Below are 60,948 nucleotides of genomic sequence, written 5' to 3'. Positions count from 1 at the left end.
AATACCACAGCACAAGACCATACGAACATTGACTACCAAAGTAACATTCAGTGAAAAATAAATACCGTAACTGGAAATCCCGGTTATACTACATATTCGTTTCACGTTTCGTGAACTTTAATTAGCATAGCTACTTTGTGTCTGGCTATGTTCACAACCATTAAAGGCAGTTACGTGAAGAACTCTTCCATATCTCTGTGTATAGTTGATGTAGCGATTATGATCGAGTTTAGCAATTTAATAATTTGGCTGAATTAAGCAAATATGCTCGATCACACCAATCACGCCCTCACAACACTAAGGTCGGTCGGATTTGTGGAAACAAACCCATCATAATGCATTATTATTAATAATGAATAGCATAACTTTATTTTACAAAGACATGTCGACGTCGAATATCAATAACTCCGAGCACACAGGGCCGGACTAAGCACTAGGCTAACAAGGCTGCATAGGCTAACAAGGCTGCAGCCTTGGGCCCCCGATTTTCAAGGGGCCCCAACAGCAGGCCAGTTTCCCAGTGAGTGAATTTTCTTTATTACACCATTTAACGACTCTATCGGGATTGCAGAAGAACATTTCTGTGTGATTTTCAGTTTCCCGATGTATATTCAAGTGTAACCGTTAAGTTCGCTTTGATTTACTATGCTATATAAGGATGCGAATAACCGTACGAAACGGTGGAAACTATATCGTGACGAAAGTTCGTCATCAGATGCGAATTTTGAGCTAGGTGCACGCGACAATGTTCGAATTCACACATTCTACAGCATAGTTGATTGCCTTACTGTTGATATTCGCAAGCGGTCTAGCCCATATTCTGGTCTTCACAAACTGGTTTCATGACAGAGTGAGTCCCTCACCTTGGATGATCTATGGAACTGTGCAATGCAGCTAGTGGAGTCTTATCCAGATGACAATGAGGCGTCTTTTGTTAACGAGTTAGTTTAGTTCAAAGCCATCTTTAAAGCGGACCAAGACAGAACCATCACCTACATGAGTGAACTGCTGAATTAAGATGGAGGTTAACTACGGACACTTTTCCAAACGTTGCCATCGCTGTCAACTTTCAAGGTGAGGGGTCATTTTACAACATTATCACGCCTGAGGAACACCGTGAGTCAGAAAAGGTTGACAGCATTGGGGCTACTGTCCATTGAATGTCAAGTCCTCCGAGAACTAGACTTCACACATCTGATCGATGACTTTGGTCAGCTGAAGTGTCGTAGAAGAGACTTATAAGCTTGAAATCTGTTACATGTAAGATGTGTGTTCAGTTAATAAAATAGTTATGTAACTGTTAACCGTGAATAAATGCACCTTTTCTTATCTTTGCAATTGTAGAATCAAGAATGATTTTCAATATTTAGAAGAGGAGCAGAGGGAAGGGGGCCACCGTAACATGTGCAGCCTTGGGCTTATTTCGGCCCTGCGAGCGCAAGCCATGTGACTGCTCTGAAAAATTCGGTCCTCCCAACAATGAGATCGTATGTGGTTATAGATATCGAAATACAAAACACAAAAGGTATCGTCAAAACGCTGATATTAAAGTTGCCTGCAAACAATTTCAACAGGTGATAAAAATACGGGTGAAATGGTTTACAAATCTCCTAACACACAACGAAAAGATTTTCGAATAAGCTAAATATTTGAATAGCGAAGAGGTGCGCCAATATGTCACAAAATATATAATCAGACTTCCATGTTCCATAAATAATAATAATATGTATATTTACCATTTCAAACTGTGAACAAATGACGGGTACATATGTGGCGATATTTTATTCAACGCTGCTTAGAATGAAATGCACAATCTAAGAGTATACACACATAGTGTGTATGTTACAAAAACTGTTACTGTTATTGCCCTTTTTCCGAAGAAATATCATCAAATTTCCATGCACTTGAAACCATTAAAAAGGGACAAAAGTGAAAATATTGACCGAGGGCACCAGTAAGGATCGAACTCACGACCCCTGGTTTACAAGAACAATGCTCGTACCATTGAGCTATGGACGCGCAGAGCGCGCGGCAAAAGTTTTTACAAAAATAATTTTACAAATTGGATGTACGCTGTGTTACGAGCTTTTTCATTGGTTGATATAAATTTCATGAACCAACAGAAACATAGTAATGGCGATTTGCAGGTGTTGACGTAAAATTTCAGGTGTGACAAATAACTTAAACTTTTTGTTCAAAATGATTTTTGGTGAACAGACATTTCAAAAAAGGTACAAGCCTATGTGTTTTCTAAGTAATCGTTTATAAAGCATCGTACTTACGGCTGGGTAATAAAACATTGATTTATAAAACGTAAACAACAAGATGACAATGAATCATAATAATGATAATCCACATTCTGAACTGACTGACAAGACTTGAATTTTGCACAGATTGAGATCTGTCAAGGAAGTTAAAACATCGGTATTTACATATTTGAAAATAATACAAGCATGCCGTCGAAGAAACAGCGATTGGAAATGCTGGCCCGTGTTTGGGCAACCCCTACCCCCTTTGACATAGACTTCTTTGACAAGGGGAACGAAATAGTGATAGTGTCATCATATAGGGACATAGTCACTTGGTGGATGAACATTTTCCAGATCATGTACCCTAATGATCCATTTCGTGAGAAAGAGGACATTATAAAAATCCCAGTTGGGAAGAAAGTCACCTTGAAACTAAACAAACGTACTGGCACGATGAAGATAACTGGAAAGGAGCACATGCTTTGGATGACAGAAGAGTTTCCAAATGTTCTTGAGACTGGAAACGATGAGGTTGAAGAACTTGCAGATGCTTCAGATACATCCGTTACCCGGTTTCTTCAACTTGACAAGAACACAGAAGAGGTATATATTTTACTAATTGCATTAAAGATTATGATTGTTATGTACAGAATGATAAATTATTATTATAAAAATGTCTGTGCCAGTATCAACTAGAAATGTTGCTGCAGAGGCCTACTCATATCCCCATGCCACATTTTTTACCGAGGGGCGCCCCAGGGCGGGTAATGGGGCTATGCATAGTTGAGATTGACCGTATTGTCAAAAGAGATGTTCAGTATCATTTTGAAGTAAATCGGTGTAGAAACGAAGAAGTTAATGTAAAATAACCTAAAACAATGAGTGAAAATCTCTGACCCAGCCCCACCCCTACCCCCATAACTTTTGACCCAGGGGTCAGACCAAAATTCCAAATAGTGCAGGGTCCCACATATGCGCATAGCTACCATGTGTGTAAGTTTCAAGGTTCTAGTGCTAATAGTGTAGGAGGAAATGGTGGCCAGTACGGATGGATGGACAGACGGACGGCGGAGATTACCACTTTCTTTTCTCTGAAAAGCGTGGGGATAATGACTTGAAAGTGTACTGTTAGTAGTATCATCTGATAGCGAGAGAACCATTAAATTTGTGAATTACAGATGGATATATTAAAATTTCCATTGATTTATTTTTGGCATAAAAGGTTTTTTGATCTTGTAAGTGGTATTGAAGAGTCATGTAAAATACGTGCCTAAATAGAAGAAACAGTATAACATTAGATTTACATCCTTGTTTCAGGTCCAAGATCTTATCGACATGATCCCAGAAGGTGGTGGCATCATGATGAACGACTTCATCATGAAAATGTGGAAGAGTCTGATAGATGATTGGCTGGGATGTGGAGCAACTGTCTACATAGTGACGCCGCGCATAGACGAGGAACGTTTGTTCCAACTGTTCTTGCTAATGATTCGAAACAAGGGGACCGGCTTTCATGTGACGCTCGTAACGCCAGCAAAATCCTCTGATGGTGTAAAGTTCATTAAAGTGTTAAACACTACTCGAAGAATGTTAAAGAAAACTCGTACACCAAGGACACAGAAAAGGCTTGTATCTGATGTTAAAATCCATTTTGCCATGACAAGCCTCAACATGCATCACGAGAATTTCTCTACAAACTTTGTAGCTGGTTTTAAAGATGATGAGGCAGAAGTACTAAGCACCACCGCGCATTTCCATAAAAAGCACTTTCACACCAATCAAAAGGACAATGTTTCGTACACTCGTATAAGCACGGATGATTTAAGGAGAAACTATCTCTTTCCTCTCGGATTGAGCCCTGTGAATTACTGATGTGTGTAAAGATGTATATTTATAGACTAGTTTTGCACAAATGTATAGCAATCAAATGAAGCAAATTGTTTTTTAAGGCAGCCAGTTGTAAATAGAAATGTGTTTGCACAAACTGAATCACTGGTAAGACGGTAATTAAGATTTGAACAATTAGGAAATTGATAGGGAATGTGAATGACAGTAGTGTATAAAAGAGCAAATACAAAACAGCTTTAATTTGATACTTTGATTGTACTACCGGTAATAATAAAGGTAAACAAAAAATTAACCCTTCAATGTCATATGTTTGTACAGGTTTGCACAATTCAGAATCATATTGAATTTATGTAAATATATGTGTAATGTGCTGAAGTACATATATGTGGATGATTTAATGTTCTAGAAAGATATTTTTAGTTTTAAATTGCTATCGTCTTTAGATAACATTTATTTTGTAACAGATTATTTGACAAATACAGTAATACAAAAGTATATCATACTAAAAATGTTCAAATTTAGAAAATAGAAGTGCAAATGATTTCTTTCACAAAAATTACATAAATCTATAAGTGTACATATGTTCTTAGTTATTTTGTTGAGTTAAATACCTATTGCATTCAAAATGTGAATCACATTTACAAGATACAGTTTTTAATGATGATCTGTCTACATGTATTATATACTATTGAAACGACTGATGAACAGAGAGGATATTTGTTGATTACTTTCTTTATTATTTGAGAAATTTGGATATGTATTTTTGTTTGAAAAAGTGAATTACAAATTTTAATTAAATTGTTGATATTTTCCTCCCTAACACAGGAATACGTATAATAAATAATAAATAGGTGGAGAATATATAACTGAAAAGCTATCGTTTTTTAGCTCATCTATTTTTTGAAAAAAAATTATGAGCTATTGTCATCACCTTGGCGTCGGCGTTGGCGTCCGGTTAAGTTTTGCGTTTAGGTCCACTTTTCTCAGAAAGTATCAATGCTATTGCATTCAAACTTGGTACACTTACTTACTATCATGAGGGGACTGGGCAGCCAAAGTTAGATAACTCTGGCGTGCATTTTGACTGAATTATGTGCCCTTTTTAACCAGGTTTTTAACCAGGTTTTCCGAAGGAAAAAACTGGTTATTAGATTGGCGAATGCGGGCGGGCTGGCTGGCTGGCGGGCTGGCTGGCGGGCTGGCGGAATAAGCTTGTCCGGGCCATAACTATGTCGTTCATTGTCAGATTTTAAAATCATTTGGCACATTTGTTCACCATCATTGGACGGTGTGTCGCGCGAAATAATTACGTCGATATCTCCAAGGTCAAGGTCACACTTTGAGTTCAAAGGTCAAAAATGGCCATAAATGAGCTTGTCCGAGCCATAACTATGTCGTTCATCGTCAGATTTTAAAATCATTTGGCACATTTGTTCACCATCATTGGACGGTGTGTCGCGCGAAATAATTACGTCGATATCTCCAAGGTCAAGGTCACACTTTGAGTTCAAAGGTCAAAAATGGCCATAAATGAGCTTGTCCTGGCCATAACTATGTCATTCATTGTGAGATTTTAAAATCATTTGGCACATTTGTTCACCATCATGGGACGGTGTGTCCCACGAAAGAATCACGTCAATATCTCCAATGACAAGGTCGCCACGACTAAAAATAGATTTAAAAAAAAAAAAACTTACAAAGGGGGTTAATTTTTTTTGGTCATTTCAAAAGTTCAGTTTGAGTTTTCTCCCTTTATCAGATTTTTTTTTCACAATGAAAACCTGGTTTTGTGACAATTTTGTCCCTTGTTATACTTAGAAAATTGAAAATTTTGGTTAAGTTTTGCGTTTAGGTCCACTTTTTTCAGAAAGTATCAATGCTATTGCATTCAAACTTGGTACACTTACTTACTATCATGAAGGGGACTGGGCAGGCAAAGTTAGATAACTCTGGCGTGCATTTTGACAGAATTATGTGCCCTTTTTATACTTAGAAAATTGTAAAATTTTGGTTAAGTTTTGTGTTTAGGTCCATTTTATTCCTTAAGTATCAAAGCTATTGCTTTCATACTTGAAACACTTACTAACTATTATAAGGGGACTGTGCAGGCAAAGTAATGTAACTCTGACCGGCATTTTGACAGAATTATGTGCCCTTTTTATACTTAGAAAATTGAAAATTTTGGTTATGTTTTGTGTTTAGGTCCACTTTATTCCTACAGTCTCAAAGCTATTGCTTTCATACTTGCAACACTTATTAACTATCGTAAGGGGACTGTGCAGGCAAAGTTATGTAACTCTGACTGGCATTTGGACGGAATTATGGGCCCTTTATACTTAGAAAATTGAAAGTTTGGTTAAGTTTTGTGTTTTGGTCCACTTTACCCCTAAAGTATCATAGATATTGCTTTCATACTTGGAACACTCGCAAACTGTCATAAGGGTACAGTAAAAGGACAAGTTGCATAACTCTGGATGTCATTTTTACGGAATTATGGCCCTTTTTTGTCTTAGTAACTTTGAATATATGGTTAAATTTTGTGTTTCGATCCACTTTACTTCTTAAGTATCAAGGCTATTGCTTTCAAACTTCAAATACTTTCATGCTATCATGAGGTTACTGTACCTGGCAAGTTGAATTTTACCTTGACCTTTGAATGACCTTGACTCTCAAGGTCAAATTATAAAATTTTGCTAAAATTGCCATAACTTCTTTATTTATGACTAGATTTAATTGATACTTTGACAAAACTACTCTTACCTGACATACCACAATAGACTCCACCCAAACCATCGCCCGTGCCCCCCCCCCCTTCCCCCCCCCCCCCCGAATTCCCCCCCTATTATTATTTTTTTTTAAATCATCTCACAAATGACCACCACACCCTCACACTATACCCCCACCCCACCCCACCCCCTCCCCAATTTTTTTTTTTAAACGGTTAAAAAACAAAGCTATTTATTTTGATTATTTTATGTTTGAAATACCGTCCAACCATCGCACCCAAGAATCCCCCCCACCCCCCACCCGAATCCCCCCCCCCGTAATTTTTTTTTTTTTTTTTTTTTTTTAAGATCATCTCACAAATTACCACCACACCCTCACACTATACCCCCCCACCTCACCCCCCCCCCCCCCCCCAATTTTTTTTGAAACTGTTAAAAAACACAAATATTTATTTTTATTATTTTATGTTTGAAATACCCTCCAACCATCGCACCCAAGAATCCCCCACCCACCCCCCCCACCCCCCGATTTTTTTTTTCCTTTTTTTGCATTTTTGGAACATAATGTAATAAATGTCCACACCCCCACACAATGCACCCCTCTTCACTCCACCCCTCCCTCCTTTGTGATTGAAAATGAGAGTCCCTTCACCTTTAAAAAGAAAATAGATGAGCGGTCTGCACCCGCAAGGCGGTGCTCTTGTTTTTAACTTACATGGTTTTCATTATCTTTAATTAATCAGTTTCATAGTTTGTGTCTGAATCAAGTTACTGATGACAGTTGTAATTGGTATTGTTTTGTTGAAAGACATATATACAATATAGTGATTTTTGTGGCAGAATACAGATTATTATGTTTTGAGTTTTAAATGCAATGAAATGGTATTCATATTTCGTTAATATTGAGTATTTACTACAGTTAAATCGAAATAAGAGTTTAAGATGCATTGCTGCATAGAATTGTAGTGTATATTATAACACTTTAATGTGAATGTTTTGTAAAAAAAATCAAGACTTCATGCAATATTCATTTATTAATCCTAGTATATTAATAGGCAAAAACATGTACTTAGGTGAGTTCGAACTTATATGCAGCATTACAGAAACGTGTGTTCAAAAATAATAGTTGATCCACGAATATTCATTTCTCTATTTGTATATTTACACTGTTAAAATATATTTTTTGTAAAACTAAAACAATATGTAATTTTTGACATGCAATTCTGATTGTTACTAACACTGTTTCGTTTTAGTTCAATCTGTAGGTCAATATTTACTTAATTAATTACATGTATATAACCTCCGTCTTAAAGACTAAATAAAAAGCTGAAAGCATTCCCGACGTTATATACATATCTAACTTGTAAAGATACCAACCTAGTTATTTAACTGGACACCGTAAATACTGTGCTACATGTATTGAAATTAAGGGAGAACATTCTTTCAAATATCATTACTGTGCTTTAAAGTTGTAAACAATTACATGATTGGTTAGGCGTCATGGTACTTTTACATGTTGAGTATCTTTCAACAATGTGACCGTTGTAAACCAAACCATGTACCCGATAAGGCAATTATTGTATGTATTTTACAAATCATGAGTGAAACATTGAACTCGTCTTTGCTGCTCTAGGATTATGTTGTCCATATCTTAAATTAATATAAAAAAAAAAACATTCATGTCCGACTGACGGTACCCTCCAATTTTCGAACGACATATTTTCACAATTTTTAGTTGTTCGCCAGAACAGCTAAGGTTATTAGTGTTGTTTTGAAAATCGGTATGCAGACCACTACCGTTTAACAAATCACTCAAACATCGAGGAGTGAATGCAATCGCGTAATTGGAAATTGTGTATTATCCTGGTCACATGTGGAAAGAATTCGTTGCCGGAAGAGTATACTTATATAACTTTTTTGCCTTATGAAAATAGTCCACTGCGTGTTACGTTATGATCGCGTAACACAGCTCTCCTTAAAGGTCAAATGGGCAGGTCAGTCAATAGATGCATTCGTGAAGACGCAGCAGGACTTCTAAATGAATTCTGAAATACACACATACACGCGAGCAGATGATACTATTTATAATTAGTTACTTGCCTTAATAACAGCCGATTCTTTATCTTATCAACGGGAGAAAAACGGAAAAATCCAATACTATTTTAATAACTGATCAAATAAACCATTATTTTATTGTGTAAAGCAAAAATAAGGATTTTTTTAAATTTTAATATGCATATAAATCGTTTCATTATCTAACCACAAATGTTTGTCGTACTCGTTCAGTTGGTATGGAATACTCCATTGAAAGACTGAACAGGCTACCGAAATTTGCCAGTTTGATATAAATAACGCAGTTTGACTTCAATTTTCTATCGAACAGTATTGTGGTAAGATGTCAAATTTATAAGCAACAAATATATTTTATAGACCCGCGTCATACGAAAATTGGTCTAATGCCGTATGCGGCTAGCGTAGCTTTGGTCCAGCCTGCGCACCTCGCAGTAGGTCAGGGGATACCTAATGATGCCACTAAACCGTGCGGACAACGCAGCTCCTTACCAGACTGATTCACTGCGCAGACAGGGCGTTAGCTACGTTAGCCAACGCGCCATAAGACCCATTTTCGCATGACACAGCTCTGAAAATATTATTTGAATATGTCGAAAGAAAACTGAGTGCTAATCAAGTATTAGAATACCATATATTTCGATGGTGAAAAAATAAACTCATAATAACTTAATACGCAATGAGAGGACACTCATGATGTGATCTCCCGTAGTATATTTTTATTTACAAACATTTACGTGTGGTTTTTAATACACGTGCAATTAATAACACACATGCGACTAAGAAGTGATAAAAAAAAAACAACCATTTAAACCTGTTTGTTTAATTTATTTATTTTAAACGTATTTTTCTAACTTTATTTCAAATTCAGGATATTAAATTTAGCGTGTCCGATTGACCAAATCGCCAATTGCGATTTAATCTTTCAGCCGGCGATTAAAGTTGAAAATGTAAAAGAAAAGGAAGAAAAGGGCGATTGTCAAAAAAAGGTTACTCTACATATGTTATAGTGTTCCCTAGTTGAAAAAATCTCGGTCATCAGCTGAAGCGTGCACGTCGCGACCGGGGCAAGAGTCACCTGCAGAAGATTGACATGAAGAATCGCCAAGCCGAATGGTAATTGTCCTTAGATTGATAGTTGTTTCACTACATCTTGTACCGTCATCTTTCGACCCGGACGTCCTCTCTCGCTGACCTCGCTTACTCTCAGAACTTGGGAGGATCGGCAAGCGGAATGGTATTGTCCGTAGGTGATAGCGTAGAGAACGGACGGGGCGGACATTGGGTAGAGATACAGGCCAGCAGTTCGAGGGGTTGGCCTTAAGAAGATTATGGAAGTGTCTCAGGACGGCGGTACTCAGTACGCTCAACCTGCTGTGGAAACCGTTCTGGGGTTCGGGTCGACTGTCACATAGTGCCTAAGATGCATTACTAAGGATAGTATTACTTTATGTTTGTTTTGCATCGAGTTCAATATCGTGTCTACCTAAATAGATGCACAAATATACACCATATGTTAACGTCAAACTAGACGAGGAGAATGCACCATGTTAATCGCTCATTGCTTGTTTCGCTGATTAGTCATGTCTTGGGTAAGCATGCGGTCCATTGATTGTTGTGTAATCTCATGTAAATGGCTGGCTAACGTCTATATAGGGCATACGCATACGCATTTTATGTCGTTACCATTGTAAGTCAGTACCACGCACACAGCCGGACATTTCGGTAACATATATTTCGTTTTTGTCACGTGGAGGCCGTTGAACCGCCGCAAATAGCTTGTTGTTCATAACATTTTAATGACATTGGAAAAACGTAAATATTGTAAAGAATTAAAATGGGTCAACATCTGCGACGAATATTTAAAATGTAAAATATTGTATAACATACTTCAAACAGTTTTGGATAAAGAAATCGAATCCCATTGTCACAATCTCAATATAATAGCGGTCAGAGAACTAGATCTTGTAAAGAAAATAAGTAAATTCGAAAAACAAAGTTGAAACTTTACATAATAAGTGTTATGATATTGTAGGCCAATTCCATGATCAACATGTAGCCAATTCCATGATCAACATGTAGCCAATTCCATGATCAACATGTAGCCAATTCCATGATCAACATGTAGCCAATTCCATGATCAACATGTAGCCAATTCCATGATCAACATGTAGACAATTCCGCGATCAACGTATATCCAATTCCATGATCAACATGTATGTTGTAGTTACCAGATCGATAGGCAACCAGTTCGTATAAAAAAGAATTAGACTTTGTATTGGGCAGATTTGGCTAGCAAAAACATCGGATTCATTTTAATTGCGAAGTGCGGGACAGGCCCGTGTAAGAGTCTGGTGGCCCGCCGTATTTTAAATTATTGGACTTCAATATTTTACGACCTCTAAAGTTACTGAATGTATCTTATTGGCGAGAATGTTTTGTGGATTTGTTAATTAGGAGAATGAAGTCTCAATGAACACTTCAATAGACTTGTAATAATTTGTCATTCCATCGGACTATGTTACAAAATAAATCGAAATTGTGACGTCTAGAGAGGCCATATAAGCGACGCAGCGCGCGAGGAGCGGGAAAAGGGTCTTTTTAATTGTCAGCACTCCCTTGGCGGAGTAACCTCGTCCTTAAAGAGCAACCAGTAATGTTTTGTCTTTAAATTGTCTACCAGTGCACATTAAGGTCTCATTGGCCACCTTGCGCTGGACTATTTGGATCAACACTATTTCATTTGCGAATACCCGGGCAGTCGACCTACTTTGGCTCAAAATTAAATATTTCCCTGAAAGGTCTCATGCGCAAGTCTGCAATTAACAGGTTGCAGGATCACGTGACTTTTTTCGGGTTCCACCTTTTAACTTTATTTAATTTTAAAACGAGGGTAAGTGGTGCTTCATTTCAAATAACTTTTGTGAACAAGTTTTCTGAAAAATTTCAACTAGTGCATCAAAGACAGATTTTTATGCTGCTTTTGGCAATGTGAAGTACATCAGAAATACTTTATTTAATGAGCATGTGTTCTTGTTCAAAAATTCCATTTTTACTGCATTCATAATACATGGCTATGTTTCACGCAACGTGAATTTTTCTCACCAATTTTCAGACGTATTCAAGGATTTATTCCTTTACCTTAAGATATCGGCACAAACTGCAAGAAAAACTGTCTTTAATACTCTATATAATTTTTTGAAAATGTATTTCAATAACTTGAGATATTTGCAAAAATAAAGCTCTTAACGGTGTGTCCAGCCCGTGTGTAAATCCCTGAAAACCCCGTTGATTCTGCACTCTGTAAAATAGTCATGAAAACTCAGCGATGATCTGTAAATAAACTTCTGAATAACACACTCTCACACACTTAAAAGGAGCATTATGTACCCTTTTCAACACGTAAACGCCAAAAAAAAACGGCCCATGGGGTAATAGATAATCCACTGATAAGAGATAGCAAGAAGAACTTATCGAATAATCAAACCGCATCACAGGACTTCATGTGTGCTGTCACAGCTGCGTCACGAGAAATTCTAAGGTTCCTTTCTAGCCGCCAAACTACAAGAATTATGTTGTGTTTCATTATTTGTTAGACTCACAAACTTAGTGCCAACTTAGATATACGTCCATTTTCTATTTTCATCTTCGTAATCATTTAAATAAGCGGAGTTTGTATGAATCCTATATAAAATTATGAGAAATTGTAAATCACTTACATTTTCGTCCTTGATGTTTTTTTTAAATCTCACCATTGTAGAAAATTAAAAGTCAATTATATTGGTTCATGCATTTTTTCGTGGCCGTTCGATTGGCCTACGTTAAAAAAGTCGAACTTCATGTCATGTGATTGTAAAGTAATATTAAATACGTTCAAAGACCGAACAACTGCAATGCCTTCAGCGCTTTGATTATTTTAATGAAACGGCATGTTAACAGCCAAACCATGGAAATAAGGTAAAGAAACTGGAATATTATATAGACCGCAAGCTCGTCTACAACTTGTATTTGGGCAGATACTAGGAGTACAGGTCTGCCGTCGTTCTACAACTCACTCTACATTGTAGATCTCGTATTTCAATGAACTATTTGCACGCTTCACTTGCTAGTAGACGCTACGAGCGAAACAATGCTACGCAGTGAAGTGGTTAACGCCCATTAGACGTGAAATATGTTTAGGGACACAAATGGAGATAATTATGTTAAGTTATGGACATTCATTTATATAATATAGATTATCGTCAATTAAGGAAATTCTTGCACATGCCTCCGTGTCGTGTGTATGTCCAACATGGTATGTGATTTTTTTCCGCACGGTGTTTTTGCACGTTTACACAAGAATTCGTATGCTACTCTTCTTATATAAATTGCATACTACAAAAAAGACGACAACAATACTTTGACCTAGACATACTATATAGATATTTGCTTTCGGAACAACAGCATAAAGTGATTCCATATTGAAAGTTAACCTGAAAATAAAGCACTCCAGTCATATGCAGTTCAACGATTGTATATAGCTTTTAACTTAAAAGCTATATACAATCGTTGAACTGCATATGACTTAAGTTTTAAGTTCTTCCTGAAGAACGACATCCGTTTTGCACTGCATTGTTTTAATGCGTAATGTTGCATCCGAGAATGGGCGTGAAAGTAGTTGTTGGCACGAACGTTTTACGTGCCATTTTTTTGCCCTCAAAAAGGCGGATTTGTTTTGTTCTTTCAGCTATTAAAGTTTTTGGTCGACAGTATTTCTTTATCAAGTTCTGCGCTTTTCGTCTTTGCCCCCCCCCCCCCCCCCCTCAGTACTTAATTGCAAAAGGACGCAAATGCTTCTATGATCGGTGCATTTGTTAAAGCTTTTCCCTCGAAAAACTCGTGCAATAAAATCCTGTCCTCAGCATCGTTAATTGCCTCGTCTGATACATCTGGACCCTCAAAATATCATGTAGCCGATGCATTATATATCTCTGAGCCATTATCTCATTGAAGATCGTGTATCTGCGCAGCGTATGTTTGCATTTGACGTACCCGAGGTTGCAATCGTTCCCGTCATCTCTGATTCATTCGAGTGAATTGATCCCTTCAGTTGCCCAATTTCATATTGCAAATGCGCCACGGAGTCCTAGTAATGTTGCATGCATGTAATTATGTAATTTTCGCGTTCTGTGACGTCAGAACTCGTGGAGCATGACAGCACCACGCATGATGATCTCAATATATGCCTTTGAAGCAGTTTTGTTGTCGCCATTTACAAACTATGTTATGTCTCAGGCTGGGGTAGAGAACAAAAGCAAACACCTTTTCTTTATTTGGAGGGCACTCATTTTAGGCAGTCTGACCTATTATAATTATGCCTTATACGTGTGTGTGTGTGGGGGGGGGGGGGGGGAGGGGGAGGGGGTATGCGTAGCTGACTGCGTTTAAGTAAGGTCAGCTGGAACTGACTTACACAATGGCGCCTTGTTCGTGTTTTTCGTGAAGGAGCAACGGATATTTTCATCCAGTAATCCACTTTATATTTATGTGTATTTTAAATAAATACGCCTTTTCGGCACTACGGTGTTTTTGGTTCCCTAGTTCTTTATTTCAAGATCGTGGACGCTGAAATAAAAAACATTGAAGGAAAATCGTCAACAAATATGTTGTTTACTTACATGACATTCGAGACATTTGATGTACTTATATCATTTTCTCTTAGAATAAACAGTAGTTGATTCTGTGTTTAGTAAAATCTTACAAAACTCAAGATTATTTTTTAACCTTACGCGGCTTTATTGCCAAATTTAATGGTTAACCCCTCTTTCTGACACTGACTTTCTTTTAAGCACATTTTGGGACCTGACTTTCAAATGACAAAATAGATCATTTCTATTTTAAATGGTTGGACACGAAATACCTGCCGACTAACTGATTCAATTCACATATTTTCAAGAGGATTGGTTGTGGCATGGCTGATATACGATATAATAGAATGTTCATCAGCCCTTTCAGTAGTACAAATGTATTTTGATTAATGTAATGTATTATATGACGTGTCAATCTTATTATGATATGGACTTTTCTTTTTCTTTTTACCTTCTTATCAGATGATGCAGGCCTCAGAGGGCGATAATAAATGCAGATGTAAATGTAATAAGGAATTCAAAATAGAGGATGACTAAGACAGCATTCGCCATCCATGGACCACATGACTACGAGTTTTATGTATAATATGTTAGAAAGAACCCTTTTACCGAGACGGACTAAACAAAAATATGTACAGTACAGCTGATGTTTGTGGTGTTTATATAAACTCTACATACCGGTAGATAAGTCTGACATCTAATTGCTTCAAGTGCTACTTAATTACCCTTTTCGTTCCGTATAATTATGTCATGATGCAAACTTCTTACGTGTTATTAATATTCAAACAAGCCATTATCTGTGTTACGTCATTTCTTCCCATGATGCCTCTGTTTACATGTACATTTGTACTCAGCACTAACATACATTATAACAAATTACTTTTCGAAAGAATTCGTTATGTACTGGACATTTTATATATTCTTAAGATTAGCGTGTACTGTTTGGGCAGAGCCTGCAAGCGCTCGTGAAATGCCTAAGCGTCGCTGCTAACATGACCGGAAAATCAAGCGCCTCGGCGAAATTGATTTTGAAGTCCAGGTACCGCGGGTCCGCTGTGCTAAAACCAACCTGGGGAAAAGACATTACATTATTTTCTCAATACAACCGTCTTAAATCATATGTTTTCACAGAAGTCTAAACGAGGAACAAAAACATGTATATATCGATCATTTCTATTAAAATTATATCATATATTGCATTTGCAAGAGTCGTTCGTTTTACGAAAAGTGCATGTTTGCGATTATAATGTTTTCCCCAACTACAGAACTTATTTAAAAGTAGGTCGTCCAAAATGTGTCACATCAAAGTTACATTTATGTATCAATATCGTTGTGGCAAAATAAATTACATTATATTCATTGAACAGTTAATATTTAAGTTCGCAATTAACACACTATCCACTGAGATACATCTTCTAAGCTCGCGTCAGGTATTCCAAATCACAATCATTGTCGTATTTGTATTTCTTCAATCTTGTTATAGTAAGAAGTGACTTTACCCTAATTGGTTTTCATTCCACTTATATTGCACGTGTATGTCATTGTTTTGTGTTTTAACTGGTGTGATAACTTAGACGTTTTCTTTTATATTGTTTGATGTTACTTACTTAGTTACGCTTTCTTTTTTAACCTTGGCATCCTCAACGTTTATAAACAGCGTCTTGTTACCTGGAAATAGTATGCATAATATTCCAGTTTAGGCATACTCAAGCATATGTATGTTCATACTTCTTATAATACGCATGTTAAAATTATAAAAAAAGGTAAATAATACCGTAAAATGCCTTAATTTACGCATACCAGGTTAGTGTTAAATATTTGAGAAAACACTACAATCAACGTTCATGTCACCTGTACGGTAATGACTTAAAACCAAACAATTAATCATATGTTTCTTACTGGGTCAACAGCAAAAAATCTAAACTCTTGACCACTTATGGGATTAAGTTATTCAATCCTTTCGTATCAATGCGGAATTCATTCACGTGTTTTTTCGTGTAAATCTTTCTAACATAAGTATGAGTTTTTTAGTCGTTTAAAAGTTTGAAAGATATAAAACCGCGTCGGAAAAATAAAATAATCGTGCTTTATGGTATCATATACTGACACATGCGCACATATTGTTTATCATTATAGTAAATGATATTCGTACATCCAAAATATCGAATGTCAAGTACTTAAACAACACAAAACAAAAAACTTACAGGGAGAAAACTTTACATAACGAAAATCACAAAACGACGCAAAGTTGTAATGCCTTCTCCATGTTGTAATAAGTGCTTAACTGTACAATACTTGACAGTCATCTTAAATATATAATTTTATATAATTGATAATGCCTACCACGCGCTGTTATATATTATATAATTACAATTCCTAATGATTTTCTGCTAAACCAAGTTCTGGTAGGTCAGATTAACGACTGTATTTCTAGCCTTGAACAGGGTTACAGAACACAATCAGACATAGATCAGGCATTTGGAGATTGGTGTGGTATTGTACGGGATGAAATGTATGATAAACTTCCGTTCAAAACGATTATTCATGATTCCTGTAGAAGAAAGCGCAGGTCTGGTAAGCCATGGTGGAGTAATGAATTAAGTAGTCTATGGTCAGATATGTGCAAAAAAGAGAAGTTATGGTTAAGATGTAACAATAAGCATTTAAAAGTTCAGCTTAAGACTGACTATATAAGGTCTAGGAGGTTTTTTGATAGAGCGGTACAAAAGGCCAAAAGACATTACTGGTTTTCTACACAGTCTAGATTATCTAACTTAGCTTCTGATAATGATGTAGTGTTTTGGAAGACTATTGGAACTTGTGGTGTTGGCCAGGAACGTAAGAAGGGTATTCCTCTTGAAGTTGTGTTAGACAATGGGACAGTTTCTTCAAAATTGGAGGATGTGTTGTTGAGATGGAAGAATGACTTTGCAAATCTTTTGAATCAATCTGTTAATTCAAATGTCGGCCAGCATACAAGTAGTTTTGATAATGTGTACCATGAGGAGTTGGATAGACCTTTTTCAGTTTTTGAGGTGAAAGCAGCTATTGACCGAGCCAAGTTGAATAAAGCGACGGGCATTGACCAAATTCCTAATGAAGTTCTTAAGAATGACATGTCTGTCTCCTTTTTGCATTCTTTATTCTGTGTATGTTATGAAACTGGTATGGTCCCATCAATGTGGGGTAAGAATATCATAAACCCTATCCCTAAGTCGAGCACTGCTGATAAGAGAGATCCTTTACAATACCGTGGTATTAGTTTGGCTTGTACTATGTATAAATTGTATGCAAGTATTTTGAACCATAGGCTGTCAAGCTGGTCAGAACTTAATGATAAAATAGAGGATGAACAGAACGGCTTTCGCAAAAAGCGCAGCACTTTAGATCATATCTCTGCACTGACCAATATTATAGATGTTCGCAAGAAGTTACATAAATCTACGTTTTGTTCATTTATTGATTTTAGACGTGCGTACGACGGTATTGAGCGGAATTTACTCTGGCAGAGGTTGAATAGTATAGGTGTCCCAACAAAAATGTTAGATGCAATCAAATCCTTGTATGCGTCGGTCTCCTCTTGTGTTCGTATAAATAGCCATTATACTGATTGGTTTGCAGTTACCACTGGTTTACGGCAAGGTTGTTCGTTGTCACCGTTGCTGTTTAATCTCTTCCTTAATGACTTATCTGTGCAGATTAAGGCGGTTGGTAAAGGTGTTTTGATTGAAGACGAGCCAGTTTGTATATTGTGCTATGCAGATGACCTTGTGTTGATTGCGGAAAACGAGCAAGATTTGCAATGCATGTTAGATGTATTAAGCCAATGGTGTACCTCGAATAGTATGGTGGTCAATGCAAATAAAAGTAACATTGTGCATTTCAGGCCAAACTCTGTGCCCAGATCTGAATTCAACTTCAAATGTGGTGTTCATGGATTAACTTATGTTGACAAATACTCCTATTTAGGTTTATTACTATCAGAACATTTGGACTTTAGTATTTCTGCCAAATCTGTTGCACAGAGTGCTAGTAGAGCACTTGGCTTACTTATTGCTAGATATAAAAGTATGGGTGGTATGTCATTTGCAGTTTATAGCAAGATGTACAATTCTACAGTGTGGCCAGTTATCTCATATGCATCAGCTATATGGGGCATACGGACATATGCATGTATAAATGCTGTTGAAAATAGGGCCCTACGCTTCTTTATGGGTGTTGGTAAATATACTCCATCAGCTGCATTAGCCGGTGATATGGGATGGCAACCACCTCTAGTTAAACAGTACAAACATGTTTGTAATTTGTGGCATAGATTTGGTAGTATGAATATGAACCGGGTCAATAGGAAGGTTTTTCAGTGGACTGTTAATACTGCTGGAGTTAAGTGTAAGAACTGGGTGTTCAGTGTGAAAATGATGTTTAAAGATTTGAATCTTGAAGAATTCTGTATTTATCCAGCTACTGTGTCTAAACAAACTTTTAGTGACAAGGTTGATAGTGCTATGTTCTGTAAGTTTAAAAGTGATTGGAAAGATACTGTATTACAACCAAATACAATAAGAGGGAATGGCAGAAACAAGCTAAGAACCTATTGTCAATTCAAGAATGAATATTGTACAGAAGAGTATTGTAAGATGATATTACCATATAGACATCGTTCTGCTTTTGCTAAATTTAGATGTGGGGTAGCCCCAATTATGTTGGAAATTGGGCGTTATGCTAATGTGCCTGTTGAAAATAGATTCTGCCCTAATTGTACAACTTGTGTTGAATCAGAAACTCATGTTATGCTATACTGTCCACTTTATTCTGATATCAGGACCTCTCTTTTTGAAAAATGTCATACCATTGCTGATTTTAACTCTATGTCAGATATAGAAAAGATGGTAGTTTTATTCTCCAACAAATTATTGATAAGAGATACTGCCAAAGCCTGCTATAATATTTTAATGACCAGAAATGCTTATTTGTATAGATAGGTTACACATTCTATATGGCATTTTAGTTTTTAGATTTTATCAATTATTTGTAGATAACATAAACAAACTACATTTTTGTACAATAAGGGAATAGGACCTTTGATTGTTGCTTTAAATTATTCCAACATGACACTCTGGAAGTAAATATCTTAACTAATACTTTTAAATTCTACACACAGGTTTCATGAGATTATTTTTGTATTGAAACTATCAAAGGTCTCAATATTCCACTTATGCAATATTGTTTTATTGTTTTATAATCCATGTTTTACAATTTTAACATATTTGGTTAACTTTTAACTGATGCATAGTAATTGTGCTCTTGGCTACTGTTATGTCTCTTATAAATCCATTATATGATTGGCACTGTAATTGATATGAATACTTTTATTGTTGTATATACTTGTACAGTGATGAGACAGAAATAAAGATAGAATATAATATGATTAATACCTTAATTTATGATACCCATATTTTCCGTAATCCGCACACGCAATTAGAACCTAACTATTTTCACAAACATGACAAACGTCTTGACCTGGATACTGCTTGTCTCATTATAACAAAATGCTGTTGCAATCTGCGTGATTTTTGTGTGGCCCATTTCTGAGTTTATCTGTGGCATTCAATCAAGCTCTTCAGTGAATGCTTCTCTAGATTTTAATGGATACCAATTATTATGCAATTGATCTCTGTGGCATATCTGAGAAAACGAAGCTAAAGACAACCCATATCCAATCGGGACTCCTCGGACAATTCCGCCATAACGGCGATCGTCTGACGGTGTGGTGTAGCCCACTGTCCGATGCGTTCAGATTGAACCCATATCCTGCCCGGGCACCGACTTTAGGGCGAGTACTATTTCCTCCGAAATGTTTAGGCATGAGCTGCTTCACAACGAATACCTACCGGTATACTTACCATATTAGCTACACCATTGAACAGCCTTTATCAAGTACCGTGATAAAGGCCGAATTATAACTGACGGGAACTGCGAAAAGCAACCAAGTTTCTGCTCCAGTGACCAATGTATGGTATATTGCCTTATAATACGTCACAGCCATCAACATCCGTACATCCTGGAAAACAACCGAAGTGAAGAACGTCGCACAAGCAGCAAATATAATTCTTAGCAGAATTAAGCTTATGTGCGCAACTTCAGTTATGAGACGAATCATCATACCTACAACCATCCCACTATTATTGGTATAGTATGGCTCGACAAAGCCTTGTCGAGTGAGATAATGTATAGAATACATATTGTGTTGTAACTGGACTTCTAATCATAGGGCCTTCTAATCATAAGCAGAATGGAAAACTGCGCGCACTTTTGGTAGGGCCCGAAAATCAACAATACGTAACTTGGTTGAGGCGGTATGGAGAGCTCCGAGTGTAATTGGGATAAAACGATAATAAATAAAATAAACCCTATTTAAAACGGTTTTTCAAACCCAAATGATAGGTTTGGAAAGTTGCAACTGACACACGAGTTGTGACTCATCAGAGCTTATTGAAACGGTCTCCCGTAATTGTCAAGAATGTGCAGAGCGTAATGTAATAGAGCGAAATATCCTTAGGAGGCCAAGCAACCGTCGTCATAAATATCGTGCGATTTATCTCGACTGATATAATTATTCAAAGAAGCACAGCTGCCTAGCAATTTATTATCGCTAAATTTCAGTATTTGTTATCATTGAAATGATCCCAAAGATCTATCTATTATTTCAGAAAAGTCTGCGATCATACAAATATGTTTGATTAGCCTTTAACAAATGCAATTGTATTTATTCTTATATAAACACGGGCGTAAAGTTCTAAATGTGGCAAAACCCAAATAAAGAAAGCTAAAAAGGCATTACTGAATCTACACGTTGGAAAAGTGCTCATTTTCTAGATTTCAATCTTCTTACCAATTATGATTTAGAGTCTGTATATTTTATGATTGTTTCATGCAAACATAGTTAAAAAACAAATTCAAAAAAGAATTAAATAAAAACAAATATAATTTAAAGACCGGTATTATAAACATGTGTTTGAACTTTGCTATATTAGCATGGTTTCAATGTCAAAATAGGAAATAACTTTTTATTTTTATGTGTATGCATGTTGCATTTCAAGTTAAAAACTATATGCATGAGTTCGTTTAACACGTTACAGACATTTCCAACTGAACAGAGGAACTGGTCGCACACGGGATACGTGGTGCTGCTGGCGCTTTTCATGCTAGTTGTCATGGTAACCATAGGCGCCCTAGTGAAGACAGCGTCACCACAAAATGGTGACGTCACTCATAAGAAACCTCGACGAACAAAGGTGAAACGGGTGCGAATAGGGGGAACAGAAATAATCAGTAAGTTTGTTTTAACTATTGTGAAACTTATCACTCATGTAACGTAGAATTTGCAATATGTTATAGTTGTTCTATAAACAACTGATGTTTATTTTTCATACAATTTGAACGATTATTTGAATATTTATACACTTTTTTTTATGACAAAGATGTATAAGTACCCATCTTTTTTTCATTCTAAATTAGATTTCTATAATTCGTATCAAAACCGATTCATTAAATGAGTTGTATGTGTGCTGTGTAATATCTCAAATTAAAATTAGGATAATCAATGTTTATGCGAAATATGCTCGGGTGTATCTGGCTGTAACATTCAAACACATTCGCATACTCTAACATTGATCCACCGTGATAACTTTCCGGTGGTATATTGTACTACATTATGCAACTTGTCATTTCAAATGTATCCAGTTAGCAACAAACAGTTACTAAATGTGTTCATCAAATTTAAACCTCCAGAAAGAATATTCTAAGCTCAACATCATAATAGCATGCAATTTTGAAGAAATTATTCGCGAAAAAATCATTAATTTTGATGAATACAATAATTTGCAATACAAAATCACGCAGTTACTTAGCATGTACGTACATTGGAGACTTAGATTTTTACGTGTTTTTTCCTAAACAAGCATCGCGTAACTTGATGACCTTTATGTATTTTACAGAAAAGAAAGCGGGAATAAAGAAAGCGGAAGAATCGTCGCGCTCTTGCTTGGACGCGTTGCTATGCAGACCTGCCAAACCTGAAGTGCCCATAGGTAAGTGGTACCAACGAGACGAAACGGTGCATCGTAATGGTCATTTCCCTCTAAGACGCTCGAAGTAGTTATTTCAATAAAGTTCGTGTCTTTTGTGGATAAATTGCATAGCGAAACTTACGTAAACAAGTTTTCTTGGTGATATTGAATAATTCTGAATGCATATACTTATTAAATCGCGAGGAATTTCCTTAATGAGTTGTCTTCTATGCTCGTTATACAAGTGTTGCCGGCCCCGCCGTTCGGAATAGACCTCCAGGAACCGACCAGCTCCGAGATCACCATCTTCTGGAGCGCACCGTCAGAGACACCTGTTCCCGTGGACGCCTACAAAATCTACAAGCGTTTCCACATGCCTCCCCAACCGCCGGACTGGTCAAAAGTGGATAAGCTTGGGGCCGACGTACTTGAATATCGGATCCGGAAGTTGACTCCAGAGCGGAAGTACGTTTTCGGCGTGGCGTCCGTGAGCGGGAAGACGGAGAGCGCCATCGTAGAGTCAGAGCTCGTGTCTTTGAAGAAAGATCCTGGTAAGACGGGGAACACTTATTGTGATGACAATGTTTTCGCCGAAGGGTAATGCTTTTTTAAAGATCCACAAACTTAAGCTCGTATATTGTTTGATTTGATTTGATTTTAAAATGAAACTAACGACTTAATGTGGAATTGCTGTGTTTTAAGCACTTTTACTTGTATTTTTCGACAAACTTAATGTTGAATAGCTTTATTTGAAGTACTTTTGTTTACGTTCAAAACCCGGAAAATGTCCGATAAAAAAATCGACACCCTCTATTGATTCCGAACATGCAGTGCGTCCCGGCGCCCCATGCGAGCTCGAGTGTGTGAACAGGACTAGTAACTCCATCACTCTCAGCTGGAAACCTCCCCGCAAGGGCGGCTACTCTCGCATCCACACGTACTACCTGATGATGAAGGATCTTGAAGATGGGGCCCACTGGGCACTTGTTGCTACTCTTCAGGTAATAACGGGATCGAACTCATTGAAGGGTTTTGGTTTGAAAGTAGCTATCATCATCGTCATCGTCACCATCATCCTCTCAATCACCATCACAATCGCAATCATTAACATCATCATTGCATCGTCATTATCAGCTGTGCAATCAGCAGAAGCGGAAGCAAAAGCATCATCTGCATAGACCAGATTAGCATCATCGACTTTGGCACAACAGCAGCAGCAACATCAACAGTAGCAACACGATTGATTGTAATAAGTAGATGAAGTTTTCAATAATTATACTGATACTGGTTTTGGTGGGTAGTCGTCACCTTATGAAAGACTATCGTGCGCCTGAGTTTTACTTAACCAGTACCCGCGCATTTCTTCAGGCGTTTGATCGCTTCATGGACTACAGAGTGACCGGGTTGAAAGATCTGCATGCCTACAGGTTCCGCGTCACGGCAGAGAACGCCGTCGGTATAGGACCAAGCGCAGAAACCGTTACCTTGGAAACCACTCAGCTAGAACCAGGAAAGGCTGATTTAACTATTGAAAATTTCGTGACTAATAAGTAATTTAGAAATATGCTTTACATTTTGTTTGTAAATGCTGTCAAATACAACACATTGTTCAGCTTGTTTTGCTTCATAAAAACCATTATATACTTAATGTTAACTGATCAGAAACTTTTACGAACGGACGCCCTTTTAATACCGTACTATGTCTTACAGAGCGACCAAGCGAGCCTGAAGGACCAATCAAATTCGCGCGCATCTCGCATCAGTCCATCACGATTTCTTGGCGACCGCCGCTTAGTGACGGCGGCAAACCGATTACCGGATATGCCGTCGAGTACCGAGAGAAGGACAGCGTCCAATGGCACAAGGCCGGTGTCTGCGGAGCGGATGTGACCCGACACACCGTCGGTCAGCTTCCGGAAGACATCGAGTTCTATTTCCGGGTGGTTGCCATGAACGACGTTGGCAACAGCGACCCGCTGGTCGGCGGAAAGGTGAAAACCAAGCTGTTGGAGATTCCCCTGTGTAAGATCCTACTAATTGTTTCATTATTGTAATACGCGTAATCGTACTGCCATTTAGAGTAAGAAACGCTTGCAACATGTTCTAAATACTTTCATGTACTAGTAGATTTTCACTTTTAACCGACAATGATTGCAAGTTTTGACATATGTTTAATTTTGTTTTGGATGGCTCTATCAATTGATTGCATGGTGTGACCAACACGTACATCTTAAGGGTGTCAATGATTCGGACCGGTAGTAACTCTGCTTACAAAGAACTAAATTTAACGTTAAATTACTATAAAACAATACATAGTTATAAGTGTACGTGAATGCATATGTTTATAAGAATGGTAGATTAGATCGTTTCACGTTTAACTATATTTAGTTATCCATTAAAAATGACGGTCGTTTACTAATATTTTACGATCTTTTATTACATAATTATTAATGACATACGTAAAGCGCACGCTATATTTGTATTACGCAGAGCAAATAGATATACAAAATACATAATATGTGTCTTGTTCTGAGAAAACTGGGCATAATGCATGTGCATAAAGTGTCGCCCTAGATTAGCCTGTGCAGTACGCACAGGCTAATCAGGGACGACACTTTCCGCTTAAACTAGATTTTCGGTAAAAAGGGACTTCTTTTAAACGAAAAATACCATTTAAGCGGATGGTTTTGTGCCTGATTAGCCTGTGCGGACTGCACAGGCTAATCTGGGACGACACTTTACGAACATGCATTATGACCAGCTTTCACAGAACAAGACACCATTAAATTATTACAAGATATACAGTACGCACGTAATTCCTCTTGAAATAACAATTCAATTAAACGGCGTTTATGTTTACAGATTTTAAGTGCAACGTAAATAACCTAAAGCTTTCACTATTTCTGTTTCGTTGTGAACCTTTTATGCACTTCATAAACGATCTGAAAACTAAATTGACTTGATATCACCGATTTCCGACAGCATAGACAATCTTTATTTTTTTTTAGAATTATCTACCGGGTTATTTGAATTTCCGTGACAAAATATGTCAAACCGTGAACGGCTATGCTGGTAAATGAAATAATGTTAAGACCGGAAGTGTTATTTTTTTAGCACGTCGCTCGTCATTCCGGATGCCAAGCCGAATAGACAACACTCGCGATGCCAGTGGCGCAGTCGACCGTCTGTGCGCACCGGAAATGACGTCAACATAAGCATCGATACAGTTGATGACGTAATTGATGACGTAACTATTAATTCGCCGTTTGTTCCACAAAGTGACTTTTATAACGTCGAAGAAAGCGAATTCGGCAACATCTCAACGCGACATTCCAAGAATAAGACGAGACATTCTCAGTATTCGCCGCTTCCAAAAATGGATGGGAACTTCACGCATGGTTATGTAATTCAGGACAATGGAAGTACAAGCAGACCCAATGTGATTAGTTATAGTGAAGAAAATGAAACAAAACTGTCAGGGTCTTTTAGTGAGCGGCGTGCAAAAAAACGGCCCTTGGGAAAATCGGTGAGGCAAGACGGACCGTTCGATTATCGCCACACCGACGAAGACCTGCGGGCGTACGTATCCCCCGTTCCTCTGCGTACCGGTCAGTATTTCCAAGACATCATGCCAAGTACACATAGTTCGGAAGCTCTACCTAGTGGAAGGTCGTACAAGGCCGGAAATGCACTGGCAAATCCGTCCAACGTTATTTACGGACAGAGGAAATACTGAATATAGACTGCTAGTACATTTTTTGCAAGTTCCCCAGTTGTATGTATTTAGTTTATAAAACATTTATCTACACCCAATTTATGCTATCCGTCGCCTATAAGACTTTCCGGTGTACGCAAAAAAGCAACATTTTTTTCGAAATATTTACTGTATTTATTTTTTTATTTTTTAATACGGAATAATCGTATCCTATCTAAATGTGCGAATGCATAAATATTGTTCAAACATTTTACTTCAATTGTAAATACAAAGATACTCCGAGACAGTAATTAAATCATGCAAATATATATGACAAACGTTAACCGTATATAACGGTACGTGTCACTATCTCAAATCGATATTATAAAGAGCCAGTTTCTATTTGTTTGTACTACCTATTGCAAGAAGTCATGTATGTATTGCCACTACTGAAGGAGAAAAACCGACACATTTTAAGCTTTCATCGCCGTCAAATCAAGTCAATTGAAATATGTGAATATATAAATGAATTGGAAATAAAACGTATAAACTTCATCCTCAGCTACAACTGCGACTGCAACCTCAGCGGCATCTATAAGACGTGACAAACTGAACGTGTATGATTTGAATGTCATTATGTGTAGTTTAACCCATTTATGCCTAGCGTCTAGAAAAAAATGCCTTGGCAAACAACGTAGACCCAGATGAGACGCCGCATGATGCGGCGTCTCATCAGGGTCTGTGCTGTTTATTTAAATGAATTTCTGTAAGAAATATTCTAAATATAGAAATAAATATACTAAACATCCCTATTTTTGTAAATAAATTGATCCAATTATGAAGGATGGGAGAGTTCACTTGGCACAAATGGGTAAATTAAAAGCTTACAATGCAGTGTGCTTGAGTAACTCTTCTATAAGGGAAGGAGTATGATCATAAAACATTATTCACGCAGTTATAAATGCGTTCAACGTTGTGTCTCATTTCATTTGTCCGTGTTAATTTATTTGTAATGCTGTTATATACAATATTGTTTCAGTAAAGCAATCAACGACCATGTATTTTGCATGCATGCAAAGAAGTATGAGAACACATATTATAATAAAAGAAATGAAAAAATACAACAATACTTTGAATGTTTCAATATTATCATGTAAAGTACTTGTAGAAAAAAGACAATACAAGCAGAGATTGATAGTAAACGTGGACAGTACAAAAATAAATTATAGAGCTTGTTGCGTTTTTGGTCCAGACTTTTATAATATATAATAAATATAAATTGAGCGTTACATGGTTTACATTGTACTCGGATGGAGAACAAAGCGTTTGAGTCGAGCAAAAGGTTACGAATTTACCCTTCACTTCATCCAAATACTTTTTGTTTTTACAATCAAAATTATGCGTGCGAATGGTAAAGGTAACTGCACACTTTTAATATTCACTTAAAAAAAAATACTAGAAAATATCTACTGTATAGAGCCGAAATAAAATTAATTCTTGGAAAATAAACAACACATTTTTATTTTAAGTTACAACTTTTAATTCATTACATAATTACTCTCTCAAGTTGTTCAAACACTCAACAGTATTACATTATAACCTTAATCAACATTCAGTGGTTATCAATTATTTATTTAGTTAATCCTTTCATCCTATAATTAAACGCTTACTCAATACTTAATTACTGATAATTAAACTGGATAGAGGCGCGAAGTTTGTTTATTACACCGCGGCTAGAATGTTGAATCAAAGACATAGAAAGGAATTACGGTTACTTAAAGAAACATCAGAAAGCTGAGTAGTTACAAACAATTTACAAACGTATGCGCGACGACAGGATAGGTCTGATCGTGAGAGTTATTTCCAGTCAGACCTCGGTGACATTACACGTGTATTTGAAATAGCAAGAATGGACAACAGTGTTATGCGAGAAATGGGCACACATTATGAAGGTAGTACATAATTTTACCTTTCTGTTCTGTATACATGTACGATAATAGAAACCATGTTTAAAACGCGTTCAATTGTTCCAACACACGTGTTGTTATTTGTTCAACGTCAATAAAGATAAGCAAATAAACGGACGTTTTTGTGTTTTAAGTCGAATGACCATTTCAGAAAAAATATTTTTTTACGAAAAGCAGAAGCAAATAGAAAGAAGAATTTAAAGTAGAATATGTAGTGGGAGTAGTAGAAGTAGAAGTAGTAGTAGTAGAACTACTACTACTACTACTACTAGTAGTAGTAGTAGTAGTAGTAGTAGTAGTAGTAGTAGTAGTAGTAGTAGAAGTTATATTTGTCGTAGTAGTGGTGGAGGTGGTGGTGGTGTTGGGGGTGGTGGTGGTAGCAGTAGAAGTAATAGTAGTAGTTGAGGTAGAAGTAGTAGTAGTAGTAGTAGCAGTGGACTTGTGAACACTATCTGCTTAAAATAGTTTAAAAATTGCTTTTGGTCTCAGATGAGCGACTTATAAGATGTGTAATATTTTAACATTCAACCACTGTAGAATAAACGAGGAAGTTTTGTAATTTGTTTCTTTACCTACCAATTCATTCGCACTTAAACCATTACATGAAAGATGTGCTTCTTAAAAAAAAACAACCTTACACATTGATGGTCTAGTCTTACTTAGAAGTGTTCAAGTAAATTAAAGTGATGTCGGAAGCACATATATAAATAACACAATTGTTGTAATGTCCTTGAATAAGTACTTTCGTTTTAGCAAAAAACCCTCCCCGGTTTAAGTGTTTTATTCAGAAGATTGTATTTGCATACTTATTATTGTAACACACTCAAACCTAACGCAATTTAAGGGGAAATGATTAGGATATGTGCCTTAATATACAAACAGCTTTAGTGTAACTAACACTGTCTTGGTCATTAACTGGCATTGCGTGTGCGGACGCCTTCTTCATTCTCCGGACATTCAGTTAAGAAAATCAACGTATAAAATATATTTTGTTAAGAAAAGGTAATGCATTTACTATTCATACCAATTCAATTTACGAAGTAATGCATTGGTTATTTTGAAGCGAATGTCATAATTTTTAAATAGATAACGAAAAAGTAATATTTAAAAACGTTCGAAATGTACCACTATCCGAAAAATACTTGCCAACCAGTTCACGTACAAGAATCATATTAGATGGGCAATACGACATTACTACTTACATATTATTCAATAAGTATAAAAAAACTCTAGCATCGTAGTTAATAATTATATATAAATATTCATTGGGAAGTAACACCAGCATAGAGCACAACATAATACCATGAATAACACGCGTATGTCACAAACACCAAATAAATAAACGCTAAAATTCCATGATGTATTCAATGTGAAAGTTCATGTTTACAATTTAAAGAGGCATGAATGGATGCATATCACACGCAATTGATTATAGTTGTTTATTGGAATCATTGGCAACTAGTTTTCGGCTAATGCAATTGATGTTTGACAATTAATGTTTTTATTTTTTATCTTATTGGTTCATTCAAACTTACGTGACATAAATTCTTTTTAAATGAGTAAATATTCATAAAACTAAATATTTAAAAGAATGGCTAGTTGAGTTCTCAATAACGAATTCGTGATGCACACCACATAGTGTTAATTGCTACTCGGTTAATTATTGTTCAAGGATTAATGTCTTCCCATCAAAAGACTACAAAATTACCATGCGATCTGATCTTAATCACACACGCAATGCGTGTTTGTTTAAAAAAAGTAATAACATCAGGAAAGCGACATCTAAGTTCGTCGAATTATTAAAAAACAATAACATTTGTGACTGTTTCTTTTGCACAACCTACACTAAAACGCAAAGCGCGTCAACAATACAACCTCAAGGACCGAATTTACTCGTTGGATTTCAACACGTTGTTGTCAGATGTAACAAATTCGTATTTTTCAAATCCAGCCATGTTTCTCTTGTTTCTCTTCCCATGCAAGGAATTACACATTTAAAGAATCATATTGTGTAATTATCAATAAACATGAAGGGACATTGCTCGGGGATAAATTGATCACGGAGGATGATGGGAAATAACTCGGGATGAAAGGATCAGAGAGGATTAAGTGCCTTACACATATAACTTCATAGTGATATTTGAAATGTCAATGTAATCCCTGTAGACGTAGACGTAGTAGTAGTAGTAGTAGTAGTAGTAGTAGTATTAGTAGTAATTAAAATAGTAGTAGTTGTAGTAGTTGTAGTAGTTGTAGTAGTAGTAGTAGTAGAAGTCGTAGAAGTAGTAGTAGTAGTAGTAGTAATAGTATTTTACATATAAGCCTCAGTAACTATACAAACAGTAGAAGTTGCACTGGTGGTAACTCAGTATATTACATGGGCAAATATCTGAATACATAAATAATCATATAACATATCTACCAACAGCCGCATATGCGTGGTCAAGCAACTCGTCGTTAGAAGGCGGACCAAGCCGACGACGGCGATCGAGAACCATATTCCCGCCGACGGCACTGCTGCGAATGGAGGCGGAATTCGCCCAAAACCAGTATCCGGATGGGTGGAGGCGGGATATGATAGCTAGAGAGATCGGTTTCACAGAGGCAAGAATTCAGGTAGCGCTGTTTACACGTTTCTCACTTAATGCTTAGTAGAATTTCAATTCACGAAAGGTAATAGACAAATTTAGAATTTGAGAACGAAGTCGTAAGCCTTAAGTGCGGACGAATTGCTTTGCCTAAACTAAGGAAAACTTCATAAAATCCTAAGACCTTTTTGTATTTTATAGGTCTTTGTTTAATCTTAATCTTGATGTTGGCCAATATTATAACGAAGGCGATATAAGTACCGTATTTTTCCATGTATGTACAATTTTTAGAAAATTGTATTAAAATCCGCTTATAAAAATGCAATTAAAATGATATTTCACTAGTCTTGTTACAATACCTAACATATTGTGTTATTTTGTTTATATCTACGTTGTTATTAGAAAAACTCGAGGCAACTCGAGGATTCGCACACGCAATCGCTAATGTAAAATGTGAGTTATTTCCCTTGACGCATTACTTTTAAGTTCTATAATCGTGTCGATTGTTTATGTGCATTTGCAGGTTTGGTTCCAGAACAGACGAGCAAGACATAACAAACGGAAGAGAATGTCACATGATCAAACAGAAGCAGACGACAATGTGCTGAAGCGACATAAAACAGACGTATGTTATGTTTTCCAAAATTTAAAATGTAATTATTTATCAGGTTACATTTCGACTGCAGATTGTACAGAAACATATGTAAAATTATTTTCTTTTGATCATCGCATTTACGTTAATGTTATATAAATTATATATAAACAATGGGCGAATCTGTTACGTTTTTAACGTATAATGCATGCCACTTGTACAAATAATTGTAAGCTCAAACGACACAACTTTATTTTACAATCGTATGTGAATTATTTTTAAAGCGTTTTATTTATTTTTAAATAAGCATTGGAAGTCAATCATTCAATTATAGGGTAAATCTGATTATATGCAATATATTGAACGATATTATATTTACACATGCCATCTAACGTGATAACATTTTTTTATTAATTTTCTTAGGAGGACGTGCCTTATGTGCCTATGACAACAACTGTGCGTACAGTTCTGCGAGATTCGCTCCCAGCTGCACAAGAAGCGAACCCGATGACGTCACAACGGAGCACGTGTATGACATCTCAGCCGAGCATGCGCGTCGCCGCAGATTCATCACAAAACGAAGCAAGCGACATCGTAAAACATCTTTTCCGATTCAGCAAGAGGTACAGCAGCCATAGCCTTTCGTGCGAAAACATAGTGAAGATCATTATGCCACCAATGTTGCCAGCAAAGTGTGTGGTTTCGAAACTTAGTTGTTCAGAATGTAGGAACTCTGATGTCAGTGCTCGGAAATGTGCTATTCATTTTAAAGCGTCGTTACTCTCGAAAAGCGTTCGTGTGTTTCCGGACAGCACAAGTGATGTGCGTGACGACGCTTGATGTCTAAAAAATATTATTAAGGTAGCGCACCTCTAATGATTTCCCGCGATTTCTTCGAAGGTTGAAGAGCCTACTATTAGGTGCCGTAGCCTAGTGGTTAAGGCGATAGACTAGAAATATTTTGGGATATTACCGCGCAGGTTCGAATCCTGCCGACGACGTATACTTTTTTGTTACGCGTTTTATTTATTTTCTAACGTAATTTGATTTAATATGGCATTTAAGCTATATTTATTGTTAAATGTGTTGCAATTTTTATGCACATTCTTCAATTATTAAAATTAAAACAACGTTATGGCGAAATTGGGTGATTTACTGTTGAAAATACGAACCATGCATGTTGCATTTTTATTTTTTATTTCAAAAAGTAAACGGTTAATCTGTCTAGTTCTTGGTATTTTTGCTGTATATAGTGTTTCTATAAAAACTAAGTTTAAAATATGACTTAAATGATATTATTTTGAATTTTATGACACTTTGTTTTTAACCGACCCAATTTTTACTTGGCTTAAATCACTTACATTTCATGGCGCTCTTCCATAGATAAAAATTTGTAAAAAATAAATGTCTTTAAAAGAATACTTATTTATATTGTTTAAACTTTAAACACCTTTACAGCATCTGTACACACCAACTGCATGCCCATATTTGGAAATTTGAATGAATTATGGAACTTTTATATACCCCAGGGGTGAAAATAAACGGGACAAAAGCCGAGCGTGGGGGTGGTTTTGAAAAAATCGGTATTTTTTTTAAAAAGCATGGAAAGCCTACCTACAAATTTGCATGTAGTTCAGTGAAATGATGCTGATTAAGAAAATAATTAATTAGATTATATTTGGATATGTGCCCATTAGAGGTGCGCTACCTTAAGTTTAAAGACGAAATCTTCAGGTTTTAATGTTAGTGATGCGCTTGGAAGAAAAAAATCAAATCAGAATGATAACATGTTGTGACCAAAGAAGAGATTGTAGTATTAACATTTTTACATTATCAAGGTTAATGCAAAGAAAAACAGCAACATATTTTTATTTGATATACAGTTTATTATTTATTGATATTTTAATTGTAGAATTTGCTTGTATTATTCGTGTACTATATATGTAAATAATTACTGTACGTTCAATAGAAATCGTACCACACTAAGTTTTTTATTATTCATTTTTGCATTTTCTTTAAATTGTATGTGTCTATCAAGATTGAAGTTTTGTAAAATTGAACTTTGATAACAATAAGGCTATGAGTACATAGAAACATACAACCTGGATACTGGTATTTATATTAGCGTTTGACGTTGTGAAATAAAGCTTTTGATTTATAAACATAGTGTGTTATTTATAATTTATGAAATACTTTTCGATTTTACGTACGCAACCATGCTGGCGCGAGCTCGAGTGTTTTATTGTTACTCATCAAAGGAACACATACATGCTCACTGTACCTATATATACTTTACAATGATAATGCTAAAAGAGAATTATGTATAGATTATTTTATTTTGCTCTACTGTGTTCATTTTCTGTACTTTGGTAAGGCGAAAACAAAATTAAATTTTAATTTGTTGATACTCAAATTATGGTGAGTTACGTCGCATTCACCAATGTTTGATCGAGAAAATATATTTTTTACCGCAAATCGGTTGTTTGCTTATCGGAAAAAAATCTCATCGACGGCTTCAGGTTCGAGTTCCTTTTTTTAATACGCATAAAATGTTAAGAGTGATAGACAGATGATTGTAGTTTTTGTTTATTTTTGCATGAAATTGTTCAATTGTTCTACAAGGAACAAAGTGGTGTTAATACCGCAATCTGATTGACAAAACAGTTCACAAACTCACGTTTTCATGATAGAATTAAGATATATAATGTAATTAGCGCGTGTTTACGAAAATAGTGGAAACCGCGTAATACATTTTAATGTCAGAAACCACTTATTCAACGGTTTAAAATTACTAGAATACTGTTGTATTATTGGTAGGCAGCATTAGGTTTGTGTTGAGGGAGAGCACATAAGTAAAACTGCTTAAATATAATTGGAAAAATCCGATGAAATGGGATAGTAATGGATATTGTCATACATTTTTCATAACTTTTATAAGTCATGCACGGACTTCAATATATGCAAGAATATTTAACCAAACACACTGCTGTTCAATCGAAAATCGATTTTGCGTTAGTTTTATGTAGTTAAATCAAAGTGGACACATACCCATACTTATATAGAGTATTATCGATCACCGTTTAGCAAGGCAAATGTCAGAACGTCTTGCATCAATTTATAGCTAAAACACTTCTTGGTCTGCCATTGCAGCCAAATACGCTAGCATCAGACGCTGTTTGTCTTCAATTTGACGCGAGAACAACTAACACATCAGGTTTAGTTTGATCTTCTTGTAATGTGCAATGCGAAATGTTATGTATTTAATGTATTTGCAACATTGAAGAGGTAGTTTAAATATAGTCTAAGGAACCCTTCGTAATTATTCAATATACAAGCGTATGTCGTTTTTTTTCCCTTCGCAAACCAATCGTTGTGATAAGATTTCATTCGTCATGAAATTAAGATTCGTAATCGACGAAATCCTGCCAATCTCTTAAGGATACCAATAACACTCGTTTTTATCTCAATATGTTCACACTAGATACGTCACAGCCAGTCACGAGGAATAGCCGCATGGCGTCTGTTTTGACAAAGACAACGGGCATGTCATTCACAATGTTTCTCTTGTACTTAGTAATGTGATGTCCTTTTTATTTTTTTACATATCAGAAAGTTCGTGAGACATTGGTTTTTTATATCAGAGGGTTGGCACACGCCGTGTGCTTTTGAACAGTAATTTATGTAAATATATAAGCACACACTTCACTAAAGTGTTCTAAAGTGACTGCAGACATAACGGCAGACTTGTGTAACACCAAAAGGACCAAATTAAACAGAATTAGGACGCAACTTACACGTTTGGATGTTAGTATTTACAACATCAAGAGTTGACTGAATGTTGTCACTAGAATTTATTTGCATATTTTTTTCTTTACATAATATTATTAAAAGCACGTTCGTTTAATTTGTTGAGATTGTATGATAATAAATTGAAATGACAATATGAATTGATGATAGAAGACTTTTGGTAGGTAACAATAAATTCTTTCTTGATCATTCTTGTGGATTTTCATTATTCCTACACTTTTATGCCTAGTTGTTACTTGGTAAAGATATTTCCCCTATACATAGAATCAACACGTCATTTAAATGGAAACTATTGCCAATACCACGTACGTTGTATTCACTTGTTCATGGACTTATTATTCATGAAAAGGCTTGATCGCGAGCACAAACTATTATATACATAATGATTTCATGAATTTTAAAATATATGCAGCCATATTATTATTTTCATTCAAATGGAAAACACTCCCACTGTGTTGATCCTAAATGTAATGTGTTGATATCAATCTTATTTCTAAATGTTCAAATCCAGTATTTTTTACTTGTCCTCGAATACTTTAGTGAGAAACGGGAGTTTGTCAACACTGTAATTATCTGATTAGTTAAGTAGTTGAGCGATTTTTTCTCTCTCCCTAATGATACTGACAAAAGTAGGGTGAATATTGTTTTTGTTTCCTTAACATGCCAATGTGAAGATTCCACGATGATGTCAAAAGTATATAATACGGTGAAATACATGAAATATTGGTATAAGCGTATGCATAAGACATGCTAGTTCCACACCTTCAGAATAAATGTTAACTTCTTGCATCCCAATGTATGGAGATTTCTTATCAAGAATAAAAAAATATGTCAAGGATCTATATCGTTATACAATTATCCAATCAGGTAAAATCTGAATTACGATTGTTAAGCATGAACACAACCAGTGGTAACAGTCGCAAGTGTAACTTATCTGGTTGGGGGTTATCAAACGCAGTATTCGATATTCTACTTTTCTATTGCACATCGTATATTCCATTTGTGAATAACAACAAATAGAAATCTACTTTTTGTTTTATGTGTTACCAATATTTATGAAATTGTATTTAATTTTTGAGAACATAACATCGTATTCTGTAACCTTAGAGAAAAAATTGTTTATTTGTTCATGTTGATGCATACAATGCACTTCTCCGCACACATACAACGTTGACTTGTATACGTGTAGCACGATCCCATATTGTTGGGTATATTATTTTTAACCCTTCCATATTGTCGGATATACTGTTTCAACCTTCAATACGAAGCAAAAGTTTATCGCTAGATACCAACATCTTAATCTTGACATATACGTACAATTATAGAAATTGCTTGTTCTAGATTAAAAATATTAAAGATGTCTTCATGTATTTAACCACTGTCGGATAAGTTTGAAGTCACATGAACATAATGTCATTCAAACATCAGGTTTTCTTTTATTTATATGCGAATTTAACGAGAGATAAAGTGAACTACTCTCTCTTCAATCTTTCAAGTGCCTATATCAACACTGTGTGTGCTATTTTTGACGTAAGCGAACAGTTTCAATGTATTTAGTATAGAAATAGGGGCTTTAGTATGTTGGCAATGCCCGCCCCTTTATCACAAAATCTTCACCTGACCATGGTTCAATTTCCATTTACCGTCAAGGAGTGGGGGATGTACCTTTTATAATTCGGCTGGTGAAAAAGAAAAGAAAATGGACACTCATTCACACATTGACAACGGTTCGACTTCAGAATACGACATATGTTGTTTGGCATGTGAGGAGGAGGGGTTGAACCAAGCGGCTTTATTCTATTGCAAGGAGTGTCAGAAAAGTTACTGCCACAAATGTGTAGAGCTCCATAATAAACTTTATAGGAAACACACCGTTTTGGGAAGAGAAGCGTTGGCACTTATTCAGAAAAAGCGAGATTTGGAAGGTAACGTTGAGCGGCTACAGACAGTCTATCAAGACGTTCGGAAAGAAATAAAAGATTTACGAAAAACCTTGAACGAGACTTTAGATACGATAGAAAGAAACACTGTTAAAGAGCTGGACACATTACTTGCAACCCTGAAGTCATCCCAAAAGGCTGAAATTGATAAATGCAATTCTGTTCTTGCAAAAATGCAAAAAATAAACGATACAACCCCGGACATTGAGAAAAGTAGTGAAACCACTTCATTATTTTGGTACAGGAATTACATAGAGCAGTCATACGAAACACAATATTTGCTTTCCAATGTGATGGCAGTAAACAGTGTGCCTACAATTACATTCAGTCCCGATCCATTAATTGGGCAAACATTAACCTTTTCATATCTAGGGAAGTTCATGAATCCAAACAATCACCTCAGTGTAAACAGAAAAGAAACACATGAAGTTAAATTTAAGAAAGACAAAGAAAAATGTTGTATAACAGGTATATGTGAGATGGGTACAGGAGAATTCATGATCATCGACTGGAATAACAGGGCGGTAAAACTTTTGGATTCTAACTACAAAGTGATTTCCTATTCCGAACTTCCTGATAACCCATGGTTCATGAGCAGAATTGACTCCGATTTGGTGGCCGTTACAGTGAATAATCACCACGTGCACGTTATTAGAGTGAAAAGGGGTCAGCTTGTTTGGGATAAAACCCTTAAGTTTGAGCATATCTGTACAGGAATTTTCCATCACGACGACAAATTGTTAATCACATCGGGTACAGCACTGTACCTCTACATTCTGGAATGGGAATTGGTGACCAAAATGTATGAAGACACATCACATATGTCGACAGGTACAGTAAACGAGTTCTTTTTGTGCATTGTCTTAGACATGTCTTGAAAAAATATTAATTCACTTCTGCGCATTTACTGTTGAGATAGTTATTTCCTTCGTAGACTTAATAATGTGTTTACTATAAGAATCGGTATTTCGTATTAATTGTGATTTTTTTTCCATATCTTACCCAACAAATCATGGGAGTTATTACAACCTGATAGAAGTGTGACTCTATGCCGGAAATTGATATTAATTGATTGCATCATAATAAGCTCGTACACGGCCATAAAATTAGATACCTAACATTGCATTATCACATATTGTGTATTTATTGAATAACTAAAGAAGTATTTTTTATCAAAATGTTAGCGATATAATTACCGTGGACATTTTGATGTTTAACGTTTCAGCTAACCCACGCAATTAATGAATACCAATAAACATGTGTGTAATTTTGAGTGATGTTTTTTTCTGTACTTAGTAACAATACTTTGACTTGGCATTTTGTCATAACTTGCAATGCCTTGTTAAAATTGGCATATTTTTAAAACGAGAGAATACGACAAATCAGAGGCGCCAACAAAAACACATGAGCACAAGAACGACTGATATATATATTGTCGTTCTGGTGAATACAATCCTATCGTATTGGCGCTCCTATTTTGTCGTTTTGGTGAATACAATCCTATTGTATTGACGCTCCTACTTTGTCGTTCTGGTGTGCTGGCGGGTTTACTTCTAATGTTACACACCAGTTTTTTGTTCTGTTTAATCTTACCTGTAAGTGGGCATTATATTGTCTAGCTTCATGACTGTCGCTTGAATCTGTTTTAAAGGCTGTGTAAGTTAGCCATGTCGAAAGGAAGCAAAACATATATGATATAATTAAATGGTAAATGGAGTGACAAAACACAATAAGGCAGGAAAACGAATGAATTTAATATGTGAAACATGCCAGCCAATGACAGATATATAATTGCCTTTAACAAACTATGATGACTTCCCTAGCTTTGCACCAAATGATCATTCTGTTTTTCTTGTTTTCAGTTACCTCATGTGCGGTCAGTCCTGATGGGACCAGAATATACGTTGCCGACAGGACCAACAATAAGCTTAAAACATTGTCCAAGGATGGAACAGTGATCTCCACCCTAACAGATTCGGCACTGCAATGGGAAGGAATACACGCCCTTCCAAGTCTCCATGTGACAGAAACTGGGCAAGTTCTGGTATGTTGCGCCCTTTCAGACACTATCATCCAGGTGGACATAGATGGGAGAAAGATACTGGCACACGTGGTTAAAAGTAAAGACGGGGTGATCATGCCTACTTCAGTGTATTATAGTGCTCGTAAGCTACTCATTGTTGGGAGATTTCGAAATAAGAAGATTTTAGTGTTTAAGTGCAATTGACTGAACCCTCAATGATGTTAGGGAAAGTCGATACTGTTTTTCAAACAGGCAATTTGAAAATGTTATAGAACGACCATCCGTGTACTAAGAGGATCTTTTTTGTATATGTGACATTAATTATGTTAATATGTATTTCCGTTTATTAAATCATTGTTTTTATGATAATAATATCGAAAACAAGAGCTTGATTATTAAATGTATACTATTCGTTGACACTATATTGTGAATCTGACATTGTATGGCACATGTTTTGTAATAGTCACTATTTGCAAGCTATTAATCGTATACTAGTATTCAGGTTTTATTTACTGTTTGCTAATAAATGTTTTCGCTTATTAATTCAATGGGCATGTTGCTCAAGCTGAAGACATCTTACAGAAAAACTGGCGGATATTAAATGTATCTGAAAACCTGACTATCACATCCCATGTATATGTAAATTAGATTAATTGTATACTTTCCTGTGAACATTCACATTAATGTATACATAATGAACGGTATTGTTTACAAACGTTTTTGCAATGTTTGAAAATAGGTCAATTATCCAAATATAATTCGTTTACAACTCTTAAGGCTAATTTAATGAAGGAACCATTATTTCTAGCTCTCTCTTCAAAATAAAAAGAATCAACAAGCTTTGTTCCTCACATTAAAAATGTTATTAACGGTTCATAATGCAGAACAAATCTTTAAAATATGTAACTTGATATTTTAAGAATAACGGTAAGTATTTGAGTTAAATATTTAATAATCTAGAACATGACCAAACATTACTAACTTCAGTTTTGATTCGTCTGTTCATATGGCAAACGCACGGCGACTACCCTCTGCAATAGTGATAGTTCCTTGAATCTTTGTTTGATAAGTATGCCCTACACTCTGGAGATCACAGGAACACGTGTCTTTAACTAACAACTGTCACCAATTTTTAAGCAGGCACGAGAACGGACAGACAGAATTTCTGTTCGCATGGAATTATAAAACATAACATCTTTCACTAACTTGCCTCAGTTAATTTAAATGAATTTACACTGACTTTTGAGCAAGTTTTTGGTCAGGCGGTTTAGTTGGATAAAATAGTAAACGCATCTTTGTTTCAAGCGATGGCAGAAGAATTAAAGTACCTTAAAAGGATAATGTGTAACGATAGTTAACATAAACGAGTATAATGGCACTATATGAAGATTAGCGATACAAAGTACAATTCAGTACGATGCAGTTTGCAGGGTTAATTCTGAAATAAAAAGTGCAAAGCCTGAGGCTACTTTACTAATGTAAATACTTTTAAATGTTGTACACTTTGATATTTCACGTCCATCTATTTTATTAACAAAATTGTCGATTTTAGGGTATTAGATCTATTACAACGGACATTGTAATGACTATTTTCATGTCAACATGAAGGTTTCAAACATAAGTCTAAAAGAAACAATCAACACAATAGTTAAACACTGCATTTATCAATATCTGTGTTGGAAATAGAGATATGAAGATGTTGCACGCTAACGTTAACCTGAATGTTCTAAAACCGAAATGGGTTATTATTCTGATTAGTGAATATTCATAAAGAACATAAATACAAACATACATACCGTTTAATGTTAGTAATATAGGCCAATATATGTTGAAAGAGTGATATGGAGATGTTGTATGTTTGACCAATTGTCTATGTATATAAAGAGGAATAGTTCTGCTATTTTCCGGACCAGAGTTATGTTGAAATTGACACAGACACTGAACAAATGTGCTAAATGTCAATATAATATCTGTTGAAGAAATATTGATATGGAAATGTACAGGTTTTCCTAAACCAGTGCAGTCCATAGAGGCCAAAGCCAACGCAGGCGTATAGCCACAGTATATGTGAATAATCGAGCTAAAACTGCAGTAAAGCAGCGACAATTTCTTCAAAAACATTGAAGCCACGCCTTGCAGTTGTTTGTCCAAATATTTGCAGAAAATCGATTGGATTATGCACTCATTTGCCCTTTGTTACCGCTACACATATAAACCAATGATTGGAGTACGAAAACGAGTGTAGAATAAGGCGGAAGAGCATAGTTTTGTAAGATTGTTAAATAAACAACATATTTATTATTTAATAATGGATAAAAAAGGGGACTGTAATACCAAAACAGGGGGGGGGGGGGGCGTTAAACAATCGTGCATAGCGCTAGCAGTAGTCGGGGTAAGTGCATACTTTTTGGAAAGTGTCCAATTGAGACAGAACTGATTTACATGCACTTTTACGGACACTACTGACGATAATATCCAAACCCAAATCCTGAGCTATGTCAACGGATCGCAACCAATTAAACTATAATAGCAACCACCCGGCAGCAAAATGTACTTGTACCGATGCTTAACGTTCCCACTCATATGAATACTGTAAAAATATGCCAAACTAACCTCACCGTAACGCCTTCGAAACTCGTGGTCAGGCTTATTGTAAGGCCAATGATGTAAGTTTCTGATACCACGCTGGGGCATTACAATTCGCCTTACCAGCAGCATATCTTTTGCTATTCATCGAACGACCAAAACACTGATTAACATAATCCACAAGCCTAACTGCGATTATAGTCTTTATATATGACAATGTTTCATAGAATATGTATATGTATATTAATATTGGGATGTATTTTTCCGCTTCTAGATAATTAAAGAAACCTAAATAGTAAAGTAAAAAATAATTTCATAAGACACGTAAAAGTAGCTCACAACAAAATGTATTTTAATGATCTGTAGGAAATTCGAAAGATTCCAAAGGACTCAATAGAAAAACTGGAATGTACTTATAACTGCATGCAAATAATAAAATTAATGTATAACGAATATAAATTACGAACAAACGCACCGCAATTACTGCTTAGCAATTATTTTTCTCCGAGTACTGCATCGAAACTTAAATTTGTCGTACGATCTTACATAAATTGGTATACACAAAATGCATGACAATTTGACAACATTTGTGGGTAAAATTTGGTCACATTTAGATGAAGAACAAATAAATTATGCTCAATAAAGCAACACATAAACATAATCAAATACGGAACATCATTATTTGTACAATTAAAGTCATTATTAAAAGGTATCAAATTAAAAACAGAACTGATGGTGTATGTATTGCAAAGGGATTGAAATGTACATATTTTTTCAAAATCATGTTCATCGACGATTAAACAATTTGAAGCAAGGAAATGCCAGTTGTCAATGTAACAACTATATTATTTTCCACACGTTTCATTCATATTGTTTTGGGGTTCATAATTATGTAAATCAACACAATCTGGTAAGAATGGCATCTTGTTTGTTGAACAGTTTTTAGTATTTTGTATAAAACCAACAACTTAACATTTATTGTATTTCGGTAAAATGTATTTAGTCTGTCAGGAAAACATTCTTTACAAATTATTCAACAATAAACGACATAATGCTTATGTATATATTTAACGATTTATATAAAATATTATTATACCTCACTTTTATTCACAATGCTAAACTCCCATCGGCCATCGTTACATAGAAATACCGTCAGAAGCAGCGGGAAAAAAATTACTGTCTAAAAAGTACTGTCGCCCGCTGCCTTGGCAATCACGTGCCACCAGCGGAAAAAAAATTACTGTACAAAAAATACTGTATCCCGCTGCCTAAGCAACCACGGGCGATATGCTCGAAAATTATACTGTCCCATTCGCGCATGCGCAGTACACAGTTTTGCCTTTCCGCTGTAAACAGACGACAAAATGGCAAGTAAACGTTTCTCAACGATAAGCGAGGAGGATTTGAAGGCAGGATGACCCCTGTCAGACATGTAATATTTATTTTATTATACCGAACAAGTGATAAGAAATTGACCGTGTTAACCTTCAAATCCTCTTCGCTTATCGTTGAAAAACGTTTGCTGGCAATATTGCTTGCCATTTTGTAGTCTGTTTACAACGTCATAAATTGCGTAATCAGGTGATAAGAATTTGACTGTTAACCAGTGTATGGTGGGCGAACCAGTTATCGAACACCTAAGAAATTACGTTAAATTTGCAAACACTTAAAATAACAAAAACAATTTGTTTTAACAAATGACTAACAGTTCAATCATTTATTAACTTATCTGTAAAGTTTTCAAGCAAATATCCGTCAAGAATTCATAACAATGATTCCTTGTTTATTGTCACCTCTAGCAGAAAAAACAAAATGGCGGCCGATGTAAACATGACCTATTACCGAACAGTTCATAAATACTACTCCAGTGAATATAAACAAATATAAAACTGAATATATATTATTGAAACATGATACTTATCAAAATTAGAAAAGCATGTAGCTTTGAACACAAAAAAACAAGTATATTCCACTGCAATATTGTGGCAAGGACAATAGAACGGGTCATATCTCCTAAAAACATTTGTGGCTGTGCAAAACTGCAAGTGCACCCGGTGGCTACAGTTATCAAAGTCACACTTGGCCCACTTGACAAATATCAAGGATACGCAGTTAGCAAGTTATTTGTGGGCATAAGCTTCGAATGTTTGTTTGATTGTTCAGTTTGTTGCTTGTTTTTCTGTTCATTTGTTGTTTTAGCTCTTTCCCTTAGTTTCTGTTCAATTACCGGATCTGCTATTACTTTGCCAGATGTAAATTCAAGAATGTTGTTCTTTTTCTTTCCTTTGTTAAATTCTTTCTTTTTGTTAATAACAACTTCTGCTTCGTAAAAAAACCATCAGGATTTCTTTCATGCATGTTTTTGTTGATTTCAGGAACAGATGGTTCAGCAACATATGGTAGCGAAGTGGTAAAATGCCCCTTGCTAACAGCTGACTCGTCAACAGTAAATACACCTGATTTCTTGAAGGCAGATCGAAGATTTTCGACAGACGTTGCTGCTACGTATGCAGCAGATCCAAGAGGAGCAACATTGTACCTTGTGATTTTTGTAGAGGGATTTTCTCTGATAAATCTGTGACACATGGAGTTGTAGATTTTTTGAAGGGGTCCAAAACAACCCACATCAAGGGGTTGAAGGACATGGCTTGTGTGGGCCGGTAAGATGAATAGAATAATGTTTTTCTTCTTTGCCCAATCCAGCACTAGAACATTTATGTGGCTTTTAAGGCCATCAAGCAGAACAAGGATAGGCTGTGACTTGTTCACTCTTTGCACATATCTGAGGAAATGGGTGTCCATGTAGTTTAAAAACACAGCTGAATTTGACCAGCCACTGTCAGACATACACCCTGATGACCCTTGTGTAGACCCTTGTAACAGATCTGCATTCAGGCGTTTCCCTTTGAACACAAAGAATGGTGGAAGCTGTGTGCCTAATGCGTTGCCGCATCCAATTATTGTTGTAACGCAGGACCCTGACGAAGTAACTGCTGGTGCCTTCAATGTGCCACTTATTATGAATGGTGGGGTATGCTCTGTTTGGATACCTTTTTCGTCAACGTTATAGACACACTCAGGTTTGTTGTGGAGGTCATGTTTTTCAACAACGCTCATCAAATTGTTGAAATATTCATGAACATTGGCCTCTGATGTGGCTTCAGCTCTGTAGTTGGACAGTGCCCTCGGACGAACAACTCGCAACTCAGGCCATCGCTGCTGGAAACCCTTAAACCATTTCACAGACAAAGGTTTATCATTTGGCCTCTTACCAAGGAACACTGCATAGTTTGTAGCACTTGCTACAACTTCACGGATAGTATAACCATACCCAAGGGCAGCCATTGTCTTGACATGGTCAACTAGTTTGACCTCTTCTTCCTGAGAGAAGAGTGGAGCTGGTCCGGGTTTGAGGCATCCAGGGTCAATAACCCCTTTCACACGGTCCCATAGTGTAGTATGGGGAACACCATACTGTTTTGCAACAGTTCTTACTGGCAAGCCACTGTCTTTTACTTTTAGGTATGCATTGTGAAGAGCTGTTGGTGAGTAAAGACCTCTGTGTTTAATTATCTTCTTAGGTTTAGACTGAAAAGAAAAAGAAAAACAAACTTAACTTTATGATGATCAATTGTCAAGAAAGAAAAGCTGGAATATTTTTTCGGAACTGTGCTGCAGCTCTAATAGCGATAATAAAACAAAGTCACATGACTATCACATGACTGTCACGTGACCCGGACTCGACGAAAAAATCTACGTCTGCTGCAATCAAAATTGCAAATGGAAATATGCTTTTTGGTGTGTAAATGCACGTTTTGATAAATGCATTTAAAAAGTAATAGCAAAAAACACATAAAACCGTGTAAATAACAAAAAATGCATTTCTTTTACATGTTTTCGGCGCATTTGTTGCAAGCTTAGTGGGCAAGTAGGTCAGGGACTTCATAAATGACCATTTGTTTATGGATGTGACGTCATGCGCACTTTTGCGCATGCGCATATAGAACCAAAACAAACCGTCCGATATCAGGTTCTGTTCGATAATAGGTACTTACACGATACTTTTATTTTTATTAAAATATAAATGGTTATTCATTGCTGTCTTTAAATACCATTATTGAATATTAAAATTGTTCATGGTTCTTAGAAATTGTTCATGTTTGAAAAGTTTGTACGGTATAATAAAATAAATATTACATGTCTGACAGGGTGACAGTAAATTTGTCAACTTTCGGAAAAATACTGTCAACCTTGGCTTTGCCTTGGTTGACAGTATTTCTTAAAGTTGACAAATTCAGGGCTTGACACTAACTTTTTTACCTACTGACTCAAAGGACCACCAGCTTTCAGAAATAACTGGTCCTCCAAAATTTCAAGTGGTCCGACAATTTCTGTGTTATTTTACCTAAATTTCAACTTACTTTTCGGACTATCCACAATGTATTGTGCATTTATAAATGGAAAACTATACTATCAACGTAACTATTTCAATATCCCTTTCATATTTTCGCTGCACTTCAAGCTTCACTTCATTAGATTTAGGTTTTTTAGTCGTAGGTTCAACCTGCCCCGGAATGAAATTCCACAACGCGAAAACTTGAAATCTTGAAAATACGCACGTTTACTCTCCCGCAATATCAAAATATTATTAAGCGTCCTCCAGTATAAATTCTTACGGTAAACAAAGTATATTATGCTGGTATTTAGATTGATAAAATGCTGATTATTGCTGCTTTTTCAAAGTTGTAAATACCATTTTGTTCATTTTATGATCCGAACGATTAGAATTTTATGTTAATTTGTGTATCGATCACAGCGAAGTCCGGAGACATTTTCGGAAGACATTTGCGGATCGCAAATCGATTTTTGATGCGAAAACAGGTTTTGTCATCCAGGCATCTAGAAAAATTCCAATATGTTGCTATTTTTATCCGGGACTCGAGTCGGCCCATAAAATAATTATGAAATTATCGGTTTATTATGAACATATAAAGTTGTTTTATTGATGAAAATGGCTTTCCACCAGTATTTCACAATAAGCTGGCCAGGATTTTTAACTGGTCCGACGGATCAACCAAATTTCTTGTTTCACTGGTCCTCCCTATTTTTTACTGACCCCGGGTCAACGGACCATCGTTAGTGTCGAGCCCTGAAATTTACTGTCACCCTGTCAGCCATGTAATATTTATATAATATAATTACATTTAGATGGTTAAGTTTAAACCGTTAACATATGCAACAGACGTATACATTCACCGTGTTCAGTATATCATCTACTCCATTCTGCGGCCGACAACATTGGAACGTGCGTTAATCAAATATAGCAGCTGAAAATATGTCAAAAATCTACATCCGTAAATGCGAAAAAGTAAGTTTCCATTCAAGAGCATGATTGATGTACACTACGAGTGCAAGAACAGGCTAACTGAGTGGTTGATGTAAATTAAGCGTGCAAGAACATGCTTACTGATTGGTTGATGTAAATTAAGAGTGCACGAACAGGCTTGCAGATCAGACTTTCATGTGTATCACTCTGGCTTAAAAGTTCTGGTAAAACAAAATATGGGGACTCTGAACTGAAATAAATATGTGTCCAATGTGAACATGATCACAATTTAATGCATATATTAAATTTGTATATATTGAGTACAAATGTACAGTAAGAGACTGTAGAACAATCGTTTGGTGCATTGGAACGTTTTAATTCCCGTCCCTATCTTAATAGCTGGGTATATGTATGGGAAATTGCGTAAACATACTAACACGAAACTGCTTTATTGATTCTAACAAAGAAGCTTTATGAGTTTGTCCGTAAACTCATTCTTAAGAACATTCAACGTTCATATGAATAAATTGGTCAGCACATTTCTCCCGGTAAATTGGCCTCACACAATTTTCGTTAAATAATTGCCAATGCCACGTTGCAGTCCCTGAACCGCAAGTTAGTCTGCAGAATAAACTTGAACGTTATCCAATGTCTTACAACATTATCATTATTGCTGTCTTGGATTTGAAAAAAAAGTGTTAACAGGGAGACAAGGGCACGTGGGACTAAAATAGTTTACTGTTGTATTACATGAATACTATCTTCCAATAACGCATTTTTCAATATATATATATTACATAGATCCAAACAACTAATTTCGTGCATCATATTGTTTTAAAAACACAACTGACAATTTCTTGAAACCATTTTTGAAACTTGTTTTTCAATTAATTAAATTTTAACAATAGTTCAATCCGAAGATAGGTCAGCATGTGTGCTACCAAAGTACGAAATTTCAGCACAATATTCCCATCAAAACTCAATTTATTGATTGGAAACCGGTTGTCAGTTTATGTCACAGCTACCTCGACCATGACCATACTGCCACTAAAGTAGGTATGTAAAGAAATACTGATCATCATGATAAGTGCATCAAGTAATCTGATTGGACTATTTTGCACCATTAAAATAGGTATAATATTATGTCTATATTAAGGACAATACCAACCATGATTACACTTTCGCCCTAAAGCATAAACCATATTAACCTTTGCGATATGTTCTTTTTGAACATGTGGTTTCCTTAAATGGTTTACATGAATACACACTTGACATATTCGGATACTTTAAATTAAAATAATTTGAAAAACATCAGCAGGTCAGAGAAATAATTATGCCTTTTCTCAAACGCATTATAAACCATTTATTTTCACAATGGGTCATGTGATGCACATGAACACTTCATTCGGTAACGTTAAGTGGACAAATGCTTTCTTGGACCGTGAATTAAACATATGATGTAGTATTAGCTATAATTTAATACAACAATTCACGAAATGAGCTAATGGATGACAACTAATTACCGGTAACACATGTGCATAGAAAGGCCGCATAATATTTATGGTCTAAATAAAATCAATTTCCATATTTGTTACACTTCTGTAGTCAGTGTTCAATAATTCGATATAATTTTAGACCAACCTGACAATAGTAACACTGTTTTGACCACACTGACGTTGTTGCTTTATGAAATATTTCTGCGTGTGCTTACAAGTCCCTTTGGTGCTGGAACACTAAATGCCATTTAATCGCGAATGTCTGCGTATCAGGTCCAAACTTATATGCAAGCAAATACCCAATCGTAACTTTTACAAAATCGTTAAGACCAAATGGAAAGTAAGTTTGTTACTTGCTTCTAGTCCCTTATTCCTTATTCGATTTAAGTTTAACATATTGTATCAATATTTAGCCTACAGTTTTGGTTAAATCCAAAAAAAAAGAGAACATAAATTCACGTTTAATGCTTAATGGACTAGTTCACTATTCTTTTCAAAAACCAATTAAGGAAATATTCATTTTTAACAAAACGACCAAACGGTATTAACTTAACATCTATTTAGTATGAATGCCAAGCAACTCAAATATATTGTTTATTTGTCGGTCAAAACAGTATTGAAGGGTAATTATTAAATTAACACTTATAACGACGACTACTAATACTACTGATGATTTTAGGATGCTGATGATGGCGGTAGTGTAAATGGTGATAATGATGATGATTGATCTTTTAAAAACACAACATACACGGCATTAAGCACTTTATATGTATTAACATTAAATTAACACATTACCAATTTCGGGATTAGGAATTCGAATCCAGACTTTATCACGACGAATATGTCACGCGTACACAGCAAAGGTAATTGTAAAAATATATTGTATTTCTTCTCTTGTTTGTGCATTCATAATAGCATAACATTATTTGACTGATTCCTTTTAACAACCGATATGTCAATTTTCCACAATGTCCTAGCCAACGTCGTAATTGAGTGATAATGGAATCGTGACTATATCAATCTCAATGTAAATTGTAATGCCGTAGAAATGCAATGTTTCACGAAACCTTATGAATCGTTGAGATTCGTTCGATTCATTAGGTGTTTGAAAAAAGCATTTATCGAGAATGACACTAGTGTCTGTGGTGTTTAGAAATCGTATTGCATCCTTAATCGTTTTATGTTCGTAACTTTTCACGTAAAAGAACATTAATGAATAGAGGATAGAATGAGACATTTAAAACAGTTCTTAGTATTTGGCTTTTGGAGCATTCTTACAATAAGTAAGAATCAGATAAAAAATCACGAACAGTGTCGGAGATAAAAACACACAAAAACAAACAGTTGACATATCAAATAAATAAAATACTCTTATTCAACGCAAAGGTTATTTTCCACGTCGAAACTTCCAAACCCCCTTGTTAATGCAATGTGGTATAACCCATTTCTACCCTGTCTATTGCATCACTTGGACTCGTCCACAATGTAAAAGCGCATGTTTTTCCTAGATCGATCGTTCACGTGCTGGTCGATGATCCGAGTAAGTCACTACTTTATGAATTTTTTTTTCGCATAGTATATTAGTATATAAAATGGTTGTGTAATTTTTATTTAGCTCTTTTCAAATGTGTACCTCTTTAATTGTTTTTGTCGCATGTGCATTTTAGTATATAAAAATAAGTTTGCATATATATATATATATATATATATATATATATATATATATATATATATATATATATTTGAGTTCTTTGATTCAAGATAGGCCGACCACGCGTTTGGTCTCAACAATTTGTCTGAAGTATTATTTTAAATGCATTTCGTGTTTACGTATAACTTCAAAATGTGTATCGTACTTATATTAATTATATTAACATTTAGTACATATAGTTTCGGGAAATATAATTCTAATTTGGATTTTAGATATAAGATTAAAAACCAGGATTGTACCAGGTAAAAGCTGTTGTAGGTAGCCTACAGTGCATCGATAATGGTTAGAAATATCTTATATTGAACGGGGTCCGATTTTATTACCCCCACAATGGATAATCAGAAGTTCAGGGTGTTGATAAAAGAGCAATAGAGAATTAATTGATTCTTCTACGTGTTCCAGACTCATCCCGCCTTTAAAGTCCCAGGTGATGTTGATCCCTAATGCCTGCAATCCTAGATCAGTACCGTCTGCTCTGCCTACCGCCCTATGATAAACATCCCTTATGATCGATGATCCAACTATCCAGACGTTCATTACGCGACCTAAAATACCCGATGAATATAACAGTTAATATCAGGTGCTAAGACGTTAATTTTTTAATTCAGAGCAAATGATGTTAAAAGACATGTGATGTCGGACATTTAATCATTACCACTGGAAGAACTATTTTATTTATGTGTTTGCAGTAAACAACTGCTAGCCAACAGAATACCGGTCCGGCTCCAGCAGATATCTAACAAGAACTTATGTATTTTGTTTATTTATAGCTAAAATTGATCACCAAGCATTGATACCATAAACAACATACTTTGTTGATGAGTAGGCACATTTAGTGCACCAACAACCAACCATAAACCATTATATATAACCACCATTTTGTTCTTCCGGGATTACGTCCCGGTTCCAGTAGAGACCCGAGAACGGCGTATCTACAAAGAACTTAATACACATTTAATTATAGCCAAAATTGATCACCGGGCTTTTCACCATAAGCCAGTAGGGCGATCGTTTCATCACCATAATTTTGAAAATGAATAAGCACATTTAGTGCACCAACAACCAAACATAAACCATTATATATAACCACCATTTAGCGGGTTTTTCACCATAAGCCATAATTGTGATCGTTTTAACACCATTATTTTGGAAATACAGAAGCACATAAAGTGCACTTTCAACCAACTATAAAATATTAGAACCATTTTGGGGGATTAAATCCCTATGATATATTCAACTTATAACTGAATGAGTTACAAATGCTACAATATTTACAGTACCTAAACTAGATAGCTATAGTATGCAGAGACACATTGATCGTTGGAATCGCAGTAGAGACCCGGGAACGGCGTTTCTACCATCTTAGAATATTTACTGTAATAAAATCAGACTCCAGCGTAACGCCAACATGCATTCATATTTGAAGAATTATACCTCAAGAGATTTGAATGTAATTGAACCAAAACATGAAGTGTTCCGCTCGTATGTAAAATTAATTCACACTATACAGTACATGCCGATTGATCCCATATCGAGAATGAATTGCGTTTGCCTCCGTGAAGTGTCGGTGTATGGTAATGAGATTAACCTCTAACGAATGTAAGACTTGTAGGCGTCGGATTTCAATCTGCCCGTGGCTGGTATCTTTGGTACTGAAGCGCCCTAATTGAACAAGCCTGATGCATCCCGTATCCGAAATGAGTGATCAGCAAACAAATGTAGACATCGTCTTAATTCCCGAATAGCATCAATATTCTTAGCGAAAGGGGGCTTCTATATAAAATACCCTGATATTGTTGAATCGCCTGCCCTTTTCAATACCGATGACACTCATTTGTCTGCTTTGGGATGCGATATCATGTGGAACACTTTGTTCGGGGCAATGTATAGCTTTTTGTTTTAGCAAAGTCATGCTTACCCAGACCGATGTTAATTATTTCTATTGCTTGTCAACGCTGGTGTGTGTTCATAGCCGCTGTGTGGCAGAAGGCACACTGCCTGCGGCCGTGGTCCTTTTTGGCACTGTTTTAGTGAACACACTGGTTCCCGCTTGGCACAGGGATTGTCATTTTCAACTTTTATTTCCCGCCGTTCTTGGGGGAAACTGTGTTTTATTAAAAATCGTCACAGCCTTGACATTTTAAATGTCAAACCTTTCAATAGAATAAATTGTGGCTAAACTTTTCTTGGTGTTTGTCGTTGAATAAATAATGTTTATTCACTAAAGAAAAACCTATCTTATTCAACGAAAAGGCTATTTTCCTCGTCGAAACTCCCAAATCCCTTGTTTATGCAATGTTGTATAATCCATTTCTACCCAGACTTAACTTGGACTCGTCCACTATGTAAAAGCGCATGTTTTTCCTAGATCGGTCTTTCACGTGCTGGTCGATCATCCGAGTAAGTCACTGCTTTATGAATTTTTAAATTTACCACCCTCACTCCCACTCAATTACTTATTGTAACACGATGCTTGCCAGAATTTGGTACATTTCAGAATTGGTGCATTCGGCGATCCCCCTTGGAAGCCTACATCGTCATGGCTGGGACTTCACATCGTTTGGACCACAGTCAGTCGGTCAGGTCCAGAACGGATTGCTGCGCAATAAGATGTTCTAGTGTTGGAGAACAAAGAACTGTTTATCGGCACTGTTTTAGTGAACTGTTTTAGTGAACACACTTCCCTCTTGGCACAGGGATTGTCATTTTGAACTTTTATTTCCCGCCGTTCTCGGGGGGATTTGAGTTTTGTTACAAATCGTCCCAGCCTTGACATTTTTAATGTCAAACCTTTCAAGAGAATAAATTGTGGTTAAACTTTTCTTGGTGTTTTTCGTTGAATAATAACATATATAAAGCTGAGCTTTGTTAGTTGTCAATGATCCGAATTTAAACGTCCGATATTAAAACCTTCTAATAAGAAACTGGTCAAAGTTCCTCAAAGTTCCTTCTTCGAAACCCTTTATCCCAAATGAACAATTTCGGATATTACATTTTGAAAGGTTGTGTGTTTTATTTAGGCTTATTTAGGCTTTATTATGTTATATGGCTGTGTACTGTCACATATCTACTGTATATTTTATCAGACAATAAACACTCAAATCTGATGATGATGATGATGATGATGATGATAATGGTGCTGCTGCTGCTTCTGGTGCTGCTGCTGCTGATGATGATGGTGTTGGTACTGGTGGTGCTGCTGCTGCTGATGATGAAGTTCTACTATAAACGAGTTTTCTAATCTTACCGTTTGTATTTTTGCACTGTTAAACGCTACATGTTACGCTCGACTTAAAAGCACTTGTTCTTGCCTCGAAATTTTCCAGACGTTTCCAATACAATACTTTGGCTAAACCCTGACAATTTATGTGTCATGTCCTTGTCCAACGCAAAAAAACAATTATTTTTACTGGAGAATAAAGGGACTTAAAGATCAAAACATAACTGTAAATATGTACAGTTTCAACAGCTACGATGATTGCATATTGCATAAGATCCATTTTCGCATGACGCGGGTCTTTAAAAATGTCATTGCGTCTTGTAAATGGAACATCAAACCACGATACGTTCCGATTGAAAATTTTAGTCACACTGTGTTATTTATAGCAACTTGAAAATGTCGGTATTCTATACTTGCTTGTAGGAAAGATTTTCAGACAGACTACTCGTACGTCACACATGTGTGGCTAGATAATTAAACGCCTTCCCTTCATTCATGGATACTATACTATTTTTTCTCTCAATATAAGACGAATAGCGTTTACCGATTGGTTTTCATTTATTTATTTCTCTACAATTCGTGTTATTTCATGTATCGAAGATAGTACATTCCGTCTTCCCCTGACGATTTACTTACCCAGCACCTACCCTGAAAGTCTTGGAGAATTAAGGATGGAACTTAACGATAATGCGTAATTGTAACTAGGCAAAAATGTGTATCTATGTTTCGATGCAAAGAGTAGTTCGCATTTCCCTACGCTGAAGAGTGTCACGACCTATACTATAAAGACGCGGTGACGATGCTGATGTTCCGGGGGATTATGCTCAAATCCGCCAATGGAATGAATTGAGTGTATTCATTCGGGTCTGCTGGTGTTATGTAAATGTCATATCAGGTAAAAAGCTGGGTTAAAAAACTACGCTGAGAAAAGAGCTGCCACAAGAAAGCGCTCGCTCGACTATTGTTCCGCGTGTATAGTGTACATTTAGTGGAACTCGCCTGATATGATAACCACACAACCATTTTTGAAGTTGAAAATCTGCAGTAGTTGTTAAGTATAAACTATTAAAGTTAAAGCTGAATATTTATATATATATAAACGCAAAAGGGGGAGAGGGATAGAAAGGTGGAGAGAGAGAGTCAGAGAGAGAAGGAGGAGAGATAGAGAGAGAGACAGACAAAGGGAGAGAGAGAGAGAGAGAGAGAGAGAGAGAGAGAGAGAGAGAGAGAGAGAGGGGTGGGGGTGGAGAGAGAGGGGGGATGGGGTGGGGGTGGACTGAGAGAGAGAGAGAGAGAGAGAGAGGGGGGGGGAGGTAGAAAGAGAGATAATACACACTGTAATATTAATACTGAATTACTTTTTTACAGACACGACTGCATCAGTCTACAAGACAAGTATATCTACGTTAGAGGAGTCTAACAGAGCCTTACATTAAAGGGACAGTCAACCACAAACGACGAAAAAGAGAAAAGTTTTGAAATACCGTTTTTTTTTACAATTATTAGTTTATATTGATTAAAATATCACGACTGATATATTACATTACTTGAAAAAAGTTTATATTTTCAGTATATTCGTTAATAAACCTTCGCGATGTGAAATCAAAAGTACATCGCGAAAATAGGTGACATAACGATATACACACTATAAATAACGCAAGTCGATTGATCATTTTATATATAAATATATACAAATCTCTACGCATGCACAATTTGCATTCCCGGGTCTACCACGTGACGACGGTGATCAATCTACTTGCGTTATTTATAGCTAACTGGTAGTAACCTGGTACCTGTACATAGTAGAATTTTTTTTACCGAATATATGAAAATATGAAAACTTAACAACTTTTTTCAAGTAACGTAATATACCAGTCGTAATATTTTAATCAATATAAACTAATAATTGTAAAAACTACTGTATTTTAGAACTTTTCTTTTTTCGTCGTTTGTGGTTGACGGTCCCTTTAAAGCCTCAGCTTCTAATTAAGCATGCATGATGGTTATTAATTGACTTGTTTACAAATCGCATTATGCATTTGTATATTCGACAGTTCCTAACCCGAGATTTATAGTTTGCAAGCAAATATTGCTCGCTGTATCCATTCCGCTAACGCCACAAACACAAGTGTCGTTCCCTTCGCAGACATATCGAAATCCGACTTATCATATCATATCAGATATATCCGTTTCCAACAGGAAACGCCGCTAACAATTATCAATTATTGGAATTGCAGAACGAATAAGTTAACTTCTACGCACTAGAAATCCGTACTTATTTTTATATCCAGGGGACTGTAATAATAATATAAATTCCTGAAATAAATCAATATTTTTACAGCTCTTCGATACAAAAACCTTACTTAAGCAGCAAGTGAAGCACTAGAAGTTGATATATTAATGCACCGTCAGGCTTCAACGCACGCGGATTTCACGCAATGCTGTTGATATTATCATATGAAATCAAAAAATCAAATTGTTCTGAAAGTTTTTTTTAATGTTTCATCTGTCTGTGTTGATTGCAAGTGCATATGAGTCGCGTTCTGAGAAAACTGGGCATTATGCATGTGCGTAAAGTGTCGTCCCAGATTAGCCTGTGCAGTCCGCACAGGCTAATCAGGGACGACACTTTCCGCATAAATTGGATTTTTGTGTAGAAGAGACTTCATTAAAACGAAAGATGCTTCAAAGCGGAAAGTGTCGTCCCTGATTAGCTTGTGCGGATAGCACAGGCTAATCTGGGACGACACTTTACGCACATGCATTATGCCCAGTTTTCTCAGAACGCGACGCATATGTGGAATGTGTACTTGTCCACAGACATGTAAGCATAACTAAAACGGCTAATACCGTGACACGTGTGCAGTGCATTTCATCTAAAAAAGATGTATATACCTAACAAGTTTCAACTCTATACCTCTTAAAGGTTTTTTGAGTTATAGACCAATAAATACATTAACACAGGGCAATTACTCTTAAATATTGAACTAATAATGATGGATTTTTGGCACTGCATCCCCCCCCCCCCCCGATGGTTTATAGCCACCAATGAAATTTCAAGTTGGTACCATTGTTTAAGATATTTTATTTACAAAAATCGGATGGCGCGTACGGCCAGAATGGCAGCCTAATTTCAGTATATCTTTCTAACAACACAGTTAGCTTGTCATGCAGATATGAATCTTCGATATTGATTATATTTCGGCCAATTAAACAGGGCTATAGGCTATTTAAAAAGGGGGCATATCGATAATTAATACGGTATTATAACTCCAAAAAATATTTTCTTTTAATAAGAATTATATCATCGGTTACTTAACACCATTGTCTCGTTTAAATAAATGTGTTTTATTAACTTAAAAAGTTGGCCCTGTTGACACTTATATTGAGCGCAGGAAAACACGAAGTTGTAGGAAAATTGTTATCATCGATAACGGCATTAGTTCATTGTCCATAAGAGGCACGATGGAATGTTTTCTTTTCGCAATGCATCCTTTACATTAATTGCCCACTATGATTTTTTTTACTACAAAAGCAAAAGGACATTTAATTTGGTTAGCAATGAGTGAAGAGTCGCTGTGGCCCTTTCAAGTTATAGAGATTAATAAATTTCTTTGCAGATACATGCTTATTGACATACAGTCTACTTCTACAAAAGTATTGCCACTGAAATCATAGTTTATTCCTTATATGTATTTAAGCAAAGAGGTAAAATAATATGATGATTAAATACAATATTTAATATTTAAAATCAATATCATATTGGCATTAACATATTGATCAGACTTGCATAAAAAATGTAAACTCCTTTAGTATTCAACATTTGTAGCATGTCCGTTACTACTGCAGCCCGTTGGATACAGGATCGATTGTTAATTATTAGATATAGCAACAATAGTATGTAATAGATATACATCAAACTGTAATCAATCAAGTTTTCAATCGATGACAAGTCTGCTATACGACTAGCAAGGAAAGATACGTCATGTGAAAGCACAATTACGCGTTGCCACTGTAGTAAACATGGTTTGAATCACAGACTCCTACTGAAGCCTTGATCACAACCTACTGCGTCATACGCAGACAGCAGACAAGACGCATGATTTTGAGTTTGCAAGACATAAAGTCGAGATACCGACTTAGCTAACTCGTGGCCACAAATTGTTCCACAAGATCGTTAATGGTGATCTTTATACAAAGGGAGGTTATCAATACAGTAAAAGCCCGCTTTGGCCAGCTGAATATATGCGAACAGAATATTTGCACATGCTACGCACAATTTGATTGGCTGACTAACTGTGGTCACGAGATAGCTAAAATTCTCTCCTCTTTTGTTTAATGCACTATTCTTTCATTTACTGCAGCGCTCTTTTTTTAATTGCACTCCTCTTTTATTTAGTTTTGAATTCCTCTTCTTTGTATCTCGTGGCCTCAACTTAGTGACTCGAGGCAACGACATAGCTAACTCGTGGCAACGAGATAAAAAAAGAGGAGTGCAATTTACAAAAAGAGGTGTGAATGTCACCTCTATGCCACCGTAGTTAAGTGCCAATTAAATCCCACGTTACACATGCAGCGCATTGTCTTATTTGAGGGAAAAAATGTCCCCAATTACCGCAACCTATAAGTTTCTCAGACCTAGACACAGCTGCGTCATTCCCTTATAAACATCCAAAATGTGCGACTGATAAAATATATCCATTTACAGCAATTGACGTAGATCACAACGATTGGACTGACGGATATTGATTCAGACATTCCGTGCAAGCTAATTATTTAGGCATATAAAAAAATAACGTTAGAGATTGCGGGCATGACCAGTTTCCATAGTTTGAAACAAATATTTTAGCTGCTATTTATTCCATAAATGAGTGATTGAATGTTGTGTAAATCGCATCACAGATATGTATACATGTATTCCATTTCAATAATGGTGTGACCTGAACTTTCATCTATCTACAAAATAATATATATCGCGTAGTACGATTAAACAATATGCAGGCGTATATACTTCAATGCAGATTATAGAATAATATTGATATTGATTAATTTACCGTATACTGTTGGCGTTACCATATGCAGCATCTTTTTAATCAAAAAAGTATCTGCAAGATACTGTGGATAACTAAGGTTAACTATTCTTACACAATTCGACTCATTTGGCGTATTTTCGCATTTCTAAATGCCAATTTGATATATGTTACACCGAACAGCTGCTAATCAACACGCTCAAATAGTAGAAAGATTGTTGTCTAGACACGAAGCTAAGGTATGTGAATTCATGGACCGTTTTTGTAATTTCGACTTTTTAACATTTTTTTGAATCACTTTACCGATATATACTACAAGCCATACAACTGCATAACCGCCTTATCCCGATGTAGTTACCTTACTAAAGTATCCTTTAACCTCTGCTGTAATCGAATTGTTTTGTAAGGGACATAGTTGAAGATCGAATAGAAACAAAAGTGGAAAATACATTAATATATTCATCGAATTACTAGTTACAAATGTTATGTTGAATGAATTGGTCATTATTGTTTTATAAACTATTTGTCAATGTAGATCAGTGCCGCAATATTTAGGTACATTTATCTTCCTTTAATAATTGTTAATAACTTGTCAACATACTTTTAAATGTGTTTTTTTTCTAGAACATAATTATTATATGGATATGTACGTGGGATGAGGTAAAGAGAACGCTAAAACTACTAACAAATGGAAGACTAGTAATTAGCAAAATGCGCACACACCTTTCAAACGATCTTAGCACAAACTATCAACTGACTGACGCTTTATGGCACTCTATTTAAGAGAGATTGTAACATGCACGCAACTAGATATAACAAAAAGCAACAACATATAGTGGGCGTTTATATGTAAACGCATTATTGAATCACCAGCATGTTCAACAAATTGATAGTAACAGAGGAATACTGGTTGTCGTTATGTATGAGCTTTGCAATGATACAAATGGCGCGGGTTGTCATTAAAAGTTAATCAATCATAATGCCCCCTTGGTGTACCATTTGACATTGACATAAGAAGGTACATGGTACTTTTTCGCACCAATTGGGCAAAATACGATGCAAATAATCTAGATACTTTCAATGATGCACGAGATGAGCAATGACTATTAATACATTTGATTATTGTTTAATTAAAAGAGTTATTAAATGAATTTTCTTACACAACTGCACTATTTGGAATTGTTTAAAACATTAAGACAACAAGGACAAAGGTTTTAAAAAAATGCTTTTCCCGGGGTTCAAACCGTGGACGTCTAGAAGCATCAGCTAACACGCTGCCAAAACACCATGTAGACTTTTTAATATGAAGGGTTGTTTCAATGCTATGTCGGTTATTTATGTGTTAAATATATTATGGATGAAAATCATTTTAAAGGTTGACAACTTTTGCCGATTTCAGTTGATGATTTTAACATACACGACTATATACTGTTCACATTATCTTGAGTAAAAAGTATTACTTGAAATTTTATAAATTTGATAAATATAATGAATACATTTTTAATCTATGTCATTTTAACAGCCGTTTGTTTCTGTAGAAATACCAGATTTTCATCAACATTGGCAATATGAATGCAGCCAACATCATTTGCAATCGAATTGATTGACCTTACATTACACAGCGCAGGCTGACGAGTTGGTTGAACGTCAATAACCTCATGAATTGCGCATAGAGATAATACATTTCCAGCATATAAGATAATTAATGCAATTAATGCACAAATAGATAATTTTCATTTTTGATATGCACTTCTTAGGTGCAGATTTTAACGATTGGGCACATGTGTGAACAAAAAGAGGTGACTGCTATGGAACTCCAAAACTGCCTTTTGTTAAAAGAGACTGATATGATCGGTTAAGTTGACATTCTGTTCGGTAAGTTAACATTATGTTGGGTTAAGGCGACATCATGTTGGGTTGGTAAGTTGACATTATGTTGGGTTAAGGCGACGTTATGTTGGGTTAAGTTGACATTATGTTGGGTCCATTTTGACATTATGTTGGGTTAAGGCGACATTATGATGGGTTAAGTTGACATTTTGTTTGGTTCATTTGAAATCATGTTGGATTAAGGCGACATTATGTAGGGTTAAGTTGACATTATGTTAGGTTCATTTGAGATTATGTTAGGCTAAGGTGACATCATGATCGGTTAATTGGACATTATGTTGGGTTAAGCTGGCATAACGTTCGGTTAAGTTGGCATTATGTTCGGTTAAGTTGTCATTATGTTCGGTAAAGTAAACATTATGTTCGGTAAAGCGTGCATTATGTTCGGTTGAGTTGACATTATGTTGGGTTCAGTTGACATTATGTTGAAATGTCATACGTTATGTGCGGTTCATTCGGATCTCCTCGGAACAGTAGTCTTAAAATGGC

The 60,948-nt window shown here is 35.9% G+C and overlaps 5 protein-coding genes across 6 annotated transcripts; 4 read left to right on the top strand and 1 right to left on the bottom strand.

Annotated features, from left to right (window-relative positions):
• Positions 1–2,117: 2,117 nt before the first annotated feature.
• LOC127877345 (uncharacterized) lies at positions 2,118–4,592 on the top strand. The gene is made up of 2 exons (XM_052423088.1): positions 2,118–2,852; positions 3,567–4,592. Exons 1-2 carry the CDS (start codon positions 2,454–2,456, stop codon positions 4,119–4,121), a joined length of 954 nt encoding a protein of 317 aa, XP_052279048.1. The 5' UTR covers positions 2,118–2,453; the 3' UTR covers positions 4,122–4,592.
• Positions 4,593–17,064: 12,472 nt separating this feature from the next.
• On the top strand, positions 17,065–27,198 carry LOC127878463 (myomesin-3-like). The gene is made up of 8 exons (XM_052424989.1): positions 17,065–17,094; positions 21,660–21,852; positions 22,518–22,610; positions 22,835–23,140; positions 23,421–23,590; positions 23,958–24,104; positions 24,302–24,611; positions 25,704–27,198. Exons 1-8 carry the CDS (start codon positions 17,065–17,067, stop codon positions 25,802–25,804), a joined length of 1,350 nt encoding a protein of 449 aa, XP_052280949.1. The 3' UTR covers positions 25,805–27,198.
• Positions 27,199–28,117: 919 nt separating this feature from the next.
• LOC127880333 (paired mesoderm homeobox protein 1-like) lies at positions 28,118–32,593 on the top strand. Of its 2 annotated transcripts, none has more exons than XM_052427741.1 (4): positions 28,118–28,235; positions 30,679–30,866; positions 31,362–31,463; positions 31,854–32,593. In XM_052427741.1, exons 1-4 carry the CDS (start codon positions 28,193–28,195, stop codon positions 32,268–32,270), a joined length of 750 nt encoding a protein of 249 aa, XP_052283701.1. In that variant the 5' UTR covers positions 28,118–28,192; the 3' UTR covers positions 32,271–32,593. The 2 variants fall into 2 exon arrangements, with proteins under 2 accessions (XP_052283701.1, XP_052283702.1); XM_052427742.1 differs by lacking the exon at positions 28,118–28,235 and adding an exon at positions 29,137–29,252.
• Positions 32,594–36,816: 4,223 nt separating this feature from the next.
• On the top strand, positions 36,817–39,819 carry LOC127879113 (uncharacterized). Its single transcript, XM_052425788.1, has 2 exons — positions 36,817–38,008; positions 39,040–39,819. Exons 1-2 carry the CDS (start codon positions 36,937–36,939, stop codon positions 39,402–39,404), a joined length of 1,437 nt encoding a protein of 478 aa, XP_052281748.1. The 5' UTR covers positions 36,817–36,936; the 3' UTR covers positions 39,405–39,819.
• A 4,096-nt stretch (positions 39,820–43,915) lies between these two features.
• LOC127879112 (uncharacterized) lies at positions 43,916–49,617 on the bottom strand. Its single transcript, XM_052425787.1, has 2 exons — positions 49,404–49,617; positions 43,916–45,374 (listed from the first exon to the last, which is right to left on the bottom strand). The coding sequence occupies exons 1-2, from the start codon at positions 49,512–49,514 to the stop codon at positions 44,025–44,027; spliced, it is 1,461 nt and encodes a 486-aa protein (XP_052281747.1). The 5' UTR covers positions 49,515–49,617; the 3' UTR covers positions 43,916–44,024.
• Positions 49,618–60,948: the final 11,331 nt, after the last annotated feature.

Source organism: Dreissena polymorpha, chromosome 4, assembly GCF_020536995.1.
Source record: "Dreissena polymorpha isolate Duluth1 chromosome 4, UMN_Dpol_1.0, whole genome shotgun sequence".
NCBI classification, from domain to species: Eukaryota; Metazoa; Mollusca; class Bivalvia; order Myida; family Dreissenidae; genus Dreissena; species Dreissena polymorpha.
The sequence above is the reverse complement of the archived record's forward strand: the minus strand, read 5'-3'. Positions and strand labels throughout refer to the sequence as shown.

Coding starts and splice junctions, on each gene's coding strand:
- LOC127879113 (XM_052425788.1), top strand. CDS start 36,937: ATGGACACTCATTCACACATTGACAACGGTTCGACTTCAGAATACGAC. Junction 38,009..39,039: donor CACATCACATATGTCGACAG/GTACAGTAAACG, acceptor TCTTGTTTTCAG/TTACCTCATGTGCGGTCAGT.
- LOC127877345 (XM_052423088.1), top strand. CDS start 2,454: ATGCCGTCGAAGAAACAGCGATTGGAAATGCTGGCCCGTGTTTGGGCA. Junction 2,853..3,566: donor TTGACAAGAACACAGAAGAG/GTATATATTTTA, acceptor TCCTTGTTTCAG/GTCCAAGATCTTATCGACAT.
- LOC127879112 (XM_052425787.1), bottom strand. CDS start 49,514: ATGCACAAACAAGAGAAGAAATACAATATATTTTTACAATTACCTTTG. Junction 45,375..49,403: donor AATTCCTAATCCCGAAATTG/GTAATGTGTTAA, acceptor TTTTCTTTTCAG/TCTAAACCTAAGAAGATAAT.
- LOC127880333 (XM_052427741.1), top strand. CDS start 28,193: ATGGACAACAGTGTTATGCGAGAAATGGGCACACATTATGAAG. Junction 28,236..30,678: donor AATGGGCACACATTATGAAG/GTAGTACATAAT, acceptor ATCTACCAACAG/CCGCATATGCGTGGTCAAGC. Junction 30,867..31,361: donor TCACAGAGGCAAGAATTCAG/GTAGCGCTGTTT, acceptor GTGCATTTGCAG/GTTTGGTTCCAGAACAGACG.
- LOC127878463 (XM_052424989.1), top strand. CDS start 17,065: ATGATTCCTGTAGAAGAAAGCGCAGGTCTG. Junction 22,611..22,834: donor CAAACCTGAAGTGCCCATAG/GTAAGTGGTACC, acceptor TCGTTATACAAG/TGTTGCCGGCCCCGCCGTTC. Junction 23,141..23,420: donor GTCTTTGAAGAAAGATCCTG/GTAAGACGGGGA, acceptor CCGAACATGCAG/TGCGTCCCGGCGCCCCATGC.